The sequence below is a fragment of the Hyla sarda genome, unplaced genomic scaffold (genome assembly GCF_029499605.1).
Source record: "Hyla sarda isolate aHylSar1 unplaced genomic scaffold, aHylSar1.hap1 scaffold_308, whole genome shotgun sequence".
Taxonomy (NCBI): domain Eukaryota; kingdom Metazoa; phylum Chordata; class Amphibia; order Anura; family Hylidae; genus Hyla; species Hyla sarda.
The window spans coordinates 205,675-277,763 of NW_026609803.1; the positions used below are offsets into that span (position 1 = coordinate 205,675).

General features: G+C 43.6%; 1 protein-coding gene across 6 annotated transcripts; it reads left to right on the forward strand.

Moving 5' to 3' along the window:
• The first annotated feature begins 4,136 nt into the window (after window positions 1-4,136).
• FBXL6 (F-box and leucine rich repeat protein 6) lies at window positions 4,137-41,547 on the forward strand. Of its 6 annotated transcripts, XM_056553461.1 has the most exons (11): window positions 4,137-4,306; window positions 4,341-4,571; window positions 24,373-24,683; window positions 24,785-24,943; window positions 35,549-35,612; window positions 35,880-36,011; window positions 36,077-36,184; window positions 36,494-36,607; window positions 36,678-36,909; window positions 40,943-41,189; window positions 41,269-41,545. In XM_056553461.1, the coding sequence occupies exons 3-11, from the start codon at window positions 24,373-24,375 to the stop codon at window positions 41,426-41,428; spliced, it is 1,527 nt and encodes a 508-aa protein (XP_056409436.1). In that variant the 5' UTR covers window positions 4,137-4,306; window positions 4,341-4,571; the 3' UTR covers window positions 41,429-41,545. The 6 variants fall into 6 exon arrangements, with proteins under 6 accessions (XP_056409436.1, XP_056409435.1, XP_056409434.1 ...); XM_056553460.1 differs by having other exon boundaries at window positions 4,137-4,571; window positions 24,343-24,683; XM_056553459.1 differs by having other exon boundaries at window positions 4,137-4,571.
• Window positions 41,548-72,089: the final 30,542 nt, after the last annotated feature.

A 72,089-nucleotide genomic window follows, 5' to 3' on the forward strand; every position in this document is an offset into this window, starting at 1 on the left:
GTATGAGGTGTATATAATGTAGTATGAGGTATATATAATGTAGTATGAGGTATATATAATGTAGTATGAGGTATATATAATGTAGTATGAGGTATATATAATGTAGTATGAGGTATATATAATGTAGTATGAGGGTGTATATATACAGTATAAGGTGTATGAGGTATATATAATGTAGTATGAGGTATATATAATGTAGTATGAGGTGTATATAATGTAGTATGAGGTATATATAATGTAGTATGAGGTATATATAATGTAGTATGAGGTATATATAATGTAGTATGAGGTATATATAATGTAGTATGAGGGTATATAATGTAGTATGAGGTATATATAATGTAGTATGAGGTATATATAATGTAGTATGAGGTATATATAATGTAGTATGAGGTGTATATAAGGTGTATGAGGTATATATAATGTAGTATGAGGTATATAAGGTGTATGAGGTATATATAATGTAGTATGAGGTATATAAGGTGTATGAGGTGTATATAATGTAGTATGAGGTGTATATAATGTAGTATGAGGTGTATATATAATGTAGTATGAGGTATATATAATGTAGTATGAGGTATATATAATGTAGTATGAGGTGTATATAAGGTGTATGAGGTATATATAATGTAGTATGAGGTGTATATAATGTAGTATGAGGTATATATAATGTAGTATGAGGTATATATAATGTAGTATGAGGTATATATAATGTAGTATGAGGTAATATAATGTAGTATGAGGTATATATAATGTAGTATGAGGTGTATATAATGTAGTATGAGGTGTATATAATGTAGTATGAGGTATATATAAGGTGTATGAGGTATATATAAGGTGTATGAGGTATATATAATGTAGTATGAGGTATATATAATGTAGTATGAGGTATATATAATGTAGTATGAGGTATATATAATGTAGTATGAGGTATATATAATGTAGTATGAGGTTTATATAATGTAGTATGAGGTATATATAATGTAGTATGAGGTATATATAATGTAGTATGAGGTATATATAATGTAGTATGAGGTTTATATAATGTAGTATGAGGTATATATAATGTAGTATGAGGTAAATATAATGTAGTATGAGGTATATATAATGTAGTATGAGGTGTATATATAATGTAGTATGAGGTGTATATAATGTAGTATGAGGTATATATAAGGTGTATGAGGTATATATAAGGTGTATGAGGTATATATTAAGGTGTATGAGGTATATATAATGTAGTATGAGGTATATATAATGTAGTATGAGGTATATATAATGTAGTATGAGGTATATATAATGTAGTATGAGGTTATATAATGTAGTATGAGGTTTATATAATGTAGTATGAGGTATATATAATGTAGTATGAGGTATATATAATGTAGTATGAGGTATATATAATGTAGTATGAGGTATATATAATGTAGTATGAGGTATATATAATGTAGTATGAGGTATATATAATGTAGTATGAGGTATATATAATGTAGTATGAGGTATATATAATGTAGTATGAGGTATATATAATGTAGTATGAGGGTATATATAATGTAGTATGAGGTGTATATAAGGTGTATGAGGTATATATAAGGTGTATGAGGTATATATAATGTAGTATGAGGTATATATAATGTAGTATGAGGTATATATAATGTAGTATGAGGTATATATAATGTAGTATGAGGTATATATAATGTAGTATGAGTGTATATAATGTAGTATGAGGTATATATAATGTAGTATGAGGTATATATAATGTAGTATGAGGTATATATAATGTAGTATGAGGTATATATAATGTAGTATGAGGTGTATATAATGTAGTATGAGGTATATATAATGTAGTATGAGGTATATATAATGTAGTATGAGGTATATATAATGTAGTATGAGGTATATATAATGTGTATGAGGTATATATAATGTAGTATGAGGTATATATAATGTAGTATGAGGTGTATATAATGTAGTATGAGGTATATATAATGTAGTATGAGGTATATATAATGTAGTATGAGGTATATATAATGTAGTATGAGGTATATATAATGTAGTATGAGGTATATATAATGTAGTATGAGGTATATATAAGGTGTATGAGGTATATATAATGTAGTATGAGGTATATATAATGTAGTATGAGGTATATATAATGTAGTATGAGGTATATATAATGTAGTATGAGGTATAGTATAATGTAGTATGAGGTATATATAATGTAGTATGAGGTATATATAATGTAGTATGAGGTATATATAATGTAGTATGAGGTATATATAATGTAGTATGAGGTATATATAATGTAGTATGAGGTGTATATAATGTAGTATGAGGTGTATATAATGTAGTATGAGGTATATATAATGTAGTATGAGGTATATATAATGTAGTATGAGGTATATATAATGTAGTATGAGGTATATATAATGTAGTATGAGGTATATATAATGTAGTATGAGGTGTGTATATAATACAGTATAAGGTGTATGAGGTATATATAATGTAGTATGAGGTATATATAATGTAGTATGAGGTGTATATAATGTAGTATGAGGTATATATAATGTAGTATGAGGTATATATAATGTAGTATGAGGTATATATAATGTAGTATGAGGTATATATAATGTAGTATGAGGTATATATAATGTAGTATGAGGTGTGTATATAATACAGTATAAGGTGTATGAGGTATATATAATGTAGTATGAGGTATATATAATGTAGTATGAGGTGTATATAATGTAGTATGAGGTATATATAATGTAGTATGAGGTATATATAATGTAGTATGAGGTATATATAATGTAGTATGAGGTATATATAATGTAGTATGAGGTATATATAATGTAGTATGAGGTGTATATATAATGTAGTATGAGGTATATATAATGTAGTATGAGGTATATATAATGTAGTATGAGGTATATATAATGTAGTATGAGGTATATATAATGTAGTATGAGGTATATATAATGTAGTATGAGGTATATATAATGTAGTATGAGGTATATATAATGTAGTATGAGGTATATATAATGTAGTATGAGGTATATATAATGTAGTATGAGGTGTATATAATGTAGTATGAGGTATATATAATGTAGTATGAGGTGTATATAATGTAGTATGAGGTGTATATATAGTGTAGTATGAGGTATATATAATGTAGTATGAGGTGTATATATAGTGTAGTATGCGGTATATATAATGTAGTATGAGGTATATATAATGTAGTATGAGGTATATATAATGTAGTATGAGGTATATATAATGTAGTATGAGGTATATATAATGTAGTATGAGGTATATATAATGTAGTATGAGGTATATATAATGTAGTATGAGGTGTATATAATGTAGTATGAGGTGTATATAATGTAGTATGAGGTATATATAATGTAGTATGAGGTATATATAATGTAGTATGAGGTATATATAATGTAGTATGAGGTATATATAATGTAGTATGAGGTATATATAATGTAGTATGAGGTGTATATAATGTAGTATGAGGTATATATAATGTAGTATGAGGTATATATAATGTAGTATGAGGTATATATAATGTAGTATGAGGTATATATAATGTAGTATGAGGTGTGTATAATGTAGTATGAGGTATATATAATGTAGTATGAGGTATATATAATGTAGTATGAGGTGTATATATAATACAGTATAAGGTGTATGAGGTATATATAATGTAGTATGAGGTATATATAATGTAGTATGAGGTATATATAATGTAGTATGAGGTATATATAATGTAGTATGAGGTATATATAATGTAGTATGAGGTATATATAATGTAGTATGAGGTGTATATAATGTAGTATGAGGTGTATATAATGTAGTATGAGGTATATATAATGTAGTATGAGGTATATATAATGTAGTATGAGGTATATATAATGTAGTATGAGGTGTATATAATGTAGTATGAGGTGTGTATATAATGTAGTATGAGGTATATATAATGTAGTATGAGGTGTGTATCAATATGAGGCGTATATATGGTGTAGTTTGAGGTGTATGATGTACTTACAGTGTAGTATGAGGTGTGTATACATAGTGTAGTATGAGGTATATGACATATATAAGGAGCATTATGACGTCACGTCCCTTCACCTCACCTCTCCCGCCGGTTTCTCCCTCAGCTCCTGCTCTCCGCACGTGCTTCCTGTATCACATGACGCGCAGCGCGCCCGCGGATTGGCTGTCTCACCCCTCACTTGTTACTGTACATTCAGGACGGGACGCGGTTCTGAGGTAAATGTTATCGGCTCGTCTCACGGGCCACAGGGTGTACGGGGTCCCAAGGTGAACGGGATCACAAGGTGTACGGGGTCCCAAGGTGAACGGGATCACAAGGTGTACGGGGTCCCAAGGTGAACGGGATCACAAGGTGTACGGGGTCCCAAGGTGAACGGGGCCACACGCTGCGACTCCACCGCCCGATCCGGGTGTAGTAAGATGGCAGCTCTTTGTTTGGGTTAAGGCTGTTTCATCCAATAAGTTGCGAGCACCGAGCACTGACCCCGCCCACACCGTGACCGGTGCCGAAGGAGGTGAGTGTGGCCCCTACAGGAAGTGATAGCTACGGGGCCCTCTGGGATCAATCTGTTATCCTCACAGCAGTACATAGAATGTAATGTAATGTCCTCACAGCAGTACAGAGAATGTAATGTAATGTCCTCACAGCAGTACAGAGAATGTAATGTCCTCACAGCAGTACAGAGAATGTAATGTCCTCACAGCAGTACAGAGGATGTAATGTAATGTCCTCACAGCAGTACAGAGAATGTAATGTAATGTCCTCACAGCAGTACAGAGAATGTAATGTCCTCACAGCAGTACAGAGAATGTAATGTAATGTCCTCACAGCAGTACAGAGGATGTAATGTAATGTCCTCACAGCAGTACAGAGGATGTAATGTAATGTCCTCACAGCAGTACAGAGGATGTAATGTAATGTAATGTCCTCACAGCAGTACAGAGGATGTAATGTAATGTCCTCACAGCAGTACAGAGAATGTAATGTAATGTCCTCACAGCAGTACATAGAATGTAATGTAATGTCCTCACAGCAGTACAGAGAATGTAATGTCCTCACAGCAGTACAGAGGATGTAATGTAATGTCCTCACAGCAGTACAGAGAATGTGATGTAATGTCCTCACAGCAGTACAGAGGATGTAATGTAATGTCCTCACAGCAGTACATAGAATGTAATGTAATGTCCTCACAGCAGTACAGAGGATGTAATGTCCTCACAGCAGTACAGAGGATGTAATGTCCTCACAGCAGTACAGAGGATGTAATGTAATGTCCTCACAGCAGTACAGAGGATGTAATGTAATGTCCTCACAGCAGTACAGAGGATGTAATGTCCTCACAGCAGTACAGAGGATGTAATGTCCTCACAGCAGTACAGAGAATGTAATGTAATGTCCTCACAGCAGTACAGAGGATGTAATGTCCTCACAGCAGTACAGAGAATGTAATGTCCTCACAGCAGTACAGAGAATGTAATGTCCTCACAGCAGTACAGAGAATGTAATGTAATGTCCTCACAGCAGTACAGAGGATGTAATGTAATGTCCTCACAGCAGTACAGAGAATGTAATGTAATGTCCTCACAGCAGTACAGAGGATGTAATGTCCTCACAGCAGTACAGAGGATGTAATGTCCTCACAGCAGTACAGAGAATGTAATGTCCTCACAGCAGTACAGAGGATGTAATGTAATGTCCTCACAGCAGTACAGAGGATGTAATGTAATGTCCTCACAGCAGTACAGAGGATGTAATGTAATGTCCTCACAGCAGTACAGAGAATGTAATGTAATGTCCTCACAGCAGTACAGAGGATGTAATGTAATGTCCTCACAGCAGTACAGAGGATGTAATGTAATGTCCTCACAGCAGTACAGAGGATGTAATGTAATGTCCTCACAGCAGTACAGAGGATGTAATGTAATGTCCTCACAGCAGTACAGAGGATGTAATGTAATGTCCTCACAGCAGTACAGAGGATGTAATGTAATGTAATGTCCTCACAGCAGTACAGAGGATGTAATGTAATGTCCTCACAGCAGTACAGAGGATGTAATGTAATGTCCTCACAGCAGTACAGAGGATGTAATGTAATGTCCTCACAGCAGTACAGAGGATGTAATGTAATGTCCTCACAGCAGTACAGAGGATGTAATGTAATGTCCTCACAGCAGTACAGAGAATGTAATGTAATGTCCTCACAGCAGTACAGAGGATGTAATGTAATGTTCTCACAGCAGTACAGAGGATGTAATGTCCTCACAGCAGTACAGAGGATGTAATGTCCTCACAGCAGTACAGAGGATGTAATGTCCTCACAGCAGTACAGAGGATGTAATGTAATGTCCTCACAGCAGTACAGAGAATGTAATGTAATGTCCTCACAGCAGTACAGAGAATGTAATGTAATGTCCTCACAGCAGTACAGAGGATGTAATGTAATGTCCTCACAGCAGTACAGAGGATGTAATGTCCTCACAGCAGTACAGAGGATGTAATGTCCTCACAGCAGTACAGAGGATGTAATGTCCTCACAGCAGTACAGAGGATGTAATGTAATGTCCTCACAGCAGTACAGAGGATGTAATGTAATGTCCTCACAGCAGTACAGAGAATGTTATGTAATGTCCTCACAGCAGTACAGAGGATGTAATGTAATGTCCTCACAGCAGTACAGAGGATGTAATGTAATGTCCTCACAGCAGTACATAGAATGTAATGTAATGTCCTCACAGCAGTACATAGAATGTAATGTAATGTCCTCACAGCAGTACAGAGGATGTAATGTAATGTCCTCACAGCAGTACAGAGAATGTAATGTAATGTCCTCACAGCAGTACAGAGGATGTAATGTAATGTCCTCACAGCAGTACAGAGAATGTAATGTAATGTCCTCACAGCAGTACAGAGAAAGTAATGTCCTCACAGCAGTACAGAGAATGTAATGTCCTCACAGCAGTACAGAGAATGTAATGTAATGTCCTCACAGCAGTACAGAGGATGTAATGTAATGTCCTCACAGCAGTACAGAGGATGTAATGTAATGTCCTCACAGCAGTACAGAGGATGTAATGTAATGTTCTCACAGCAGTACAGAGGATGTAATGTAATGTTCTCACAGCAGTACAGAGGATGTAATGTAATGTCCTCACAGCAGTACAGAGAATGTAATGTAATGTCCTCACAGCAGTACAGAGGATGTAATGTAATGTCCTCACAGCAGTACAGAGAATGTAATGTAATGTCCTCACAGCAGTACAGAGAATGTAATGTAATGTCCTCACAGCAGTACAGAGAATGTAATGTCCTCACAGCAGTACAGAGAATGTAATGTAATGTCCTCACAGCAGTACAGAGAATGTAATGTCCTCACAGCAGTACAGAGAATGTAATGTCCTCACAGCAGTACAGAGGATGTAATGTCCTCACAGCAGTACAGAGGATGTAATGTCCTCACAGCAGTACAGAGGATGTAATGTCCTCACAGCAGTACAGAGAATGTAATGTAATGTCCTCACAGCAGTACAGAGGATGTAATGTAATGTCCTCACAGCAGTACAGAGGATGTAATGTAATGTCCTTACAGCAGTACAGAGAATGTAATGTAATGTCCTCACAGCAGTACAGAGAATGTAATGTAATGTCCTCACAGCAGTACAGAGGATGTAATGTCCTCACAGCAGTACAGAGAATGTAATGTCCTCACAGCAGTACAGAGAATGTAATGTAATGTCCTCACAGCAGTACAGAGGATGTAATGTAATGTCCTCACAGCAGTACAGAGGATGTAATGTAATGTCCTCACAGCAGTACAGAGGATGTAATGTAATGTCCTCACAGCAGTACAGAGAATGTAATGTAATGTCCTCACAGCAGTACAGAGGATGTAATGTAATGTCCTCACAGCAGTACAGAGGATGTAATGTAATGTCCTCACAGCAGTACAGAGAATGTAATGTAATGTCCTCACAGCAGTACAGAGGATGTAATGTAATGTCCTCACAGCAGTACAGAGAATGTAATGTAATGTCCTCACAGCAGTACAGAGAATGTAATGTAATGTCCTCACAGCAGTACAGAGAATGTAATATAATGTCCTCACAGCAATACAGAGAATGTAATGTCCTCACAGCAGTACAGAGAATGTAATGTCCTCACAGCAGTACAGAGGATGTAATATAATGTCCTCACAGCAGTACAGAGAATGTAATGTAATGTCCTCACAGCAGTACAGAGAATGTAATGTAATGTCCTCACAGCAGTACAGAGGATGTAATGTAATGTCCTCACAGCAGTACAGAGGATGTAATGTAATGTCCTTACAGCAGTACAGAGAATGTAATGTAATGTCCTCACAGCAGTACAGAGGATGTAATGTCCTCACAGCAGTACAGAGAATGTAATGTCCTCACAGCAGTACAGAGAATGTAATGTAATGTCCTCACAGCAGTACAGAGGATGTAATGTAATGTCCTCACAGCAGTACAGAGGATGTAATGTAATGTCCTCACAGCAGTACAGAGGATGTAATGTAATGTCCTCACAGCAGTACAGAGGATGTAATGTAATGTCCTCACAGCAGTACAGAGGATGTAATGTAATGTAATGTCCTCACAGCAGTACAGAGGATGTAATGTAATGTCCTCACAGCAGTACAGAGGATGTAATGTAATGTCCTCACAGCAGTACAGAGGATGTAATGTAATGTCCTCACAGCAGTACAGAGAATGTAATGTAATGTCCTCACAGCAGTACAGAGGATGTAATGTCCTCACAGCAGTACAGAGGATGTAATGTCCTCACAGCAGTACAGATAATGTAATGTAATGTCCTCACAGCAGTACAGAGGATGTAATGTCCTCACAGCAGTACAGAGGATGTAATGTCCTCACAGCAGTACAGAGGATGTAATGTAATGTCCTCACAGCAGTACAGAGGATGTAATGTAATGTCCTCACAGCAGTACAGAGGATGTAATGTCCTCACAGCAGTACAGAGAATGTAATGTCCTCACAGCAGTACAGAGAATGTAATGTCCTCACAGCAGTACAGAGAATGTAATGTCCTCACAGCAGTACAGAGAATGTAATGTAATGTCCTCACAGCAGTACAGAGAATGTAATGTAATGTCCTCACAGCAGTACAGAGAATGTAATGTAATGTCCTCACAGCAGTACAGAGAATGTAATGTAATGTCCTCACAGCAGTACAGAGGATGTAATGTAATGTCCTCACAGCAGTACAGAGGATGTAATGTAATGTCCTCACAGCAGTACAGAGGATGTAATGTCCTCACAGCAGTACAGAGGATGTAATGTCCTCACAGCAGTACAGAGAATGTAATGTCCTCACAGCAGTACAGAGAATGTAATGTCCTCACAGCAGTACAGAGAATGTAATGTCCTCACAGCAGTACAGAGAATGTAATGTAATGTCCTCACAGCAGTACAGAGAATGTAATGTAATGTCCTCACAGCAGTACAGAGAATGTAATGTCCTCACAGCAGTACAGAGAATGTAATGTCCTCACAGCAGTACAGAGGATGTAATGTAATGTCCTCACAGCAGTACAGAGAATGTAATGTAATGTCCTCACAGCAGTACAGAGGATGTAATGTCCTCACAGAAGTACAGAGAATGTAATGTAATGTCCTCACAGCAGTACAGAGAATGTAATTTGATGTCCTCACAGCAGTACAGAGAATGTAATGTAATGTCCTCACAGCAGTACAGAGGATGTAATGTAATGTCCTCACAGCAGTACAGAGGATATAATGTAATGTCCTCACAGCAGTACAGAGAATGTAATGTCCTCACAGCAGTACAGAGAATGTAATGTAATGTCCTCACAGCAGTACAGAGAATGTAATGTAATGTCCTCACAGCAGTACAGAGGATGTAATGTAATGTCCTCACAGCAGTACAGAGAATGTAATGTAATGTCCTCACAGCAGTACAGAGGATGTAATATAATGTCCTCACAGCAGTACAGAGGATGTAATGTAATGTCCTCACAGCAGTACAGAGGATGTAATGTAATGTCCTCACAGCAGTACAGAGGATGTAATGTAATGTCCTCACAGCAGTACAGAGAATGTAATGTAATGTCCTCACAGCAGTACAGAGAATGTAATGTAATGTCCTCACAGCAGTACAGAGGATGTAATGTCCTCACAGCAGTACAGAGGATGTAATGTAATGTCCTCACAGCAGTACAGAGGATGTAATGTAATGTCCTCACAGCAGTACAGAGGATGTAATGTAATGTCCTCACAGCAGTACAGAGGATGTAATGTCCCCACAGCAGCACAGATGAGCATCTGGTCTTTGTTTTGTTAACCCCTTAAGGATTCTTTTTTTTGCCCATTTGTCACTCTATACATTAATAACTCTGATGCTTTTACATTTCACTCTGATTCCGAGATTATTATTTTTTTGTGACATTCTACTTGAACATAGTGGTTAATTTTTGCCGATACTTGCATAATTTCTTTGTGAAAAATTCCCAAATTTTATGAAAATGTTGTTTTTTTCTAACTTTGAAGCTCTCTGCTTGTAAGGAAAATGGATGCCAAATGAATTATATATTGATTCACATATACAATACGTCCACTTTATGCATCATACAGGTGATATCTTTATATTATATACAATATATTGTGTCACCATCATACAGGAGATATCTTTATATTATTATATACAATATATTATGTCCCCATCATACAGGAGATATCTTTATATTATTATATACAATATATTATGTCACCATCATACAGGAGATCTTTATATTATTATATACAATATATTATGTCACCATCATACAGGAGATATCTTTATTATATACAATATATTATATCGCCATCATACAGGAGATATCTTTTTATATTATTATATACAATATATTATGTCCCCATCATACAGGAGATATCTTTATATTATTATATTATATACAATATATTATGTCCCCATCATACAGGAGATATCTTTATATTATTATATACAATATATTATGTCTCCATCATACAGGAGATATCTTTATATTATTATATACAATATATTATGTCACCATCATACAGGAGATATCTTTATATTATTATATACAATATATTATGTCCCCATCATACAGGAGATATCTTTATATTATTACCGTATATACTCGAGTATAAGCCGAGTTTTTCAGCACGATTTTTCGTGCTGAAAACACCCCCCTCGGCTTATACTCGAGTGAACTCCCCCACCCGCAGTGGTCTTCAACCTGCGGACCTCCAGAGGTTTCAAAACTACAACTCCCAGCAAGCCCGGGCAGCCATCGGCTGTCCGGGCTTGCTGGGAGTTGTAGTTTTGAAACCTCCGGAGGTCCGCAGGTTGAAGACCACTGCGGCCTTCAACATCATCCAGCCCCCTCTCACCCCCTTTAGTTCTGAGTACTCACCTCCGCTCGGCGCTGGTCCGGTCCTGCAGGACTGTCCGGTGAGGAGGTGGTCCGGTGGGATAGTGTTCCGGGCTGCTATCTTCACCGGGGAGGCCTCTTCTAAGCGCTTCGGGCCCGGCCTCAGAATAGTCACGTTGCCGTGACAACGACGCAGAGGTGCGTTCATTGCCAACGTAATTCTGCGTCATTGTCAAGGCAACGCCTCTATTCCGGGCCGGAAGCGCGGAGAAGAGGCGCCCCCGGTGAAGATAGCAGCCCGGACCACCTCCTCACCGGACCACCTCCTCACCGGACAGCCCTGCAGGACCGGACCAGCGCCGAGCGGAGGTGAGTACTCAGAACTAAAGGGGGTGAGAGGGGGCTGGATGATGTTGAAGGCCGCAGTGGTCTTCAACCTGCGGACCTCCGGAGGTTTCAAAACTACAACTCCCAGCAAGCCCGGACAGCCGATGGCTGCCCGTGCTTGCTGGGAGTTGTAGTTTTGAAACCTCTGGAGGTCCGCAGGTTGAAGACCACTGAGGGCGAATGATGAGAAGAGGATGATGAAGGGGGGGGGGTGTGGGGATGATGAAGGGGGGTGGGGATGATGAAGGGGGATGTGTGGGATGATAAGGGGATGATGAAGGGGGGATGTGCGGGATGATAAGGGGATGATGAAGGGGGGATGTGTGGGATGATAAGGGGATGATGAAGGGGGGATGTGTGGGATAAGGGGATGATGAAGGGGGGATGTGTGGGATGATGACAAGGGGATGATGATGATGAGGATGTTAATGACGGGTCTGGATGATGACAGGGGGGGATGAGGTATTTCCCACCCTAGGCTTATACTCGAGTCAATAACTTTTCCTGGGATTTTGGGTTGAAATTAGGGGTCTCGGCTTATACTCGGGTCGGCTTATACTCGAGTATATACGGTATATACAATATATTATGTCACCATCATACAGGAGACATCTTTATATTATATACAATATATTATGTCCCCATCATACAGGAGATATCTTTATATTATTATATACAATATATTATGTCCCCATCATACAGGAGATATCTTTATATTATTATATTATATACAATATATTATGTCTCCATCATACAGGAGATATCTTTATATTATTATATACAATATATTATGTCCCCATCATACAGGAGATATCTTTATATTATTATATTATATACAATATATTATGTCTCCATCATACAGGAGATATCTTTATATTATTATATCCAATATATTATGTCACCATCATACAGGAGATATCTTTATATTATTATATACAATATATTATGTCTCCATCATACAGGAGATATCTTTATATTATTATATTATATACAATATATTATGTCACCATCATACAGGAGATATCTTTATATTATTATATTATATACAATATATTATGTCACCATCATACAGGAGATATCTTTATATTATATACAATATATTATGTCACCATCATACAGGAGATATCTTTATATTATTATATTATATACAATATATTATGTCACCATCATAAAGGAGATATCTTTATATTATATACAATATATTATGTCGCCATCATACAGGAGATATCTTTATATTATTATATACAATATATTGTGTCACCATCATACAGGAGATATCTTTATATTATTATATACAATATATTATGTCCCCATCATACAGGAGATATCTTTATATTATTATATACAATATATTATGTCCCCATCATACAGGAGATATCTTTATATTATTATATACAATATATTATGTCCCCATCATACAGGAGATATCTTTATATTATATACAATATATTATGTCCCCATCATACAGGAGATATCTTTATATTATTATATTATATACAATATATTATGTCACCATCATACAGGAGATATCTTTATATTATTATATTATATACAATATATTATGTCTCCATCATACAGGAGATATCTTTATAATATTATATACAATATATTATGTCACCATCATACAGGAGATATCTTTATATTATTATATACAATATATTATGTCACCATCATACAGGAGATATCTATATATTATTATATACAATATATTATGTCACCATCATACAGGAGATATCTTTATATTATTATATACAATATATTATGTCCCCATCATACAGGAGATATCTTTATATTATTATATACAATATATTATGTCACCATCATACAGGAGATATCTTTATATTATTATATACAATATATTATGTCCCCATCATATAGGAGATATCTTTATATTATTATATACAATATATTATGTCCCCATCATATAGGAGATATCTTTATATTATTATATACAATATATTATGTCACCATCATACAGGAGATATCTTTATATTATATACAATATATTATGTCACCATCATACAGGAGATATCTTTATATTATTATATACAATATATTATGTCCCCATCATACAGGAGATATCTTTATATTATTATATACAATATATTATGTCCCCATCATACAGGAGATATCTTTATATTATTATATACAATATATTATGTCACCATCATACAGGAGATATCTTTATATTATTATATACAATATATTATGTCACCATCATACAGGAGATATCTTTATATTATTATATACAATATATTATGTCACCATAATACAGGAGATATCTTTATATTATTATATACAATATATTATGTCCCCATCATACAGGAGATATCTTTATATTATTATATACAATATATTATGTCCCCATAATACAGGAGATATCTTTATATTATTATATACAATATATTATGTCCCCATCATACAGGAGATATCTTTATATTATTATATACAATATATTATGTCACCATCATACAGGAGATATCTTTATATTATTATATTATATACAATATATTATGTCACCATCATACAGGAGATATCTTTATATTATTATATACAATATATTATGTCACCATCATACAGGAGATATCTTTATATTATTATATACAATATATTATGTCCCCATCATACAGGAGATATCTTTATATTATTATATTATATACAATATATTATGTCCCCATCATACAGGAGATATCTTTATATTATTATATACAATATATTATGTCACCATCATACAGGAGATATCTTTATATTATTATATACAATATATTATGTCACCATCATACAGGAGATATCTTTATATTATTATATACAATATATTATGTCACCATCATACAGGAGATATCTTTATATTATTATATACAATATATTATGTCACCATCATACAGGAGATATCTTTATATTATTATATTATATACAATATATTATGTCACCATCATACAGGAGATATCTTTATATTATTATATACAATATATTATGTCACCATCATACAGGAGATATCTTTATATTATTATATACAATATATTATGTCACCATCATACAGGAGATATCTTTATATTATTATATACAATATATTATGTCTCCATCATACAGGAGATATCTTTATATTATTATATACAATATATTATGTCACCATCATACAGGAGATATCTTTATATTATTATATACCGCTCCCGGCACTTCTTCAGGTCACGCCTCTCCAGGTGAACGAGGGTCAGGTAAATACTTCCTGTAACCCTACGTCACCAGGACAGGGCGTATACAAACATGCACTACGAAATTGCAGGGTGCAAACACTTAATAAAACATCATTAAAAACATATACATATATAGAGATATACAGAACGACCATATACATAAACGAGCGTTTAAAGGAACATAAATTGTCAATATCGGAAAATACTCTGAAAAAAACTCCCTCAGGAAAAGACGTTCATGTCAAGCCGATCATTCAGACCGAGGTTTCCCTCCGCAGTTGTCCGAATGATCCATCTTGCTTCGGCTTGCAATAGGCGTCTCTTACTGTCTGTGCCCTGAATCAGGGATATCTTTTCTATACCTGTATATTTAAGAGCTTTAATATCTCCTCTATTCTTCTATTACATGTGCGATTAATCTAGGGCTCCTTTTCTTAGTGACCATAGATCTAGCGTGTTCCCTGAAATGCACATTCATAGATCTAGTGGTGCAATCTATATAAAATCGCTTACAGGTACAAAAAATCGCGTATACGACATTCGTTGTTTTGCAGCACATCATGCTTTTTTTTGTATAATTCTTAACCCCTCCTAAGGACAAGTCCTTATTTATGCATACATAGTGGCACCAATTACAGGTGCCACATCTATGCATACCTGAGGGTAATGATCTATTTAACCAGTTTTCTTGATTAGGTTTTTCTTTAAATGCTGTTTTCACTAATAGATCTTTTATGTTCTTACACTTTTTGAATGCTACAATTGGTTTCTGGTCAGTGTATTCAGCTAGGTCCGCATCATTTTGAACCAGGAACCAATTGTCGCTTATGGCTTTCCTTATTTTAGTTGCCATGGGGCTAAATGAAAAAGAAAACGTAAAACGTGAACTTTCTACCCTTTCCATCTTTTCTATCTTTAGTTCAGTATTGTGCACTGATGTAAGCGTAGCATTACCTGAAGTAACCTGTCTGTTTTCAAATACACTCCTCCTCCTTTGTTGTAAATTTTTCTTCCACCAACTAATAGTTCTTTCCTATTTCGATTTAAGGCTCTCTGTAATGATTTTTCTAAGAGGCTTTTGGGGTACCCTCTATTTATCAATCGGTTTAGCAAATCATTTGCTTGCAACAAAAAATCTTCATCTCTGCTGTTAATACGCCTCAGTCGCAAAAACTGTCCGTATGGGACTGCTTTCTTGACGTGCTCGGGGTGGTAGCTATCGTAATGTAACAATGCGTTGCACGCAGTGGGTTGCGATAACCTTTAGTAACAACGCTGTTTTCTTCCACCACCACGAGCACGTCAAGGAATTCCAACTCCCCCCATCCTATCTTAGAAGTGAACGACAGGTTCATATTATCGATGCCATTTAATTCACCCACAAACTCATTGAACTCTAACTCTGTCCCAGTCCATACGATAAAAATATCGTCTACAAAACGATAACTAGCAACGAACCTCAAAAAGTGGTTGGAGCTGGAGAATATAAATTTCTTTTCGAACATAGCGACATATAAATTCGCTAGGGTGCAAGCTATGGGCGTACCCATGGCAACACCACCTACTTGTTTATACCAGGTCTCACCGAATTTAAAGGTGTTGCAGGTTAGGATCAAATGGATGGACTCGCAAACGAATTCTATATAGCTAGAAGGCTTGTCTGAATCCTGCAATAGTTCACGAACGGCTGCTACACTCCTCTCCTGAGGGATACTTGTGTAAAGGCTTTCAATGTCTAGGGACAATAGAATACCATTGGGTGGCCAATTCATGCCCTCCAATGCCAACAAAAACTCGTTTGTGTCCTTGACCAGGCCAGGTATCTCCTTCAGGAGAGGGTGCAGCAGCCAATCTATGTACCTAGAAAGGGGTTCCATCAGTGACCCCACCCTGGAGACAATAGGTCTCCCGGGTGAGGACACCAACGTCTTGTGCGTCTTTGGTAAAAAGTACCAATTCGCCGGTTTTGGGTTTAATGGTAGAAGTTTTTCAGCAGTCTTTTTTGATAAAACTCCCTTCTCCACACTTATTCGTAAAAATGACTGTAACCTTGATGACATTTTAATTAACGGGTTAGAGGGAAGTATCACATATGATTTCTCATCTTTTAACTGCCTATTAGCTTTCTCCTAAGTAGTATTCTTTACTCATGAGCACTATGTTACCCCCTTTATCCGATTTCTTTACAATAATATCCTCTCTCTTCCTTAAAACTTTCAATGCCTGTTTTTCTTTATTTGATAAATTCGGAGGATCTTGGGGGTAACAAAGTGCTCTCATGTCCTCCAGGACACGTTTTTGGAATAGATTGATACCACTACCTGCAAAAATAGGGGGGCAAAAGGAGGATTTTACTCCTCTTGTGAATTCAGAATGCTATTATCTACCTGAGGAGACTCTTCTAATAAAAAATCTGTAAGGTCATTTAAACATGCCATATCTGTCTCTTCTTGTATATTATAGAATCCCAAAGGACCAATACTTACAGGGGTTTCCCCCTCTAATCTAGTATTCATTTGCATTTTATTATGAAAAAACTTTTTTAGATTCAATTTTCGGGTGGCTTTGAATAGGTCAACCAGAAAGTCGACCATGTCAAAGTCATCCGTGATGCAATAATTCAAACCCTTACAGAGTACAGAGCGCATATCATCATCAACTGTTAACGTAGAAAGATTAATAATGGAAAGGTTGCCCGTCACATCTAGTGTCTCCAGGACACGTTTTTCCTTTTTAGTCCTGCCCCGTCCCCTCCTCGTCCTTTTCCTCCTAAAAGGGGGGGGGGGGGGGGGCTGATGTTCCTGGTGTACTTTCTTTGCGGCTATTGCTGCTTTCTGAGCCGCTGGAATCTGACTCTGTTGTCCAGAACTCCGTCTTTTTGCCACGTTTTCCCTTCCCCTTTTTGGGGCGTCTTTTTTCTCATCAAAATCAATTTTATCTCGAAGAAACTTGTCCCTTTTAGTGTCCTTTAACACTGCTGGTAAAGTGGTGAGTCTTTTTTCCAGTCTATTCATAAAAGTAGCAAACTGTGCATCATTCAATCGATTCCCCAGCTCACTTTCGGCTTTAGATAAATCTGAGATTATAACATCATATTCCTTTTCATGCCTTTTGATTACAAGATGCATCATTTTCAATGAATAGTCCAGATGTACTTTGTCCCATTCATGAACGAATTCCATATCGTCCCCATATAGGGACGGTTCTTTATAATTTCTAAGTCCAAGTGGGACTCTATTACATTCAGCATAGGAGCGTAGAGACTTCAAAGACCAAAATAATCTTTTCTCTCTTTCAGACAAAATTGACACCTTATGTTCCAAATTTTTCACGCTCATAACTTGCAATATATCTTGGCTGTTACATTCCATAAAGAAAGTGTCAGCACCCTGACGCCCCGCATTAAAGGCACCTCCCGAGCTGTCCATCGCATTACTGGCTGAGTCGTCCGACTCCATCTTTGCTGAGATGTGTGCAAACTTCAACTACACTTCTTCCGTGCTCAAGCCCGAAAGAGTTAAATCTCCAATCGCAAGACTTAGCAGCAGATAGCGGGCATTGGTCCTGTGTAGTTAAGCACTTCAATCCGCGGTGCAGCCTAGCGATTAGGTTCGGTCCCAGACCCTCTCCCCGTCACACCCTGGTGCTACTACCCGCAGAGAAGAAGCAACTTCTAATACAACACAAGAAAAGAAAAGCGGGGGCACTCACGTATCGGTGATCAGGTAACAGGCTTCTTTATTTCAACGGTGCAGGTACAATAGTGGGGCGTCAGGAGACGATAGCTATTTCGTGCCGCTCCCGACACTTCTTCAGGTCACGCCTCTCCAGGTGAACGAGGGTCAGGTAAATACTTCCTGTAACCCTACGTCACCAGGACAGGGCGTATACAAACATGCACTACGAAAGTGCAGGGTGCAAACACTTAATAAAACATCATTAAAAACATATACATATATAGAGATATACAGAACGACCATATACATAAACGAGCGTTTAAAGGAACATAAATTGTCAATATCGGAAAATACTCGGAAAAAAACTCCCTCAGGAAAAGACGTTCATGTCAAGCCGATCATTCAGACCGAGGTTTCCCTCCGCAGTTGTCTGAATGATCCATCTTGCTTCGGCTTGCAATAGGCGTCTCTTACTGTCTGTGCCCTGAATCAGGGATATCTTTTCTATACCTGTATATTTAAGAGCTTTAATATCTCCTCTATTCTTCTATTACATGTGCGATTAATCTAGGGCTCCTTTTCTTAGTGACCATAGATCTAGCGTGTTCCCTGAAACGCACATTCATAGATCTAGTGGTGCAATCTATATAAAATCGCTTACAGGTACAAAAAATCGCGTATACGACATTAGTTGTAGTTTTTTTTCGAGTATTTTTCTGAGTATTTTCCGATATTGACAATTTATGTTCCCTTAAAGAAGAAGTATCATGGACCAAGTCACAAATTTTTTTTTCTATCATGTGAAAGTGCATGAGCTCACCATTCTGACAATCTGCTCCTCATGTATCTCACCCTCTCCCTTCTCCTGCAATCCCCTCTGAAAGATCGCTACTTCCTGGTCCATGGAGCTCCCTGACTTCCTGTCTCCCATAATGCCTTTCAGTTCATCACAGAAGTAGCCCAGCCTAGACCAGTGCTTCCTAACCAGGGTGCCTCCAGCTGTTGTGAAACTACAACTCCCAGCATGCCTGGGAGTTTTAGTTTTGCAACAGCTGAAGGCACCCTGGTTGGGATACACTGACCTAGACACTGATCACTTTAACAGCAGGCTCAGTGTTTCCCCTCCCCCTGCTTCTATTCTCAGGACATCCTTCTTTCAGACTGACCTGCTGTCAGATTGTGATCAGTGCAGGGGAGAGCAGGGATCTCCCCTCCCCCTCTGCTTCTTCTCGGGACATCGTTCTTGCTCTTATAAACACGGAGCTGGCTGTCAGATGCTTCCCTGCCGAGGAGATGAAGACGCTTGCTCAGCTCACTGGGGCTTCTATGATTGGCTGAAGCTGCACATGGGAGGTGCCCTGGCCGTGCACAGAGCGTGGTTGAGCTGCAGGCAGCACACAGAACTATGGGAAATTGTGACATCACGGCCCCCAGCATAATGCAGCTCAATGGGGGGGGGGTCGCAAGCCATCAGAACAGGGAGCTGCTGAACTTCCTCTGAACAAAGAAGCTAGAAAAACAGGTTTTACATCCAAGATGGGTAAAGTCAGTGATTTACAAAGTGATAGAACTTTTGCTTCTGCATTTAAAACACAATACTTTTTCTACATGGGACTTCTCCTTTAAACGCTCGTTTATGTATATGGTCGTTCTGTATACCTCTATATATGTATATGTTTTTAATGATGTTTTATTAAGTGTTTGCACCCTGCACTTTCGTAGTGCATGTTTGTATACGCCCTGTCCTGGTGACGTAGGGTTACAGGAAGTATTTACTTGACCCTTGTTCACCTGGAGAGGCGTGACCTGAAGAAGTGTCGGGAGCGGCACTAAATGGCTATTGTCTCCTGACGCCCCGCTATTGTACGATTGTACCTGCACCGTTGAAATAAAGAAGCCTGTTACCTGATCACCAATACGTGAGTGCCCCCGCTTTTCTTTCCTTGTGTTGTATTAGAAGTTGCTTCTTCTCTGCGGGTAGTAGCACCAGGGTGTGACGGGGAGAGGGCCTGGAACCGAACCTAATCGCTAGGCTGCACCGCCGATTGAAGTGCTTAACTACACAGGACCAGTGCCAGCCATCTGCTGCTAAGTCTTGCGATACAATATATTATGTTGGCATCATTAAGTTGAGATGTTTTTACTTTTTGAAGACATCAGAGGCTTCAAAGTTTAGCAGCAATTTTCCAAATGTTCATGCAAAATTCAAAATCGAAATTTTTCAGGGACCTGTTCAGTTTGAAGTGAATTTTAAGGTCTGTATTTTAGAAATACCCCCTAATGGACCCCATTATGAAAACTGCAACCCTCAAAGTATTCCAAATGACATTCAGAAAGTTTGTTAACCCTTTAGGTGTTTCACCGGAATAGCAAGAAAGTGGATGGGAAACTTCAATATCTTCATATTTTACACTAACATGTTCTTGTAGACCCAATTTTTTCATTTGTACAAGGGGTAAAAGGAGAATAAGACCCCCCCCCCCCCACTACATTTTTAACCCTATTTCTCTCGAGTAAGGAAATACCTCATATGTGGATGTAAAGTGCTCTGCAGAATTTGAGAATTTGGTTGGAATAGAAGTAAGAGGCCATGTGCATTTACAAAGCCCCCGTGGTGCCAGAACAGTGGACCTGCTTCCCCCACATGTGACCCCATTTTGGAAACGACACCCCTCGCAGAATGTCATAAGAGGTGCAGTGAGCATTTACACCCTACTGGCGTTTTACAGATCTTTGAAACAGTGGGCTGGGCAAATGAAAATTTAATTTTTCACGGACCACTGTTTCAAAAATCTGTCAGACACCTGTGGGGTGTAAATGCCCACTGCTCCCCTTATTACATTCTGCGATGGGTGTAGTTTCCAAAATAGAGTCACATGTTTGGGGGCAGGGGGAGGTTGGGATCCACTGTTCTGACACCATAGGGGCTTTGTAAACGCACATGGCCTTACATTCCAGCCAAATTCTCTCTCCAAAAGCTCAAAGGGGCCTCCTTCTCTTCTGAGCCCTGTAGTGCGCCCGCAGAGCACTTTACATCCACATATGGGGTGTTTTCATACTCAGAAGAAATGGTGTTACAAATTTAAGGGGTGCTTTTTCTCCTATTACTCCTTGTGAAAATGAAAACTTTTTTATTTTCACTTCCAACTTTAATGAAAATTTGTCAAACAACTGTGGGGTGTTAAGGCTCACTATACCCCTAGTTACATTCCATTAGAAGTGTAGTTTCCAAAACTACACCCCTCAAATCACCAATTTAGGCCTCAAATGTACATGGTGCGTTCTCACTCCTGACCCCTTTTGTGCACCCGCAGAGCATTTTTCGTCCACATATGTTGTATTTCCGTACTCAGGAGAAATTGGGTTACAGATTTTGGGGGTGTTTTTTCCTTTTACCTCTTGTGAAAATGAAAAGTATAGGGCAACACCAGCATGTTAGTGTAAATTGTTTTTTTTTTTTTACACTATCATGCTGGTGTAGACCCCAACTTGACCTCTTCATAAGGGATAAAAGGAGAAAAAGCCCCCCAAAATTTGTAACACAATTTCTTCTGAGTACGGAAATACCCCGTATATGTGTCACTAAACTGTTGCCTTGAAGTACGACAGAGCTCCAAATTGAGATTGTGCAATGCGCATTAGAGACCTAAATTAGGGATTTGCATGGGGCGGACCCGATACAAGCATTACACTTGCTCCCTCTAACAAAAATACCAGTGTTTCCCAAACAGGGTGCCTCCAGCTGTTGTAAAACTTCCAGCCTTCCTAGATAGTCAATGGCTGTCCGGCAATACTGGGAGCTGTTGTTTTGAAACAGCTGGAGGCTCAGTTTTGGAAACAGTGCCGTATGAGACGTTTTTATTGGGGGGCGGGGGGGAGGAGTAACAGTGTAAGGGTGTGTTTATGTAGTGTTTTACTCTTTATTTTGTGTAGTGTTTTTTGGGTACAGTCACATGGGTGGGGGTTCACAGCGAGTTTCCAGCTGGGAGTTTGAGCTTAAAAACTCACTGTAAACCCAACGGTGTGAATGTACCCTGTACGTTCACATTGCAAAACTACAACTCCCAGCATGCACTGACAGACCGTGGATACTGGGAGTTGTAGTTATGCAACAGCTGAAAGCACACTGGTGCGAAACACTGAGTTAAATAACAAACCCTAACCCAGTGTTTCGCAACCAATGAGCCTTCAGCTGTTGCAAAACAAACTCTCAACATGCACTGACAGCCCAAGGGCATTCTGGGAGTTGTAGTTATGCAACCGCTGGAGGCACAACTACAACTCCCAGCATGCCCTTTGGCTGTGCATGCTGGGAGTTGTTGCTAAGCAACAGCAGGAGGCACAGCCTTAGCTCCTGGTGTTGCCCTGGGCCACCGCTGCCGGTGGGATCAGGGGCCCCAGCTGCCGGTGTCTACTCCGACACCCGCTCTCGCCCTCCAGACTTGGGGCGGAGCAGGTGCTGTTAGTGACACCCCCAGCAGGAGTCCTGATTTGTTGGACCCCTCCCTCCCCCAGGGGTTTTCACATGATGCCTGTTGAATGATTTCAGCAGGCATCCCATTCCGGTCCCCGTTTGGCGAGCGAAGGGGACGGAAAACCGCAGGGCGTACCTGTATGACCTGAGTCCTTTAAAGGGGTACTCCGGTGAAAACCTTTTTTCTTTTAAATCAACTGGTGCCAGAAAGTTAAACAGATTTGTAAATTACTTCTATTAAAAAATCTTAATCCTTCCTGTACTTATTAGCTGCATAATACTACAGAGGAAATTCTTTTCTTTTTGGAATTCTCTCTGATGACATCATGAGCACAGTGCTCTTTGCTGACGTCATTATAATAATAATAACTCTATATTTATTGTTGTCCTTAGTGGGATTTGAACCCAAGTCCCCAGCACTGCAAGACAGCAGTGCTAACCACTGAGCCACCATGCTGCTCTTAGCATACATCTGCTATGCACGGTTGCTAAAATGGACAGAGATGTCAGCAGAGAGCACTGTGTTCCAAAAAGAAAGGAATTTCCTCTTTTTTAATAGAAGTAATTCACAAATATGTTTAACTTTCTGGCACCAGTTGATTTAAAAGAAAAAACGTTTTCACAGGAGTACCCCTTTAAGGACTCGGGAACTGGGGCGCACGGGTACACCCTGCGTCCCTAAGAGGTTAAAGGACATCTGCAGCGAATATAACGTATCCCCTATCCACAGGATAGAGGATAAGCGTCTGATCGCGGGGTCTGACCGCTGGGACCCCTCGCGATCTCCCGTGCAGGAGGCGTGTCGGCCGCAGCATGACGTTGCAGCCAAAACACCCCCTCTATGTATCTCTATGGGACAGGCGGGGATGCAGCGTTAATGCCTCCCCACCTCTCCCATAGGGCTTTATTCCCCATACAGCTCTATGGGAGAGGTGGGGAGGCATTAACGCTGCATCCCCGCCTCTCCCATAGATAGTGAGGCCGAACACATGTGCATTAGCCCGCACACAGCGCGGCAATGCCGGGGCACCATTTAGGAGATCGCGGGGTTTCCCAGCAGTCGGACTCCCCGTGATCAGATACAGTTGTTTTTGCTGTAGATGTCCTTTAATTGCCTTGACTTTAGGGCCGCTCACTCATCTGTTGCCCCTGGTGACCTTCAGGGGCCCATTGTCCTTTTCTATTCTTTACAGATGGCGTCAAGCAGCTCTCAGGGATGCCGTGCAGGGAAGCGAGCCAAGAAGCCAGGTAAGAAGCGTCGCCTGCAGCGGGCGCCAAAAGAAGACTACTTTATCCAGCACACTGACAAGGACATGCTGCTCCTCATCCCTAATGAACTGCGGGAAACCGTCAGAGTGGTGAAACGCGTGCGCCGGACTGAGGAGGACGCTGGGGGCCCCATCACTGCCGACTATGGCTGGGGCAGCCTGATGCCCCGTGAGATCATCCACAGGATCTTCCAACTGGTGGTTGGCAGTGAGGGGGCAGTGCCCACCCTGTGCAGGTACATGTGTGAGACCCTCAAATAATGTCTGTCCCCTACTGGGGAGCGTCCTTCTGTGCATCTGAGGTTATATGTAATCTATTGTTCTCTGTCCTTGCCAGGCTGGCGCAGGTGTGTCACCTCTGGCACCAGGTGGCCTATAGCCCAGATCTGTGGCATCAAGTGTCTGTGAGCCGATGCTGGATCCTCCCGACTAACAACGATCCCCCCAATGTTCAGAACAAGGTCAAGAAGACCATAGAGACCCTAATACAACAAAGGTTAGTATGTATGTGTGTTTATATATATGGCTATCCTAGTATATGGGGGGGGTGTGTGTGTGAATTATATATATATATTATAGCCTAGTATATAGGGTATGTATGTGTATATAAGGCTATAGTGTTATCATAGGTGTCAGGTCCGGAAACAGTATATGAGATGTAATTATAAATATATATAATATATGGCTATCCTTGTACTGTATATGGGGTGGGTATGTATGTGTAGGGTTGTAATGTTATCATAGTTGTGTAGCAGTCAGGCATTGTCCACAGGCAGCACATTATCTGCCAGCAGTCAGGCCTCGTCCACAGGCAGCACATCTGTCAGCAGTCAGACCTCATCCACAGGGAGCACATTATCTGCCAGCAGTCAGGCCTCGTCCACAGGCAGCACATCTGTCAGCAGTCAGACCTCATCCACAGGGAGCACATTATCTGTCAGTAGTCAGGCCTTATCCACAGGCAGCACATTATCTGTCAGCAGTCAGGCCTCGTCCACAGGCAGCACATTATCTGTCAGCAGTCAGGCCTCGTCCACAGGGAGCACATTATCTGTCAGTAGTCAGGCCTTATCCACAGGCAGCACATTATCTGTCAGCAGTCAGGCCTCGTCCACAGGCAGCACATTATCTGTCAGCAGTCAGGCCTCGTCCACAGGCAGCACATTATCTGTCAGCAGTCAGGCCTCGTCCACAGGCAGCACATTATCTGTCAGCAGTCAGGTCTCATCCACAGGCAGCACATTATCTGTCAGCAGTCAGGCCTCATCCACAGGCAGCACATTATCTGTCAGCAGTCAGGTCTCATCCACAGGCAGCACATTATCTGTCAGCAGTCAGGTCTCATCCACAGGCAGCACATTATCTGTCAGCAGTCAGGCCTCATCCACAGGCAGCACATTATCTGTCAGCAGTCAGGCCTCATCCACAGGGAGCACATTATCTGTCAGCAGTCAGACCTCGTCCACAGGCAGCACATTATCTGTCAGCAGTCAGGCCTCATCCACAGGCAGCACATTATCTGTCAGCAGTCAGGTCTCATCCACAGGGAGCACATTATCTGTCAGCAGTCAGGCCTCATCCACAGGCAGCACATTATCTGTCAGCAGTCAGGCCTCATCCACAGGCAGCACATTATCTGTCAGCAGTCAGGCCTCATCCACAGGCAGCACATTATCTGTCAGCAGTCAGGCCTCATCCACAGGGAGCACATTATCTGTCAGTAGTCAGGCCTCGTCCACAGGCAGCACATTATCTGTCAGCAGTCAGGCCTCATCCACAGGCAGTACATTATCTGTCAGCAGTCAGGCCTCATCCACAGGCAGCACATTATCTGTCAGCAGTCAGGCCTCATCCACAGGCAGCACATTATCTGTCAGCAGTCAGGCCTCGTCCACAGGCAGCACATTATCTGTCAGCAGTCAGGCCTCATCCACAGGCAGCACATTATCTGTCAGCAGTCAGGCCTCATCCACAGGCAGCACATTATCTGTCAGCAGTCAGGCCTCGTCCACAGGCAGCACATTATCTGTCAGCAGTCAGACCTCGTCCACAGGGAGCACATTATCTGTCAGCAGTCAGGCCTCGTCCACAGGCAGCACATTATCTGTCAGCAGTCAGGCCTGGACCACAGGCAGCACATTATCTGTCAGCAGTCAGGCCTCATCCACAGGCAGCACATTATCTGTCAGCAGCCAGGCCTCGTCCACAGGCAGCACATTATCTGTCAGCAGTCAGGCCTCGTCCACAGGCAGCACATTATCTGTCAGCAGTCAGGCCTCATCCACAGGCAGCACATTATCTGTCAGCAGTCAGGCCTCATCCACAGGCAGCACATTATCTGTCAGCAGTCAGGCCTCATCCATAGGCAGCACATTATCTGTCAGCAGTCAGGCCTCGTCCACAGGCAGCACATTATCTGTCAGCAGTCAGGCCTCATCCACAGGCAGCACATTATCTGTCAGCAGTCAGGCCTCGTCCACAGGCAGCACATTATCTGTCAGCAGTCAGACCTCATCCACAGGCAGCACATTATCTGTCAGCAGTCAGACCTCATCCACAGGCAGCACATTATCTGTCAGCAGTCAGGCCTCGTCCACAGGCAGCACATTATCTGTCAGCAGACAGGCCTCATCCACAGGCAGCACATTATCTGTCCGCAGTCAGGTCTCATCCACAGGGAGCACATTATCTGTCAGCAGTCAGGCCTCATCCACAGGGAGCACATTATCTGTCAGTAGTCAGGCCTCGTCCACAGGCAGCACATTATCTGTCAGCAGTCAGGCCTCATCCACCGGCAGCACATTATCTGTCAGCAGTCAGGCCTCGTCCACAGGCAGCACATTATCTGTCAGCAGTCAGGCCTTATCCACAGGCAGCACATTATCTGTCAGCAGTCAGGCCTCGTCCACAGGCAGCACATTATCTGTCAGCAGTCAGGCCTCGTCCACAGGCAGCACATTATCTGTCAGCAGTCAGGCCTCGTCCACAGGCAGCACATTATCTGTCAGCAGTCAGGCCTCGTCCACAGGCAGCACATTATCTGTCAGCAGTCAGGCCTCATCCATAGGCAGCACATTATCTGTCAGCAGTCAGACCTCATCCACAGGCAGCACATTATCTGTCAGCAGTCAGGCCTCGTCCACAGGCAGCACATTATCTGTCAACAGTCAGGCCTCGTCCACAGGCAGCACATTATCTGTTAGCAGTCAGGCCTCGTCCACAGGCAGCACATTATCTGTTAGCAGTCAGGCCTCATCCACAGGCAGCACATTATCTGTCAGCAGTCAGGCCTCGTCCACAGGCAGCACATTATCTGTCAGCAGTCAGGCCTCATCCACAGGCAGCACATTATCTGTCAGCAGTCAGGCCTCGTCCACAGGCAGCACATTATCTGTTAGCAGTCAGGCCTCGTCCACAGGCAGCACATCTGTCTTGTCCTTATCAGTGTCGTCTCCTCCTCAATCCCTTCAGTTATCTATTGGGGAATCCAGGCCCTCCTGACAACAGTATTCGCTCAGTCACCGTGTTGTAGTGTGCCTTTATTTGTACCTGGCCAAGGCACTCCCATACCATCTTGTTGACTCCACAGCCATAAGGCAACTAATGGGGTGTGCCCAGCCCAGGTGGCGCATACCTCATTGCCATTATTTTGCCAAGAATGCTGTGCTCGCTTTGCACAATCATGTGGAGAGGGTTGGCCATTCCATGCAGTTGTCTGTGAATGGAACAGTGCATGCTACGGTATATACATGGAGTAGTAGCTACAGCCAGGGCCAATACATACATGTATTTTCTCGGTCGCTTCTTCATTGGGGGACACCTAACTGATGGTATAAGCTCTTGCCACTAGGAGGCGCTGACACTAGGAAAAAAAGTCAGCTCCTCCCTGGCAGGATATACCCGCCCACCTGCAGTGAGGTAATCACTAGTGTCAGCTAGGAGGCAAGACACAGGTATGGTGCTCTCCAGACCTGGCCTTTTTTATTATTTTCTAGTTAGGGCTGTTTAGTTAGATTTTTTACTCCCTTTTGTTTCCCTTTTTCAGGTGGGGGTTCAGGAGCATGGACATAAAATACAAATGCACCGTTAACCCCTTCCCGCCAACGCCATATGTGGCTAAGGGGCACGGGACATAAATCAAAATTCACCGTTAACCCCTTCCCGCCAACGGCCAGCGCCTGGGGTTGCACCTAGGGTCCAGGTCCCCCTTTTTTCCCTGTTCGTCTTGGTCTGTAGAAGCATGATGTGATACAGGTGACTATAAAGCTGGCTGAAGACGTCTTGAGGTGAGTATAAGAAGACTGGTGAGTATATATCCCCCCTCTTCCTCCCTCCCTCTCCCGGTGGGACATTGTCCTTTATTGGGGGTTCATATTTGGGCTCTCTCTGGTTCCCTGGGGGGGCTGTGTTATGCATACTGGGTCCTGTGGAGGACAGCCGCTGGCGTTTTTCAGCGGCTCCCTCCACAGGAGGTTTTGTCTGCTCGCCTCTGAACAGCCTTGCTGTTCCTTCTAGGTGCCGACCACACTGTGCAATGCCCGGCTGCGGTATGTGTATGAGTCAATGCTGGGACTCCGGGTTCTGCCACATGGCCGCCATTCTTATTTCCCAGTGCACTGGGTGGGGGGGGTTATGTCGGGCGGTGCATGGCTCCGCCCTCCTCCTTCCCTCCGGTTCACGCCTCGGCCGGTGGGCACTACCTGCGTCCGTTTGGTTGTGAGCGGAGTTAAGCTCCGGCCCTCCACCATGCGGGTGTTGGCGGCGCTCTGTAGCAGAGCGGCTCCGTGGGCCACCCTGCGCTGCTGCCACGGGAGCTTTGCCTCGGAGCTGTGTGGCGGCAGGTACTGCTAGGCATTCTGCTTCGTGCCGTCACAGCTCCTGGGGCTGCCCGCATGTTTAAAAAAAAAAAAAACTCAGATCTTTTGCTGTAGTGGCGCCCTCTTGTGGTCAAACTTATATTGCACCCTTTTTTTCTATGCAGCCTTGGCCAGCCATATCTTATACTGTACATAGTATATTTCTTGGTTTTTCAGACCATTTGGTGGTGTTTGGCACCATCTTGTGCCCAATACTTGGATTGCAATTTTATTTCTATTGCAGCTTTAGCCGGCCTTATCTTTTTCAATCCGACATTGTGGCTCCCTGTCGTGGAGCATATGATAACCGCTGTAGTGGTTTGTTACCAGGGATTCAAGTCTGCTTGGAACTTGGGGATAATATTCCAGCAATATGTTCCCTTCTGCTATTGAGTGCATACAACGAGCAAGTACTTTTGCGTTCCTGCCAGACGCTCAGGTTTCTTTTAAGATTCCTCATCTGTCCGGTCTACTAGCCATCTATCCTAGGGGTGGTTCTTGGCATGTCATGCTATGGGACATCTCCACAGGCTATCGCATCCATGGCTAGTGCTACGGATCCCCTCATCCAGCGCATGGCCCTCGGGAATATTAGTGCGGGGGCATGGATTAGACCTGTTATTATTATGCCAGACAGTAGTCTCGCCTATTACTCTTTTCATGGCTGCCGCGTTCCGCGGCTCACTCTCGGTACCCCACTGCTGGTGAGAAGTGCCCGATGGAGTGACCCGTAGTATACTATGGACCCTTACCAGTAAACCACACTGTGGTCTGCATGGTTTTTCTCTGCCGCCGGTCAGAAGTATCTGTGGCTGGAGTCTGGTACCTCACTACTGTGTGAGGCGTCCGATGGAGTGTTCCGTTGTCTCCTAGGGACCCATACCAGTAAGCCAGACGGTGGTCTGCATGGTTGCCTACACCGCCTGATATATATAGAACGGCTGATGTATCTACGGCTGGACTCCGTTTCCACTCTACTGTGCGAGGTTCCGACAGGACGAATTGTTGTCTTCTATGGACCTATACCAGTAAGCCAGACAGTGGTCTGCATGGTTGCCTACACACCTGTCATACTTCAAGCAACTGATGTAGCCATGGCTGGAGTTCAGGTTCCTCACAACTGTGCGAGGTACCGACAAAATGACTCTTTGTCTTCTATAGACCCAGACCAGTAAGCCAGACAGTGGTCTGCATGGTTTCCTACACCACCTGTCACACATCTCATGGCTGGTGTGTCTGCGGTTGGACTTCCGGTACTTCACTACTGTGCGAGATGCCGCCGGAATGACTCGCTGCCTACTATGGATCTATAACATTAAACCAGACGATGGTCTGCATGGTTTCCTACACTGCCGGTCACACTTCTCACGGCTGTTGTGTCTGCGGCTGGAGTTCAAGTGCCTATCCGCTGTGCGAGGTGCCCGACTGTATGACTTGATGTCCACTGTGGAACCTCACCAGTCAACCAGACAGGTCGCTGACCTCTGGTCTGCCGCAGACATTGCCAGTTTTCCTGTACCCCACGCCTGGGTGAGGGGTCCCTGAAGGTACCAGCCGGACGATCCTTTCTCTGTTGGGTTTGTTCTACTCCACCAGGTTGCCCGTTAGCTAGGCCGCACTCTAGTACCCCACTTTCTTTGAGAGGTGAAATGGAGTGCCCCTGGGGGCTCAGAAGGAATCCTATGCCTGTCGGCCAGACGTTTTTCCACATGGCTTTCTACTACGTTGGGGTCCACTACCATACACCTTCACCCCGTGGACGGTAGTTCAGGTTACCCTCTGCTATGGTGTAGTTTTGAGTGAGTCACCCCATGTTGCCCATCGAACCTTATACAATTCACCACGTAGTGGTTCACAGGGTTACCTACTTGATCAGGTCCCCTCTGCTGCCTACCACTCTGTCTACAGGCAGGTACCTCTCTTCTCTGTGTGTTTCTGTATGCGGGACCCAACGTGGTCACTGTTTCTTTTTCCACATTGCCAGACTGTGTCTGCCTGGGGTTTCAATCCACCTGGTCTCCTCCCCCATTTCTGCTGATGCTGCAGTCCGTTGTCTCTCTTCTAGGGATCGACTGATATCGTTTTTTTAGCGCCGATAGCGATAATCGGTGAAGGTTAGGGCCGATAGCCGATAACTTATACTGATATTCCGGTATAAGTTATCGGCTATTTATCCCCCCGCGACACTGCTGCAGATTATTGATTTAACCTGTCTCGGAACCGCCCATTTTAGAAGCAAATCCCCATAGCAAACCTATTCTACTCTGTGCAGTTCCCAAGACAAGCAGAGATGTCAGCAGGGAGCATTGTTGCCAGACAGAAAACAACAACTCAACTTCAGCAGCTGATAATTATTGAAAGGATTAAGAGTTTTTAATAGAAGTCATTTACAAATCTGTTTAACTTTCTGGAGCCTGTTGATATAAAAAAAAGTTTTTTCCTGGAATACCCCTTTAAACTTTAAACATGACTATGGGATTCTACTAGGGAAATCATGTTTTTATAATAAATGCCCCTTCCTGGATCCTCCCACTGCCCTATCTTCAGCAGCAGATCAGCACACAAAAAGAAGGCAGCAGCTTCTGCCCAACTACCTCTCTCTGCTAGAAGAGCTTAGAAGAACTTGGTGGAACAGCTTCTTGGATTCAACTGTATTTATAAATACATTTTGCACATTAATACAGAGGAGTCGGAAGTACAAAATACTGTGGAGTCGGAACATTTATCTACCGACTCCACAGCCACCTCCACGGCTACACAGATCAGGTTCAACTGCTGACACCACTTGCCTATCATCTTCCTCCTCCTCCATGGACATCTTGCACCCCCAAACAGGGCAGAGCGTAGCTTTCCCTTCTCTAACCCCCCCCCCCCCCTTTTTATCTGTGAAAAGTCAAGCGCTGCAATGCTGTGTTACATCTGCTAAACCTGGGCCAAAAAAGCCACACAGCAGAGGAATTGCAGGGTAAAGTGGTAACAGGCTTCCTAATGCAGCAGACAGACAGCTTCCAGTTTTTGGAGCCAGTGTGACTTTCAGCTGAGGCATTGGCGGCTAATCGGAGACACCTGTTGGGTGCTTACGTCTTTCGAAGAGGCAACAAGATTTGTCAGCAAGGGGAACAGTGAAATAAATTATGTAATGCTGCTGATATTCCTTCTGGAGCAGACGCTAACTGTGATGATTGAGAAAGGAGGGATAGAGGAAAGTTCCCTTCTGGCTAGCAGTAGTACAGATGTTCTTGAGGAGGAGTAGGAATTGGGACCTGTGGAGGAGGATTTGGAGATGAATGGATAGGGGACAAGGACCCTACACAAGGTGACAGTGGTGAATGATTATGATGACAACAACGGCAAGGACCAGTCAAGCCTTGGCAGTATGTGATGGAGGCAGAACAAGCTGGACCCTCAGAAAAGCTGGTGAGGATGGCTAGCTGCATGCTTTCTTAAATGCATGGTGACAGGCTTAGACCCTCAATATAAAGCCAAAATGGAGGAATTTTTCTTTGGAGAAGGAAGCTAAATTGGATTTTTATAGGGTAAAACTATGCAGCCAGTTTGCCACAGATTTCCAGCACCAAACACCTGCCTAAAGGGGGTTCAGTCTCTGCTCCAAAGTCAACGTCCACTCCCTCTGCCAGCACTACCCTTGCCAGAGAAAGAAGCTGTAGCAGCATCAGCACAATCTTCATGCTGAAGCACATAATGACCAAGTTTCTGCATCTGGTATATCCCCCCCCTGACATCAGTTGTCATCACAGTGATGGGAACCACCACCTGAACTACCAGGTTAAGGCCTACCTAAGCAGTGCCTTTCTCTGACAGACACTATGAGCCCAGACCCCATGGACTTCTGGGTCACCAGATTAGACCAATGGCCAGAACTTGCCCAGATTGCTATGGCTGTTCTGTCTTGTTCACCCTCCAGTGTAGCATCAGAGAGAGTGTCCAGTGTGGTAGATGTCCTAATCAACCCTAAACGAACAAGATTGTCTGCCAGCAATGTGGAAAAAACTCATATTTGCTGTAATGTATCAGTGAGGAATTTATACCTCAGATGCCAGTGATTAAACCGTACCGCCACCACTCCTGCTGTACACTGGATAATAAAAGTCTGGCAACTTTAGCTGTACCCTGGCTACTGCCAGTCCGACACCTGCTGTATGCTGGATACTACCAATCTGCCACCTCCTGTTGTAGACTGGTACTATCAGTCAGCCACCTTCTGCTGTACACTGGATAATATCAGTCCGCCACCTCCGGCTGTTAGGCTACTAGTAGTCAGTTACCTTTTGCTGTACGCTCGCAAATATCTTCCACCTGTTGTACGCTGGAAACTAATAATCAGTCACCTTCTCCTGTACGCTGGTAACTACCAGTCAGCCACCCTCTGCTGTACGCTGGCTGCCAACTCCTGCTGTACGCTGTGTACTATAAGTCCCAACAGTCTGCCATCACCTTTGCTGATACTACTTCCAGCCAGGCCTACACATACCTAATTCGTGATCCCCAACAAAAAGCATAAGCTTGGAAAAAGCACGTTTTCTGATACCTCCATGTGAATGTAACCCCGGCAGCATCTACCAACAACCAGGGATATCTAATGCAGCTTTTCCTTACTGTTAAAAAGCCTAAAATATGCTAGCACTGTAAAAATACTACTTGAATACCTTCCTAGCAGCTTTATACAGGGCTTTAGAGGTCTTAGGCTGTGTTATAAACATGTTTAGGTGTTTAGACTAGTTTGACCAGAACCAAACATTCTTGAAAGTATGCTTATCTCTAGTCCTAATACAGAATATGACATTATATACACTACTCAAATAATACTAAAAAATTAAGGGAACACTAAGATAACACATCCTAGATCTAAATGAACGGATGTGGCGGATGGTCTCCTGAAGGATGCCCTGGACTAAAGCATCCGCCAACTCCTGGACAGTCTGTGGTGCTGGTGGATGAAGCGAGACATGATGTCCCAGATGTACTCAATCGGATTCAGGTCAGGGGAACTGGCGGCCAGTCTGTAGCATCAATGCCTTCCTCTTGTAGGAACTGCTGACACACTCCAGCCACATGAGGTCTAGCATTGTCTTGCATTAGGAGGAACCCCAGGGCCAACCGCACCAGCATATGGTCTCACAAGGGGTCTGAGGATCTCATCTCGGTACCTAATGGCAGTCAGGCTACCTCTGGCAAGCACATGGAGGGCTGTGCGGCCCCCCAAAGAAATGCCACCCCACACCATTACTGACCCGCCGCCAAACCGATCATGCTGGAGGATGTTGCAGGCAGCAGAACGTTCTCCATGGCGTCTCCAGACTCTGTCACGTGCTCAGTGTGAACCTGCTTTCATCTGTGAAGAGCACAGGGCGCCAGTGGTGAATTTACCAATCTTTGTGTTCTCTGGCAAATGCCAAACGTCCTATACGGTGTTGGGCTGTAAGCACAACCCCCACCTGTGGACGTCGGGCCCTCATACAACCCCCACCTGTGGACGTCGGGCCCTCATTCCACCCTTATGGAGTCTATTTCTGACCGTTTGAGTGGACACATGCACATTTGTGGCCTGCTGGAGGTCATTTTGCAGGGCTCTGGCAGTGCTCCTCCTTGCACAAAGGTGCAGGTAGCGGTCCTGCTGCTGGGTTGTTGCCCTCCTACGGCCTCCTCCACGTCTCCTGATGTACTGGCCTGTCTCCTGGTAGCGCCTCCATGTTCTGGATACTATGCTGACAGACACAGCAGACCTTCTTACCACAGCTCGCATTGATGTGCCATCCTGGATGAGCTGCACTACCTGAGCCACTTGTGTGGGTTGTAGACTCCATCTCATGCTACCACTAGAGTGAAAGCACCGCCAGCATTAAAAAGTGACCAAAACATCAGCCAGTAAGCATAGGAACTGAGAAGTGGTCTGTGGTCACCGCCTGCGGAACCACTCCTTTATTGGGGGTGTCTTGCTAATTGCCTATAATTTCCACGTGTTGTCTGTTCCATGTGAAATTTATTGTCAATCAGTGTTCTTCCTGAGTGGACAGTGGGATTTCAGTGACTTGGAGTTACATTGTGTAGTTTACGTGTTCCCTTTATGTTTTTTGAGCGGTGTATATTTACACACACTTCTCTATTATATAGGGTATGCATGTTTGTATATAAAACTATCTTACACTTCAGGTCCTGATACAGTATATAGGTCATTCCAATCTTCACAGCAGCACAGATGATGTAAGGGTTATCCTCTCTTTCAGACTTTCTCAGGTCTGTGACTTCTCTATCCATCACTGGAAGAATCACATCCCATTAGTCCTCCAGGTAACATCCTGCACAGTCTCCATGTCTGTCTCTTTTTCTTCATATCTGTCTCTTGTATACCTCATGTGTTTGTCTTATGCTCTCTCAGCCTGTCTCTGGCAGTCACGCTCTTACTATGTTGCTTGCAGTACCAGTCTCTCTCTCTTTCTGTCTCGCGCTCTCTCTCCCAGCCTGTCTCGCGCTCTTGCTCTCTGTCTTGTTCGTTCTTGGACTGTCCCTCATGCTCTCTGTGTCTCTTACTTCCACTGCATGTCTCTCAATTTGCAGAGTCTCTCCTCCTCCTGCCCACTCCTGTCCTCTCTGACGCTGGGTCACTGCAGTAAGGTGACAGTGGACGCTCTGGAGTCCGTGGGTCATCACTGCCCCCATCTGACCTCCCTTAATCTGCAGAACTGTAAGGTAGGTGTGGAGGGTGTGGGGCGCTCTGCGATGAGTAGATTGACATGTTTCATGTGTCTCCTCAGGTGGACCCTAATGCCGTGTCTCGCTTCCTGAGTATCCGTGGCACCACCCTCCGCTGCCTTTATCTGACATTCAGCAGCCAGACCAATAACATCTTCAGCCTGCTTGCAGTAAGACCCCCCATCCTATTCCCACATGGCCCCTAGAGAACAATCCTTCCCATTTTTCTCCTGTTGCCCCCGTAGACCTATCCTCCCAATATGCCCCTAGGGAGCAGTCAATTTAATTCTCCTATTGCTCATAGACCACTGTCCATCCCATTTTTCTCCCGTGGCCCCTAGAAACCCTTCTCATTCTTCTTTTGTGACCCCTAGAGATTTGTCTGTCCCTTTCTTCTTCTGTGGCCCCTATAGAACCTCCCCTGACATTCTTCCTATATGGCTCCTTGGCCTTCTTCTGATTTCTATGTCTCGTGTCAGAGAGGCTCCTGCCCTGAGCTTAGGCTCCTGGAGGTGAACAGAGGAATGCTTGAGGTTATGAAGGAGGTTCACATCTCTGCTGAGGCGCTCCAGGCGTCATGTCCAAAGCTGGAGGTGAGCATGGGGCCCGGTGTACTCCAAGATCCTGCTGTCCCTCTCCTTACTTTTTTTTTTGTCCCCTTAGGTGATGCGACTGCTGAATGTCATCTTCTCGCTGAAGTCCAAAATGTCCTCATCCCCAGAGAGTCCGGGCTTCAGCCACCTACGGGAGCTGTGTCTGGCCACCACCTCCTTCTCCCTCATCTCTGACAGCATGTGCAAGAGACTGCTGCGAGGCTGTGCCAGACTGAGAGTGTTGGACCTGCGCGGCTGCTACACAGTGACCCCAGAGGGCATCTGTGACCTACCGTGTACAGGTAAGGGGCTTCTGTATGATCTGTGACCTACCGTGTACAAGTGAGGGGCTTCTGTATGATCTGTTATCTACAGTGTACAGGTGAAGGGCTTCTGTATTATCTGTTATCTACAGTGTACAGGTGAGAGGCTTCTGTATGATCTGTTATCTACAGTGTACAGGTGAGGGGCTTCTGTATTATCTGTTACCTACCGTGTACAGGTGAGGGGCTTCTGTATGATCTGTGACCTACCGTGTACAAGTGAGGGGCTTCTGTATGATCTGTTATCTACAGTGTACAGGTGAAGGGCTTCTGTATTATCTGTTATCTACAGTGTACAGGTGAGAGGCTTCTGTATGATCTGTTATCTACAATGTACAGGTGAGGGGTTCTGTATGATCTGTGATCTATAGTGTACAGGTGAGAGGCTTCTGTATGATCTGTTATCTACAGTGTACAGGTGAGAGGTTCTGTATGATCTGTGATCTATAGTGTACAGGTGAGAGGTTCTGTATGATCTGTTATCTACAATGTACAGGTGAGGGGTTCTGTATGATCTGTTATCTACCGTGTACAGGTGAAGGGCTTCTGTATTATCTGTTATCTACAGTGTACAGGTGAGAGGCTTCTGTATGATCTGTTATCTACAGTGTACAGGTGAGAGGCTTCTGTATGATCTGTTATCTACAGTGTACAGGTGAAGGGCTTCTGTATTATCTGTTATCTACAGTGTACAGGTGAGAGGCTTCTGTATGATCTGTTATCTACAGTGTACAGGTGAGGGGCTTCTGTATTATCTGTTACCTACCGTGTACAGGTGAGGGGCTTCTGTATGATCTGTGACCTACCGTGTACAAGTGAGGGGCTTCTGTATGATCTGTTATCTACAGTGTACAGGTGAAGGGCTTCTGTATTATCTGTTATCTACAGTGTACAGGTGAGAGGCTTCTGTATGATCTGTTATCTACAATGTACAGGTGAGGGGTTCTGTATGATCTGTGATCTATAGTGTACAGGTGAGAGGCTTCTGTATGATCTGTTATCTACAGTGTACAGGTGAGAGGTTCTGTATGATCTGTGATCTATAGTGTACAGGTGAGAGGTTCTGTATGATCTGTTATCTACAATGTACAGGTGAGGGGTTCTGTATGATCTGTTATCTACCGTGTACAGGTGAAGGGCTTCTGTATTATCTGTTATCTACAGTGTACAGGTGAGAGGCTTCTGTATGATCTGTTATCTACAGTGTACAGGTGAGAGGCTTCTGTATGATCTGTTATCTACAGTGTACAGGTGAGGGGCTTCTGTATTATCTGTTACCTACCGTGTACAGGTGAGGGGCTTCTGTATGATCTGTGACCTACCGTGTACAAGTGAGGGGCTTCTGTATGATCTGTTATCTACAGTGTACAGGTGAAGGGCTTCTGTATTATCTGTTATCTACAGTGTACAGGTGAGAGGCTTCTGTATGATCTGTTATCTACAGTGTACAGGTGAAGGGCTTCTGTATTATCTGTTATCTACAGTGTACAGGTGAGGGGCTTCTGTATGATCTGTTATCTACAATGTACAGGTGAGGGGTTCTGTATGATCTGTGATCTATAGTGTACAGGTGAGAGGTTCTGTATGATCTGTTATCTACAATGTACAGGTGAGGGGTTCTGTATGATCTGTTATCTACAGTGTACAGGTGAGGGGCTTCTGTATTATCTGTTATCTACCGTGTACAGGTAAGGGGCTTCTGTATGATCTGTGACCTACCGTGTACAAGTGAGGGGCTTCTGTATGATCTGTTATCTACAGTGTACAGGTGAGAGGCTTCTGTATTATCTGTTATCTACAGTGTACAGGTGAGGGGCTTCTGTATGATCTGTTATCTACAGTGTACAGGTGAGGGGCTTCTGTATTATCTGTTATCTACCGTGTACAGGTGAGGGGCTTCTGTATGATCTGTGACCTACCGTGTACAAGTGAGGGGCTTCTGTATGATCTGTTATCTACAGTGTACAGGTGAAGGGCTTCTGTATTATCTGTTATCTACAGTGTACAGGTGAGAGGCTTCTGTATGATCTGTTATCTACCGTGTACAGGTGAGAGGCTTCTGTATTATCTGTTATCTACAGTGTACAGGTGAGAGGCTTCTGTATGATCTGTTATCTACAGTGTACAGGTGAAGGGCTTCTGTATTATCTGTTATCTACAGTGTACAGGTGAGAGGCTTCTGTATTATCTGTGATCTATAGTGTACAGGTGAGAGGCTTCTGTATGATCTGTTATCTACAGTGTACAGGTGAGAAGCTTCTGTATGATCTTTTATCTACAGTGTACAGGTGAGAGGCTTCTGTATTATCTGTTATCTACAGTGTACAGGTGAGAGGCTTCTGTATTATCTGTTATCTACAGTGTACAGGTGAGAGGCTTCTGTATTATCTGTTATCTACAGTGTACAGGTGAGAGGCTTCTGTATTATCTGTGACCTACCGTGTACAGGTGAGAGGCTTCTGTATGATCTGTTATCTACAGTGTACAGGTGAGAGGCTTCTGTATGATCTTTTATCTACAATGTACAGGTGAGGGGTTCTGTATGATCTGTTATCTACAGTGTACAGGTGAGAGGCTTCTGTATGATCTGTTATCTACAGTGTACAGGTGAGAGGCTTCTGTATGATCTGTTATCTACAGTGTACAGGTGAGAGGCTTCTGTTTGATCTGTTATCTACAATGTACAGGTGAGAGGCTTCTGTATTATCTGTTATCTACAGTGTACAGGTGAGGGGTTCTGTATGATCTGTTATCTACTGTGTACAGGTGAGAGGCTTCTGTATTATCTGTTATCTACCGTGTACAGGTGAGGGGCTTCTGTATGATCTGTTATCTACCGTGTACAGGTGAGAGGCTTCTGTATTATCTGTTATCTACAGTGTACAGGTGAGAGGCTTCTGTATGATCTGTTATCTACAGTGTACAGGTGAGAGGCTTCTGTATGATCTGTTATCTACAGTGTACAGGTGAGAGGCTTCTGTATGATCTGTTATCTACAGTGTACAGGTGAGAGGCTTCTGTATGATCTGTTATCTACAGTGTACAGGTGAGAGGCTTCTGTATGATCTGTGACCTACCGTGTACAAGTGAGGGGCTTCTGTATGATCTTTTATCTACAGTGTACAGGTGAGAGGCTTCTGTATTATCTGTTATCTACAGTGTACAGGTGAGAGGCTTCTGTTTGATCTGTTATCTACAGTGTACAGGTGAGAGGCTTCTGTATTATCTGTTATCTACAGTGTACAGGTGAGAGGCTTCTGTATGATCTGTTATCTACAGTGTACAGGTGAGAGGCTTCTGTATGATCTGTTATCTACAGTGTACAGGTGAGAGGCTTCTGTATGATCTGTTATCTACAGTGTACAGGTGAGAGGCTTCTGTATGATCTGTTATCTACAGTGTACAGGTGAGAGGCTTCTGTATGATCTGTTATCTACAGTGTACAGGTGAGAGGCTTCTGTATGATCTGTTATCTACAGTGTACAGGTGAGAGGCTTCTGTATGATCTGTGACCTACCGTGTACAAGTGAGGGGCTTCTGTATGATCTTTTATCTACAGTGTACAGGTGAGAGGCTTCTGTATTATCTGTTATCTACAGTGTACAGGTGAGAGGCTTCTGTTTGATCTGTTATCTACAGTGTACAGGTGAGAGGCTTCTGTATTATCTGTTATCTACCGTGTACAGGTGAGAGGCTTCTGTATGATCTGTTATCTACTGTGTACAGGTGAGGGGCTTCTGTATGATCTGTTATCTACAGTGTACAGGTGAGAGGCTTCTGTATTATCTGTTATCTACCGTGTACAGGTGAGGGGCTTCTGTATGATCTGTGATCTACAGTGTACAGGTGAGATGCTTCTGTATTATCTGTCACCTACAGTGTACAGGTGAGGGGCCTTTGTCTGTGAATATGTAAATGGTGTCCCTTGATGGTGGAGGATGGGCTCCCGGTGGCCGCTGTTTTCTACTATATTGCCTGTTTAGGTTGCTCTTCTCTTGTTCCATCTCCACAGATCTGGAGTGCCTATACCTAGGCATGTACTACAATGAGGACACATTTAGGCCCATCCTTCCCCACACAGGCTGCTGCTTACTGATCAAACGGTGGCGCCACAGCCTGCAGGAGCTGGACCTGACTGGGCTGAACTTCAGTGACTGTGAACTAAGCGAAGCCCTGGGCATACTATGTGGCGGTGGGACCAATGACACGCTGCAGTCTCTCAGCCTCACAGGAACCAAGGTTACTGCCGCTGCGGTCAGGTGATGTTCCCTAGAATATGTTGTAGACAGCGCCACTGCCCCCACAGTGTCCCCCACTCACACTTTATTCTCTGTGCAGGGACCTACTGTCCAGCTGCCGGGCCCTCACATACCTGGACCTCACTTCATGTCGGAACGTGCCACGGGGCCTGAAGTGTGCATACCGCGGCGTGGAGAACATCCGCCAATGTCTGCAAACGTTATCTAGCAGGATGGTGGAGGAGGAGAGCAGGGCGTAGCCAACACTGGGGGCGCCACCACCTTTTATATGTCACACACATCCTGTCTTAGAGTTTTTGTTTACACCAAAGTTTTTGTGGTTTGGGAGTTAATTTTCTATGAATAAATGACCTTCCGTTTCCTACATCGTCGCAATGTGTTGATTTTACGTGTGGCCATAGATGGACTGCCTGCAGATGGACAAGCCTTCCATGATACATTGTAACAAGTTCTGAGCTGTGAGACTGGGGCAGGATGGCTAATTCTACCTATTTACTGAAAAAAGCGATGTGCGCAAAAATGTGCAACTTATCTGATCACAACCAAATCCATAGATAAGTGTACGTGGTATATGGAGAGCAGGTGTCCTCTACTACTTCTTACAGGTCAGAGGTGGTCAGGATCTCCCTGGACTATGTACACAGGTCAGAGGTAGTCAGGATCTCCCTGGAGTATGTACACAGGTCAGAGGTAGTCAGGATCTCCCTGGAGTATGTACACAGGTCAGAGGTAGTCAGGATCTCCCTGGAGTATGTACACAGGTCAGAGGTAGTCAGGATCTCCCTGGAGTATGTACACAGGTCAGAGGTAGTCAGGATCTCCCTGGAGTATGTACACAGGTCAGAGGGGGTCAGGATCTCCATGGAATATGTAGACAGGTCAGAGATAGTCAGGATCTCCCTGGAGTGTGTACACAGGTCAGAGGTGGTCAGGATCTCCCTGGAGTATGTACACAGGTCAGAGGTGGTCAGGATCTCCCTGGAGTATGTACACAGGTCAGAGGTAGTCAGGATCTCCCTGGAGTATGTACACAGGTCAGAGGTGGTCAGGATCTCCCTGGAGTATGTACACAGGTCAGAGGTAGTCAGGATCTCCCTGGAGTATGTACACAGGTCAGAGGTGGTCAGGATCTCCCTGGAATATGTAGACAGGTCAGAGGTAGTCAGGATCTCCCTGGAGTATGTACACAGGTCAGAGGTGGTCAGGATCTCCCTGGAATATGTAGACAGGTCAGAGGTAGTCAGGATCTCCCTGGAGTATGTACACAGGTCAGAGGTGGTCAGGATCTCCCTGGAGTATGTACACAGGTCAGAGGTAGTCAGGATCTCCCTGGAGTATGTACACAGGTCAGAGGTAGTCAGGATCTCCCTGGAGTATGTACACAGGTCAGAGGTGGTCAGGATCTCCATGGAATATGTAGACAGGTCAGAGGTAGTCAGGATCTCCCTGGAGTATGTACACAGGTCAGAGGTGGTCAGGATCTCCCTGGAGTATGTACACAGGTCAGAGGTGGTCAGGATCTCCCTGGAGTATGTACACAGGTCAGAGATAGTCAGGATCTCCCTGGAGTATGTACACAGGTCAGAGGTAGTCAGGATCTCCCTGGAGTATGTACACAGGTCAGAGGTGGTCAGGATCTCCCTGGAGTTTGTACACAGGTCAGGTGGTCAGGATCTCCCTGGAGTATATACACAGGTCAGAGGTGGTCAGGATCTCCCTGGAGTATGTACACAGGTCAGGTGGTCAGGATCTCCCTGGAATATGTAGACAGGTCAGAGGTGGTCAGGATCTCCCTGGACTATGTACACAGGTCAGAGGTAGTCAGGATCTCCCTGGAGTATGTACACAGGTCAGAGGTGGTCAGGATCTCCCTGGAGTATGTACACAGGTCAGAGGTAGTCAGGATCTCCCTGGAGTATGTACACAGGTCAGAGGTGGTCAGGATCTCCCTGGAGTATGTACACAGGTCAGAGATAGTCAGGATCTCCCTGGAATATGTAGACAGGTCAGAGGTGGTCAGGATCTCCCTGGAGTATGTACACAGGTCAGAGGTAGTCAGGATCTCCCTGGAATATGTAGACAGGTCAGAGGTGGTCAGGATCTCCCTGGAGTATGTACACAGGTCAGAGGTAGTCAGGATCTCCCTGGAGTATGTACACAGGTCAGAGGTAGTCAGGATCTCCCTGGAGTATGTACACAGGTCAGAGGTGGTCAGGATCTCCCTGGAATATGTACACAGGTCAGAGGTGGTCAGGAACTCCATGGAATATGTAGACAGGTCAGAGGTAGTCAGGATCTCCCTGGAGTGTGTACACAGGACAGAGGTGGTCAGGATCTCCATGGAGTATGTACACAGGTCAGAGGTAGTCAGGATCTCCCTGGAGTATGTACACAGGTCAGAGGTAGTCAGGATCTCCCTGGAGTATGTACACAGGTCAGAGGTGGTCAGGATCTCCCTGGAGTATGTAGACAGGTCAGAGATAGTCAGGATCTCCCTGGAGTATGTACACAGGTCAGAGGTAGTCAGGATCTCCCTGGAGTATGTACACAGGTCAGAGGTGGTCAGGATCTCCCTGGAGTATGTACACAGGTCAGAGGTGGTCAGGATCTCCCTGGAGTATGTACACAGGTCAGGTGGTCAGGATCTCCCTGGAGTATATACACAGGTCAGAGGTGGTCAGGATCTCCCTGGAGTATGTACACAGGTCAGGTGGTCAGGATCTCCCTGGAATATGTAGACAGGTCAGAGGTGGTCAGGATCTCCCTGGACTATGTACACAGGTCAGAGGTAGTCAGGATCTCCCTGGAATATGTAGACAGGTCAGAGGTAGTCAGGATCTCCTTGGAGTATGTACACAGGTCAGAGGTAGTCAGGATCTCCCTGGAGTATGTACACAGGTCAGAGGTAGTCAGGATCTCCCTGGAGTATGTACACAGGTCAGAGGTAGTCAGGATCTCCCTGGAGTATGTACACAGGTCAGAGGTAGTCAGGATCTCCCTGGAGTATGTACACAGGTCAAAGGTGGTCAGGATCTCCCTGGAGTATGTACACAGGTCAGAGGTAGTCAGGATCTCCCTGGACTATGTACACAGGTCAGAGGTAGTCAGGATCTCCCTGGAATATGTAGACAGGTCAGAGGTAGTCAGGATCTCCTTGGAGTATGTACACAGGTCAGAGGTAGTCAGGATCTCCCTGGAGTATGTACACAGGTCAGAGGTGGTCAGGATCTCCCTGGAGTATGTACACAGGTCAAAGGTGGTCAGGATCTCCCTGGAGTATGTACACAGGTCAGAGGTAGTCAGGATCTCCCTGGAGTATGTACACAGGTCAGAGGTAGTCAGGATCTCGGGACTGTTCTTGTTCTAGTTGTATGATTGTGGGGTAATTCTGGAGCTGTTCTTGTTCCTCTATAGTTCCATCTTTGTTAAGTAATTCTGGAGCTGTTCTAGTTCCATCATTGTGAGGTAATTCTGGAGCTGTTCTTGTTCCTCCATAGTTTTATCATTATTAGGTATTTCTGGAGCTGTTCTTGCTCCTCCATAGTTCTATCATTATGAGGTTATTCTGGAGCTGTTCTTGTACCTCCATAGTTCTATCATTATGAGGTTATTCTGGAGCTGTTCTTGTTCCTCCATAGTTCCGACGTTATGAGGTTATTCTGGAGCTGTTCTTGTACCTCCATAGTTCTATCATTATGAGGTTATTCTGGAGCTGTTCTTGTTCCTCCATAGTTCCGACGTTATGAGGTTATTCTGGAGCTATTCTTGATCCTCCATAGTTCCGACGTTATGAGGTTATTCTGGAGCTATTCTTGATCCTCCATAGTTCCGACGTTATGAGGTTATTCTGGAGCTGTTCTTGTTCCTCCATAGTTCCGACGTTATGAGGTTATTCTGGAGCTGTTCTTGCTCCTCCATAGTTCTATCATTATGAGGTTATTCTGGAGCTGTTCTTGCTCCTCCATAGTTCTATCATTATGAGTTTATTCTGGAGCTGTTCTTGCTCCTCCGTAGTTCTATCATTGTGAGGTAATTTTGGAGCCGTTATTGTTTCTCCCATGTTCCATTATAGCGAGGTAATTCCAAAGCTTTTCTAGTTCCTCCATAGTTCTATCATTGTAAGGTAATTCTGGAGCTGTTCTTGTTCCTTCATAGTTCCATCATTATGAGGTTATTCTGGAGCTGTTCTTGATCCTCTAATCCCTGGATCAAGTTCTGTCCCTATAGATCTAGAATCCATAACCTGTAATGTTATTATTCTCCAAAAATGCATCCACACCCCTTTTATATTCTTTTACAGAGTTCGCCATGACACCTCCTCCGGGAGAGAATTCCACAGTCTCACTGCTCTTACAGTAAAGAACCCCGTCTGTGCTGGTGTAGAAACCTTCTTTCCTCTAAACGTAGAGGATGCCCCCTTGTTATATATACAGTCCTGATATATATGTTATTAGGTCACCTCCTTGTTATATATACAGTCCTGATATATTATATATATTATTAGGTCACCTCCTTGTTATATATATAGTCCTGGGTATAAATAGATCATGGAGAGATCTCTGTACTGTCCTGATATATATATTATTAGGTCACCCCCTTGTTAAATATACAGTCCTGGGTATAAATAGATCATGGAGAGATCTCTGTACTGTCCTGATATATATATATTATTAGGGCACCTCCTTGTTATATATACAGTCCTGGGTATAAATAGATCATGGAGAGATCTCTTTACTGTCCTGATATATTAAATATATTATTAGGTCACCTCCTTGTTATATATACAGTCCTTGGTATAAATAGATCATGGAGAGATCTCTGTACTGTCCTGATATATAATATTTCTCTATCGGCTCCATTGGGGGACACAGACCGTGGGTGTATGCTGCCGCGGCGATTACTATGCGGCTGACTGCCGCGGCGCTTGTACTGTTCGGGCACACGAAGCGCTGACTTACTTTCAGTTTCGGCAGCAGATAGCTACCGGTGGGGCGCAGATGCGGCTGACGTGCGCTCGGGGCAAGGAGCAGGCGCCATTACTATTGTTCTTCTCGGTGGCCGGGGGCGCTATAGCTCCGCCCACAGGGCCACCGGAGCTTACCGGAGGCACGAATCGTCCTCCAATCAGCGCCGTGCGTGCGATTTTCGGGTGCAGAGGCCAATCAAACAGTGCCCCTGCTCCAGGCACGCCCCTCTATGGCTATTGGCTGGCCTGTTTCTCCCTCTCTATTCACACAGAGCGGAGTTCTCCTCACAGCAGCTGCCACAGGGGACACAGCCTCGGGTGAGAGAGTTCTTTTTTTTCATTATGTCCGTACCCAGAACTGTTCCTCCCTCTAAACAGACAACTGGAGCGTTAGTTTCCTATTTTGTCTGTAAGAACTGTAATTCCAAAATGCCTGGTTCTGCTGAACCCACTTGCTCTGCCTGCTCCTCTGCTGCCCCAGACCCCCTGGTACCCCCGGATGCTCTTTCAGTTCCGGTGGATTCAGCCGCCTCTCCAGCTTGGGTTTCTTCCCTGTCCCAGTATATGGCTGACTTGACTCAAGTCTCCCGTTTGGTGGCTGAGGCCTCCCGTGACGTGGTGTCTGCCTTGAAGAGGTCTGCCCTGCGCCGGTCCTCTAAAGGGCTCCGCTCCTCTTCTCCACATACTTCACGCTCTCACAAGCGTACTAGGGGTGCATCTTGTGACTCTTCCGTTGAGTCTTCAGATAGACGTGGGCGCTCCCCTCTTGGGTCCCGCCCCCGGGTCATCTGGTCACAAACGTCGCTCCTCCAGAGGACATTCTCTGAGTCGCCACTCTGCCTCGCCATTCAATCTCTCAAGGTGACGGTCCAACAGCACAGCGATCAACTTTTCCATTTGCAGCAGCACCTGGACGACGTTGAAAACCGCAACAGGCGGAATAACATTCGCATACGGGGCTTGTCTGAGGCGGTCGGCCCTGATGAATTGCATTCTGCTCTGCTCACAATTTTCAATGACCTACTAGGCCGGCCCGTGGACACCCATATTGAGCTCGACAGAGCCCATAGGGCCCTGCGGCCCCCCTCACCGGATGATCATCGTCCCAGAGACGTTATTTGTCGGATACATTTCTATACCATCAAAGAGGACATCATGAAGCAATAACGCTCCTGCCGCCGGATCTACTATAAAGACGTGGAGATTCAACTGTTTCCTGATTTATCCCACCACACCCTGGCGCAACGTGCTACACTTCGTCACCTGCTGGAGGAGCTCCGAGGAAGGGGCCTGTTATACCGTTGGGGCTTCCCCTTTGCCCTCACGGTTCGTAAAGATGGCAAGGCCTACACCTTACGTTCCCCGGCTGATCTCCCGAGTTTTCTTAAGGACTTGGACGTTCCCCCCCCCCTCTCCTTGGCTGACTGGCCCACACTAGCTCCTCAGGCCCCCAAGCGCCCCATGCACAGGTCACCACAGTCATCTTCCAAACTGACCTGGCCGGGTCTCCCGCCTCGGGACTCCAGATGTCAACGCCTGGTCACCAGATGGGAATCTGTCCATGCCCCCTCCCGAGCGGGCCCAGGCCCCTTCCCCACCACCTGAGCCTTATTTCTGCCTTTGGGCCTTGATCACACATTGCTTGTATGCCTTTAAGGCTTGTTTTTGATGCTGTTAACATGATGTTTTCTCATTCCATAGGACCGTGCCATTTGCAGCCTCTTCCTTCTACTGTCCCTCCTGCTGTTAACTGTGTCCTTGTTTTGGTGCTCTCTCCCTACGCTATCATTTGTATGTACTGTTTCCCCATTCTCCATCTGCCCTGGATCATAGTCCCTACTCTTTGATAGAGGTTTTCTTGTCATTTTGTACTCCTCATGTGCGTCTCCTCTCCTGTCTGTTTGCATTCCATGCTACCCCAGTAGGTTGAAACTGTCAGGGAATATCTCCCCGACGTAGGTTTCCTTGGTCTAGGACCGTCTTCTCTGTAGACTGTGCTGCAGCGGAATATATTCTGCTGCTACGTGCCTTCTTAGAGTTCCTCTCTGACTCCCCCCCCCCCCCCCCCTCACTTTCTCCCTCTCTCAGTTAGTCCTCTACTCTTGCTCATCTCTGTGTTTCTCTCTTGTCTTTTTGGAGGAAGGAGCCAGCGGGTGAACGCCCCCCCTTCCTTCGTGCCTACCCATGGCGGATCTCAATCTAGCTTCTTTCAACGCGAAGGGTCTCAACACGCCAGCGAAACGCACACAGATTCTACATCATCTTCGTAAACGTAAGGTACATATCGCTTGCTTTCAGGAAACCCATTTTAAGACGGCCCACGCTCCCACACTTAAAAACAGGCATTTCCCAATATGGTTCTGCGCCAACAACCCGGAGGCCCGTACTAAAGGGGTCGCGATTGCCATCCACCGATCCCTTGCCCACCAGGTCCTTAACGTTGTGCTTGATCCGCATGCCAGGTATCTCATCCTGACCCTATCGGTTGGGGGCGCCCCGCTTACAATTGTCAATGTGTACGCCCCTAACCAGGGCCAGGTCGGTTTCTTGGTGGAGCTTATTGACCGGCTGTTACCTATGGTCTCGGGGACTGTGGTCCTGTGCGGGGACCTGAACATGACTCTGGATCCCACTCTGGATAATTCCCTGGGACGCTCTAGCCTGTCTTATAGCGCCATTAAGCGTGTGAAGCGTGCTTTTGGTCTCTTACAATTGCATGATATCTGGCGTTTACACCACCCTACTGACAGGGACTATAGTTTTTTCTCCTCCCCGCACGGGTCCTATAGTCGCATTGACCATATCCTAGTTCCGCATAGCGCGCTGCCCTGGGCGAGCTCCTCCTCCATTGGAAGCATATTGTGGTCGGATCATGCTCCGGTGTTTTGCTCCTTACGCTTGCCCACCCTGACCCGGTCCACCTGGTCCTGGAAATTGAATGAGTCTCTATTGTTAGATCCCCTTTGCATGTCTGATCTGACCACAACTGTTTCCTCGTTTATGGACGATCATAGTGCTGACTCTACTGCTCCTTTTTATCAATGGGAGGCGCTCAAATGTGTTTTGCGTGGTGTCCTCATCAAACACGGCTCCCGGTTAAAACGAGGTAGAGCCCTTGCCCTTCAGAAAGCCCTTCACTTAGTCTCCTCGCTAGAACTTTCCCATAAGCGCTCGCTTTCCCCAACGGTCCTCAGAGAATTGCAGCTTGCTAGGCTAGAGGTTAAGTGCCTCCTGGAGGCGTCCTGGGGTCGCTGGCTACAGGTGGATCGCAGCAGATTCTATGAGTTTGGCAACAAAAGCGGTCGCATGCTGGCCAGGGCGCTGCGCGCTAAAATAGCCCAGACTCATATCCCGACCGTACGCTCCCCTACTGGTAACGTGGTGCATACCACCCCTGACATTGCTTCTTCTTTTCTTGACTTCTTCTCAGACCTGTACAACCTCCCTCACCCGCCTGACCCTCCCCCTCCACAGTCCTCGCCTTTCCCGTCCCTGCCCCTGGAGGAGGTGGAAGCCCTCAAGGCCCCCTTCACTTCGGAAGAGTTAGCCGCAGTAGTTTGTGATCTCCCCGGCGGGAAGAGTCCTGGCCCAGATGGCTTCACGGCTAGATTCTTTAAGACCCTTCTAGACGCCCTCTTCTGCTCCGGGCCTTTAACTCTATTTCCACATCGCACCCTATCCCCCCCCGCCTCTTTGCTGGCACATATAGTTGTTATCCCCAAACCCGGAAAAGACCCCCAGGTCTGTGGTAGTTACCGCCCCATTTCCTTACTAAATGTAGACCTAAAGATTTACGCCAAATTGCTGGCGATTCGCCTGAATTCCGTTCTCCCTTCCCTAGTCCATCTTGACCAAGTCGGCTTTGTGCCGGGGAAGGAAGCCAGGGACAACACGATCAAGACTATTGATCTGATCCACTACGCTCAGTCTTCTAAACTGCCTGTAATGATACTCTCCCTTGATGCCGAGAAGGCTTTCGATCATGTTTCCTGGTCCTCCCTGGCGCAGACCCTACGTCACATCGGCCTTGGCCCTGTTTTCATCTCTAAAGTACTGGCCCTTTACAGTTCCCCCGCGGCCCGCCTGAAGATTAACGGCTCTCTGTCTGACCCCTTTCCCATACGCAACGGCACTCGTCAAGGTTGCCCCCTCTCCCCCCTACTGTATGTCCTGGTGATGGAACACCTTCTTGCCGGCATCAGAGCCGATCCCAACATTCAGGGAATCTCCATCGGAGGCCGGGAATATAAATGTTCGGCCTTTGCCGATGATCTCCTGGTCTATCTCTCGAACCCTGTTACCTCCTTACCTAATCTCATGTCTCGAATTCGAGATTTTGGTGCCTGGTCTAATTTTAAAATTAATCTTTCTAAATCAGAGGCCCTTAATGTTTCGTTACCAGGACATGCAGTGGACTCTCTCCGTTCTGCTTTTCCCTTTACGCTGCCCTCCAGGGGTATCACATACCTGGGTATGAAAGTGCCCTCTGATCTGTCCCTTCTGTTCCCTCTTAACTTTTCTCCTCTTCTCACGCAATTTAAGCGGGACCTGGCCGCCTGGGATAGACGAGAATTTTCCTGGTTTGGAAGAATTAGCATTTTAAAAATGAACCTCTTACCCAGGCTGTTATATCTGCTACAAACCGTACCCATTCATCTCCCCTCCTCCTACTGGCGTGCTCTCCAACGCTGCTTCGGTTTGTTCGTCTGGTCATCGGCTAGACCCCACTTGAACCGTCTTCTCCTTTCCAGGCCTAAACTGTCGGGTGGAGCGGGCCTGCCGGATTGCCGTTTATATTTCTTAGCCTGTGTACATGCACGGGTCCTTGACTGGACGCACAACACCGAATCCAAGCAATGGGTACGCATGGCCCAGGACCTATGCACCAAGGCCTTATCCACCCTCCCCTGGACCTGGTCACCTGCTTCTCTGATTGCCTTTCCTACATCCTACTCCACTCGCCACACTCTGGCCTCCCTACACTCTGTGCGTGGGAACAGTAGCTTGGTTGACCGAATGGGCCCCCTCCTCCCAGTCACTGACCATCCTGACTTCCCACCTGGAGCCTCCTCTGCTGGCCCCTTTTTTGGGGCTACTCGGTCTGCCCCCTTGCGCTTTAGACACATCCTAGCAGCGCGCCACCTGAAACCCTTGGAAGTTTTGTTGGAGGAGTACCCTTCCTCTACCAGGGCCCCCTTTGCCTATCTGCAGTTACGCCATTTCTATTCCTCCATCCCCGCCCATTTTGACTTACATAGGGACCCGCAGCCCTTTGAGCGCCTGTGCCTGGCCTCGTCGTACCCCCGCCACTCCATCTCCGTTCTTTATGAACTTTTGCTGTCCCAGCGCTCGCATGCTGTGCCTGCTTACTGCACGGCTTGGGAGGCTGAACTGGGAGTGACGTTCTCTCCTAAAGCCTGGGCCAAATGCTTCTTTTTGACCCATAAGGCGGTGGTGGCCACCAAAGCCCAGGAGACTTGCTACAAAATTCTCACTCGCTGGTACCGTGTCCCAGCGATGCTTCACCGCTGGTATCCCTCGGTCCCCAGTGTGTGTTGGAGATGCGGTGTGGAGGAGGGTACCATGACGCACATCTGGTGGAGCTGCTCCAAACTCATCCCCTTCTGGCAATCGGTCCTCCGGGTTGTTCAAGAAGTCACTGGGATTTGTGTCCCCCCCACTCCTGCTGCTGCCCTACTGTTTATGTTCTCCATGGCGCAGGCTAAATACAAGAAGTCTCTGGCGAGGCACCTCCTTCAGGCCGCGAAAGCAGTGATACCTCGAAAGTGGCGGTCTGTTGACCCCCCTACGTTGGACGAATGGATGGCGGAAGTTGCCAACTCACGTCAGATGGAGGAATTGATGTCGGTTCATCCTGATGACGCTGTGCGTGTTGAGGCCACTTGGCTCCCGTGGGTACAGTTTTGTTCCTCCCAGAGATGCAGATCCCTGTGATTTCCCTCTCATTGGGTTCCCGTATCAATCCTACTCCCTGCATCCGTGCTGCTGTGACACCCGCTGGTTCCTGGCTCCTTTTCTCCCCCCCCCCCCCCTCCCCCGTTCCCTCCCCCCCCTCCCTCTTTTTTCTTCTTCTCAGTCCCTCTCCTTTTCTTGCCAACCCTTGTCTGTATGTCCCTCTTTTACTGCTCAGAACCTGACTCCTTACCTTTTCCTCCTTCCATGACCCTTTTCCCTTTTCTGTTGTCTCTTATTGTTTCCCACACGACACCATTTACATCTGTTCGCTTTCTTTCTCTTTGGTACTTCCACTGGCGCACCTATTGTTGATTTCAGATTCCTCATTAGGACTCATACCCGACCTATCTAGGTAACCGTGGCCCTTGTGCCTGGGACGTTATATGTTGCTCCTGATTGACTGTTTGTTGCACTACTTATTGTGGAATTTACCACTTGCTGTTCTTTTTTGATATATGACATGTCATGTGATTATGCATTGTTTAGCTGCTGTCCATTGGGCCTACCCTGGCCACCGGACTCCTTTCTCTCTTACAAGTTTGTTTATCCTGTTACTCACTTATTGCTTGTAATGCCTCTTTTACCACTTTCAATAAAACCCTTTTTTGAATTTGAAAAAAAAAGATGCCTATCTCCATGTTCCAATATTTCCTGGCCATCAACGGTACCTCCGCTTTGCGGTTCCGGAAGGGGGAATTTTCAATTTGTAGCCCTCCCCTTTGGTCTGGCCACTGCTCCTCGGGTCTTAACCAAGATCCTTGCGCCAGTGATAGCCCTGTTGCGGTCGCGAGGAGTCTCAGTGATCCCTTACCTAGACGAACTTTTCATCAAGGCTCCCACCAGAGTCCAGACCCTGGAGAATGTGGATCTCACCCTCCAGACCCTGGATCGCTTCGGGTGGATGGTCAACGGGGACAAGTCTTTCCTTTCTCCCACCCAGTCTTTGATCTTCCTGGGACTTCAATTCAACATGGCCTCTGCCCGGATTTTCCTTCCGCCAGACAAACGTCTGACTCTCCTGTCAGGAGTCCGCTCCCTTCGGGCCCAGGTCCCAGTTTCCATCCGCGTTTGCATGGAAGTCTTGGGTCGGATGGTAGCGGCCATGGAGGCCGTACCCTTTGCCCAGTTTCATTACCGCCCCCTTCAACTGGCGATTCTCGATGGGACAGATCTCCTCTGTCTCTCGATCACAAGATTGCTCTCCCTCGCTGGATCCGTCAGTCTCTGCTCTGGTGCCTCCACTCCCCCCTTCTTCTTCAGGGGTGATCATTTCTTCCCCTCCACTGGCAGGTGGTTACAACGGACGCTCCGGACTGGCCCCGAAGGTCGTGGTATGCCGACGTGGTCAGGCTCCTGGACGACACTCCACTACGCCTTCCACTTCGTTCGGACCTGCTGTCTCAGTGTCCTCTTTGCCACCCCAATTTACAGTCTCTGCATTTGACGGCATGGCGGTTGAGACCGCGGTTTTGAGAGCCTGCGGTTTCTCTTCCCAAGTCATTCGTACCATGCTCAGGGCTCGTAAGCCCTCCTCAGCAAAAATTTACCACCGTACCTGGCGGTCTTATTTTCGTTGGTGTGAAGCTCAGGTTTTGTCCCGTTACTTTTTCTGTTCCCCGTCTTCTCTCTTTCTTGCAATCGGGATTGGAACTGGGTTTGTCTCTCAGTTCCCTTAAGGGTCAGGTTTCGGCCTTTTCTATTCTTTTCCAGCATCCTCTGGCTTCTAATTCTCATGTCCGGACATTCCTTCAAGGAGTGGCGCATGCTGCCCCTCCTTATCGGTCACCTTCTCCCCCTTGGGACTTGAATCTGGTTCTGGGCGTCTTCCAAGGTGAACCTTTTGAACCCCTTAGGGAGGTGTCCCTGCGCCTCCTTTCTTGGAAAGTGGTGTTTCTTGTTGCTATCACCTCCATCCGGAGGGTGTCTGAATTGGCAGCTCTCCTGCTGTTCTCCGTTTCTGGTGCTTCACCAGGACAAGGTTGTCTTGCGGCCAGATCCTTCCTTTTTGCCTAAGGTTGTTTCGGCCATTCATCTCAATGAGGAAATTGTTCTTCCATCCTTTTGTCCCGCTCCTTCTCATCCTAAGGAGCATTTACTCCACAAACTGGATATGGTTCGGGCTGTTACGTCTTACCTCTCTATCACTTCTTTGTTTTGTCAGTGTGATTCCTTTTTCATCCTTACGGAAGGTCGTCGCAAGGGATAACCTGCTTCCAAGGCTACCACTTCTCGGTGGATCCGGTCTGCCATTTTGGAAGCCTATCGCTGTAGGGGGAAGATTCCTCCCTTCAGGGTTGTGGCTCATTCTACCCGTTCTGTTGAGGCATCCTGGGCTCTCCAGAACAAGGCCTCGGCCTCGCAGATTTGCAAGGCGGCTACTTGGTCGTCTTAGCACACTTTCTCAAGGTTCTACCGGGTTCATACCTTCTCATCGGCGTATGCTAGTCTGGGCCGTAAAGTGCTGCTGGCGGGAGTGGAACAGCCGTCTGCCTGACTGATTATCTGCCCACCCAAGGGACGGCTTTGGTACGTCCCACAGTCTGTGTCCCCCAATGGAGCCGATAGAGAAAAGGAGATTTTTAACACTTACCGTAAAATCTCTTTCTCGAAGGATCCATTGGGGGACACAGCTCCCGCCCTTTTGAGTTTCTCTTTGAACACACCCTCGGACAGAAAACCAGTTATATTTTTTCTTCTCGTTCTCGGACAGTTCGTGTTTTTTCCTTTACCTGTCGGTCCTCTCCTATTGCTCTGGTACTAAAACTGATTAGCTCAGGGCCTGGAGTATATCCTGCTGGGAGGAGCTGACTTTTTTTGTTGCATTAGTGTCATACCTCCTAGAGACAGCAGCATACACCCACGGTCTGTGTCCCCCAATGGATCCTTCGAGAAGGAGATTTTACGGTAAGTGTTAAAAAATCTCCTTATATTAGGTCACCTCCTTGTCATATATACAGTCCTGATATATTATATTTATTATTAGGTCACCTCCTTGTTATATATACAGTCCTGGGTATAAATAGATCATGGAGAGATCTCTGTACTGTCCTGATATATTTATATATATTATTAGGTCACCTCCTTGTTATATATACAGCCTGGGTATAAATAGATCATGGAGAGATCTCTGTACTGTCCTGATATATTATATATATTATTAGGTCACCTCCTTGTTATATATACAGTCCTGGGTATAAATAGATCATGGAGAGACATATCTGTACTTTCCTGATATATTATATATATGTTATTAGGTCACCCCCTTGTTATATATACAGTCCTGTGTATAAATAGATCATGGAGAGATCTATGTACTGTCCTGATATATATATTATTAGGTCACCTCCTTGTTATATATACAGTCCTGCGTATAAATAGATCATGGAGAGATCTCTGTACTGTCCTGATATATTATATATATATTATTAGGTCACGACCATGTTATATATACAGTCCTGGGTATAAATAGATCATGGAGAGATCTCTGTACTGTCCTCTGATATATTTCTACATAGTTATTAGGTCGCCCCAAGCCTTCTTTTTTCTAAACTAAATAACCCTAATCCTAAGTATTGTACACAGTATTCTATGTGTGATCTGACCAGTACTGTATACAGTATTCTATGTGTGGTCTGACCAGTACTGTACACAGTATTCTATGTGTGGTCTGACCAGTACTGTACACAGTATTCCATGTGTGGTCTGACCAGTACTGTACACAGTATTCCATGTGTGGTCTGACCAGTACTGTACACAGTATTCCATGTGTGGTCTGACCTGTACTGTACACAGTATTCCATGTGTGGTCTGACCAGTACTGTACACAGTATTCCATGTGTGGTCTGACCAGTACTGTACACAGTATTCCATGTGTAGTCTGACCAGTACTGTACACAGTATTCTATGTGTGGTCTGACCTGTACTGTACACAGTATTCTATGTGTGGTCTGACCAGTACTGTACACAGTATTCCATGTGTGGTCTGACCAGTACTGTACACAGTATTCCATGTGTGGTCTGACCAGTACTGTACACAGTATTCCATGTGTGGTCTGACCAGTACTGTACACAGTATTCCATGTGTGGTCTGACCAGTACTGTACACCGTATTCCATGTGTGGTCTGACCAGTACTGTACACAGTATTCCATGTGTGGTCTGACCAGTACTGTACACAGTATTCCATGTGTGGTCTGACCAGTACTGTACACAGTATTCTATGTTTAGTATGACCAGTACTGTACACAGTATTCCATGTGTAGTCTGACCTGTACTGTACACAGTATTCCATGTGTGGTCTGACCAGTACTGTACACAGTATTCCATGTGTGGTCTGACCAGTACTGTACACAGTATTCCATGTGTGGTCTGACCAGTACTGTACACAGTATTCCATGTGTGGTCTGACCAGTACTGTACACAGTATTCCATGTGTGGTCTGACCAGTACTGTACACAGTATTCCATGTGTGGTCTGACCAGTACTGTACACAGTATTCCATGTGTGGTCTGACCAGTACTGTACACAGTATTCCATGTGTGGTCTGACCAGTACTGTACACAGTATTCCATGTGTGGTCTGACCAGTATTGTACACAGTATTCCATGTGTGGTCTGACCAGTACTGTACACAGTATTCTATGTGTGGTCTGACCAGTACTGTACACAGTATTCTATGTGTGGTCTGACCAGTACTGTACACAGTATTCTATGTGTGGTCTGACCAGTACTGTACACAGTATTCTATGTGCGGTCTGACCAGTACTGTACACAGTATTCCATGTGCGGTCTGACCAGTACTGTACACAGTATTCTATGTGCGGTCTGACCAGTACTGTACACAGTATTCTATGTGCGGTCTGACCAGTACTGTACACAGTATTCTATGTGTGGTCTGACCAGTACTGTACACAGTATTCTATGTGCGGTCTGACCAGTACTGTACACAGTATTCTATGTGTGGTCTGACCAGTACTGTACACAGTATTCCATGTGTGGTCTGACCAGTACTGTACACAGTATTCTATGTGTGGTCTGACCAGTACTGGACACAGTATTCTATGTGTGGTCTGACCAGTACTGTACACAGTATTCTATGTGTGGTCTGACCAGTACTGTACACAGTATTCTATGTGTGGTCTGACCAGTACTGGACACAGTATTCTATGTGCGGTCTGACCAGTACTGTACACAGTATTCTATGTGTGGTCTGACCAGTACTGTACACAGTATTCCATGTGTGGTCTGACCAGTACTGTACACAGTATTCTATGTGTGGTCTGACCAGTACTGGACACAGTATTCTATGTGTGGTCTGACCAGTACTGTACACAGTATTCTATGTGTGGTCTGACCAGTACTGGACACAGTATTCTATGTGTGGTCTGACCAGTACTGTACACAGTATTCCATGTGTGGTCTGACCAGTACTGGACACAGTATTCTATGTGTGGTCTGACCAGTACTGTACACAGTATTCTATGTGTGGTCTGACCAGTACTGTACACAGTATTCTATGTGTGGTCTGACTAGTGATTTGTACAGCAGTAGAATTATTTCCTTGTCGTGGGCATCTATGCCCCTATTGATGCCCCCCATGATTTTATTTGCCTTTGCAGCAGATTCCCGACACTGGTCACTACAGCTAAATTTACTATTAACTAAGACTCCCAAGTCCTTTTCCACGTCAGTCATCCCAAGTGTTCTCCCATTTAACCACTTAAGGACTGAGTCTGGTACGCCACTGTTTTCAAAATGGAGCCTCCAGCTGTTGCAAAACAACAACTCCCAGTATTGCCGGACAGCCGTTGACTGTCCAAGCATGCTGGGAGTTTTGCAACAGCTGGAGGCACCCTGTTTGGGAATCGCTGGCGTAGAATACCCCTATGTCCACCCCAATGCAAATCCCTAATTCAGGCCTCAAATGCGCATGGCGCTCTCACTTTGGAGCCCTGTCGTATTTCAAGGCAACAGTTTAGGGTCACATATGGGGTATCGCCGTACTCGGGAGAAATTGCCTTACAAATTTTGGGGGGCTTTTTCTCCTTTCACCCCTTATGAAAAGGTGAAATTGGGGTCTACACCAGCATGTTAGTGTAAAAAAAAAAAATTTGTTTACACTAACATGCTGGTGTTGCCCTATACTTTTCATTTTGACAAGAGGTAAAAGGGAAAAAAGCCCCCCAAAATTTGTAATGCAACTTCTCCCGACTACGGAGATACCCCATATGTGGGCGCAAAGTGCTCTGGGGGTGCACAACAAGGCTCAGAAGGGAGAGTGCACCATGTACATTTGAGGTGATTTGCACAGGGGTGGCTGATTGTTACAGCGGTTTTGACAAACGCAAAAAAAAAAAAAAAAAACACATGTGACCCCATTTCGGAAACTACACCCCTCACGGAATGTAATGAGGGGTGCAGTGAGAATTTACACCCCACTGGTGTCTGACAGATCTTTGGAACAGTGGGCTGCGCAAATTAAAAATTTTGTACAGCCCACTGTTCCAAAGATCTGACAGACACCAGTGGGGGGTAAATGCTCACTGTACCCCTTGTTACGTTCCTCAAGGGGTCTAGTTTCCAATGTGGTATGGCATGTGGGTATTTTTTGTTGTCCTGGCACCATAGGGGCTTCCTAAATGCGACATGCCCCCCGAGCAAAATTTGCTCTCAAAAAGCCAAATATGACTCCTTCTCTTCTGAGCATTGTAGTTCGCCCATAGTGCACTTCATGTCAACTTATGGGGTACCTCCATACTCAGAAGAGATGGGGTTACAAATTTTGGGGGCTATTTTCTGCTATTAACCCTTGCAAAAATGTGAAATTTGGGGGGAAGCACACATTTTATTGAAATTTTTTTTTTTTTTTTTTACATATGCAAAAGTCGTGAAACACCTGTGGGGTATTAAGGCTCACTTTATTCCTTATTACGTTCCTCAAGGGGTCTAGTTTCCAAAATGGTATGCCATGTGGGTATTTTTTGCTGTCCTGGCACCATAGGGGCTTCCTATATGGGACATGCCCCCCAAAAACCATTTCAGAAAAACGTACGCTCCAAAATCCCCTTGTCGCTCCTTCCCTTCTGAGCCCTCTACTGCACCCGCCGAACACTTTACATAGACATATGAGGTATGTGCTTAGTCGAGAGAAATTGGGTTACAAATAGAAGTATACATTTTCTCCTTTTACCCCTTGTAAAAATTCAAAAATTGGGTCTACAAGAACACGCGAGTGTAAAAAATGGAAATTGTGAATTTTCTCCTTCACTTTGCTGCTATTCCTGTGAAACACCTAAAGGGTTAAAATGCTGACTGAATGTCATTTTGAATATTTTGGGGAGTGCAGTTTTTATAATGGGGTCATTTGTGGGGTATTTCTAAGATGAAGACCCTTCAAATCCACTTCAAACCTGAACTGGTCCCTGAAAAATTGTGATTTTGGAAATTTTGTGAAAAATTGGAAAATTGCTGCTGAACTTTGAAGCCTCTGATGTCTCCAAAAGTAAAAACACGTCAATTTTATGATGCAAACATAAAGTAGACATATTGTATATGTGAATAAAATAAAATAATATTTGGAATATCCATTTTCATTACAAGCAGAGAGCTTCAAAGTTCGAAAAATGCTAAATTTTCTAATTTTTCATCAAATTTTGGGATTTTTCACCAAGAAAGGATGCAAGTTACCAAAAAATTTTACCACTAAGTTAAAGTAGAATATGTCACGAAAAAACTATCTCGGAATCAGAATGATAAGTAAAAGCATTCCAGAGTTATTAATGTTTAAAGTGACCGTGGTCAGATGTGCAAAAAATGGCCGGGTCCTAAGGTGTAAAATGGCTGGGTCCTTAAGGGGTTAAGAATCATAACCCTTTCAATTTTGCACCTAAAATTCCATATGATGGCTTATTTTTTGCGCCACCAATATTAGTCATCAGTCATTAGACATCAGTAATTTAACCAAAAATCTGGTGAAACGGAAAAAAAAAAATTGTGGGACAAAATTGAAGAAAAAACGCCATTTTGTAACTTTTGGGGGCTAACATTTGTACGCAGTAAAATTGACATCTTATCATTATTCTGTACGTCCATACGGTTAAAATGATACCCTACTTATATAGGTTTGATTTTGTTGTACTTCTGCAAAAAATCATAACTACATGCAGGAAAGTTTATATGTAAAAAAAATTGTCATCTTCTGACCCCTATAACTTTTTTATTTTTTCGCATATGTGGCGGTATGAAGGCTCATTTTTTGTATTGATCAGACTTTTTGATCGCTTTTTATAAATTTTTTCATGAAATAAAAAGTGACCGAAAATACACTATTTTGAATTTGGATTGTTTTTTGCGCGTACGCCATTGACCGTGCGGTTTAATTAACATTATATTTTTATATTTCGGACATTTCCGCATGCAGTGATATCACATATGTTTATTTTTATTTACACTGTTTGTTTTTTTAAATGGGAAAATGAGGGTGATTCAAACTTTTATTAGGGTAGGGGTTAAATGTTTTTTTTTTTTTTCACTTTTTTTTTTGCAGTGTTATAGCACCCCCTGGTGGCTATAATACTGCACTAACTGATCTTTTACATTGATCTTTATTATCCCATAGGATAACATAGATCAAGGATTCTGCTGCTTGACTGCTCATGCCTAGATCGCAGGCACTGAGCAGTCATTTGGCGATTGGACACCAGGTGGCAGGTAAGGGGACCCTCCTCGTGCCCTACAGCTGTTCGGGATGCCGCAATTTCGCTGCAGCGATCCCGAACAGCCCCCTGAGCTTACCGACAGCAGTTTAGCTTCACTTTACTCATGGCGATCAACTTTGAACGCCGCGTCTAAAGGGTTAAGAACGTGATCAGTGCTGTGTGCTATTAGCCACAGGTCCCGGCCGTTGCTAGGTGCCGGGCCTGACCCGCTATGCACGCCGTGGCCCCTACGTTATAGTAAGGGAGAGGACTCAGGATGTACTGGTGATAAGGATGTACCGAGGGGAGGCTTTCAAATGTGATTGACTGTGCTGCTATATATTTTGCTAAGTGTCGACATAAGAGAATATACACCACACAGAGGATGTTGGTATACACTCTTTCTTAGCAGGAACCTCAGCTGTTCCCCAAAGAGTTCTGTTTAATACAGGAAGTAAATTTGCTTTTTTCATTCGAAAAAAGAGGAGGGTTAGTTATGACATCAAAATTAGCATGTTACTTTTTGATTGGTTGTTTGATTATTGTGTCCGTATATATTAGCATATCTAGAGTCCATTAATTTATTGGCCAAAGTTTCTATTCGTCAGATATTTTGTCTTTCTACTTCTGCATGGCGTCATGGCAAGGTCTCAATCCGGAGTCACGAGCAGATAGCATTCTGATGTATATGGGTTAACGGCTAGGGAACAGATATATTTTTCCAGCAGCAATGGCTTATTAGTATTACTATATATTGATCAGTCATTAGAAACATAAGGGTCATCCCTATCAATTCCCCCCTAAAAGATATTTGTTACCGTACACGACATCTCTTCCTATGGTGCGTTCTGCCTAATAGTCTCAGGCTCAGGCGGGGAAAATAAAAACTGGTATGGGATGCTTCACTGATTTGAAACGAGTGGCTCCTGTTGAACCGCCCCCCTTTGTACTCAGACTTGTCCTTTACCTGGGACTTCTATGTTCACCCTACTCTGCTGGATTTGCACTTGCACCATTGGCATACAGGATAGTTGTTTACATGTGGGGAATTTCTCTCGGTCATGCTTGGGTCTGATGTATCAATTCCGTTCAGATAAGCTGAAATAGTAGGTTCAATATCCACATACATTGTCCCTGTTTGAAATGTGGCCTCTACAGTGGAGATTATTGTTTTCTTTACACAGGGGACTACTCAACATCCAATTGTCATTCTCTGTAGTAGAGATGTGTCAGTATTGTCTTTTCTTCTATTGGCACTCTGTGGTCTATAGTCCCAGTCATTCCCTGTGTTCCATCCCACTGCTCTCCAATAGTCACAGTTGTTCCCCCAGTAGTCATCTGTCACACATGTGTATATTGTATTGTCATCCCCATACATAAGCCATTGTTTTGGCACTTCAGGACAATTCACTATGTCACAGTAGTCAAATTTAAAGGTAGTCATTTGGGCATTGGAAGATTTATCAAAACGTGGGATACAACTCTTGGATCATTGTCAAGTCGGCCCAGTAGTGTGGTGGAGTCGGATTGAGTTTCTGGGTTTGCACTCCACTTATATGGAAAAGGATTTGTATCAGGAGCATGGTGTAGGAACCCTCTTTCAGTGCATATCCATGTTGATTTTCCTTCCAGTTTCACCAAAATCAGAGTTGTCAGTAGAACCTGATAAGGACCTTCAAATCGAGGTTCCCTGCAGATTGTGACTTCCTGGTTCAGCGTTTGGATCTGGAATGGAAGAATAAAACTGCAACATGTGTTACTTTCAGCTCATTACACAATGTAATAACAAACTTTACCAAACTATAATTTCCTGCACTGAGGATACTGTGGGTAATAACATCCTAGCTTAGGGACCCCCCCCTTCCCCCAAGAGTGTCTCATATGGGGTTGGGCCTGTTGGCTGTCAGGGTGTGTTTTTAACAGAATACAAAGCTATGGGCAGAACTTCTGGCCATGGAAGGGACAGTTCTTTCCTGGCTTTTAGAATTTTTTTTTCTTTAGTCTTTCAATTTTCCCACTGCTCCGGGATGATATGGGGTCTGCTCCCACCATTTTTCAAAATTTCTCTTGTAATATTCGCAATGACAGCCGGTCCTTGGTCGCTTTCAATTACTTCAGGGACTCCAATTATGCATACCAGCTCTGTTAGTAGTTTCCTTACAGTAGTCTTTGCTGCAATATTAGTGACTGGGTAGGCTTCTGGCCATCCAAAGAACATATCCACTGCTACTAGCACGTACTCAACTTTCCAATTTTGGGCAATTGCATGTGGTCAATCTGGATTCTCTGAAAGGTTTGTCTCTTCAGAGTAACTTCTGTTCTTCCAAGGTTACAGGTGTTGCAAATGTCACATTCCTTGACATATTGTTCAACTGATGGTGTTATTTCTGGTGCAAGGTAGATTTTATTGATAGAAGTGATCATTTGGTTTTTTCCTCTGTGGGTTACTCCATTGAGTCACCCCCGGGTAAAGGGCTTGGGGAAGACAAATCTTGTTTGATTTTCTTCATAGGCCGTCTGATTCACTGAGTTAAGCTCCCTTTTTTCTCCCATATTCTCTTTCCCTTGTCCAAGGCTTGAGTCTGGAACTGCTTCAGTGTCTTGAGTCCGGGGTTTTCCTTTTCCTCTTCTGGTTCATCTAATCCTTTCTTCTGTCTTCTTGTCACCACGTATACCCCTGATTCCTCTCGAGCAAGGGGCAGTATTGCAGTTTCTTTAGCTGCTTGGTCTGCTAAGAAATTTCCTTCGGCTTCTTCAGAGTCCATTCTTCCATGCGCTTTGACTTTGAAACTGTCAGGACCCCGATTGAAACCTTAAAATTGCATGAACAAGTGGCAATCATCAAAGTTCTTTTATAGGGGTTCCATTTGCAGTCATGTACCCCCTTAGGCCTATTTTAATATGAAGTCCAGCACCACTCCATGCTCATAGGCAGAGTCCGTATAGGTGTTGCCGGTTGATCCTTCCGAGATGCGTCAGGCTTCAGTTAGGGCAATAAGTTCCGCCTCTTGTGCTGAAACACGGGAAGGGAGTATTCTTTCTCGCAGGACTTTGAATGGGCTAGCCACTGAGTATCCTGTGTGGAAGTTGCCACTTTCATGAGCATATCTGGACCCGTCTGTGTAGAGAGTAAAGGTTGCAATGTCCAGTCGTGTTTCTTGGACCGTTGGTAGATGTGATGTCTCCATTTCCATAACCTCTAAACAATTGTGCTTGGGGTCACCGAGGTCTTCATCATTTTGTTCAATTTGTTTTTCTCCATCATCCCCCCTTGAGAGAGGAAGCAGGGGATGGATTCAGGATTGCGCATCTCTGAAAAGTGACTTTATCCGGGTGTAACATTGAAGCCTCACTTGTCTTTGTAGAGAAAGTGGATTTCTTTGGTATTGTGTTAGAATAGCTTTCAGATCATGCGGAACGAGGATAATGAGGGTATGTCCAAGAATGATGTCAGAGGTCTTGTCCAAAAGGTCTTTCGCTGCAGGTTGGTGCAGTTTTTGCAACAGGATCTAGTCTGCATGAGTAGTATCCCAAAGGTCTCAATTTGTCTCCATGTTTTTGTGCAAGGACTCCAGAGGCATGGCCCTTTGTTTCAGAGACAAACAGAAAAAGCTGCAGTTCGTAATTTGGGATACCTAGTGCTGGAGCAGACAGGATAAGGTCTTTTAGGCGGTTCAAACACTGTATGGCCTCCCATGATAGTGGCTGCGTCTGAGTCATAGCTGGAATGGCATCATATAGTGTTTGCATCAGTGCTGAGGCATCTGGAATCCATTGTCGGCAGGAAGTGATCATACCATGAAAGGCTTGTAGTTGCTTGACAGTTGTAGGTATAGGAGTCTCTTGTATGGCTTGCTTCCTGTCTTCTGCCAGGTGTTTAACACCTTGAGAGATACAATGTCCTAGGAAGACTACTTTTTGTGGTGCCCATTAAACTTTTCCAAGGGGCACCTTGGCTTTTAAAATTAGAACATTTTTATTGAACATTTTGGTTTTTACAAATCAACAACAAAACAAAATCCCCCCCCCCCCCCCCCCCCGGTTCCCGTGTTGTACCCTCCATGAAGGATGGGGAGAGAACTGCAAGATAGAAAAATATTGCAATAGAATGCATGATCCGTACATACATTGCATAGATAAAATGCAACCATGTTATACTAAACAAAAACAAGTTATCTACAAAGGTAGAAAAAGAAAGGTCACCATTCTAGCAAGTCGGCAAAAGGTGTGGGTAAGGACATCTACAAGGGATTGCAGAACAAGTGCAAGTGGGGTCCCACTCAGAAGCTCAGAGAGAGCGCCACTGCCATAAAACATACAACAGTACAGTACTGACACAGGATAAAAAGACACACAAGACAAGAGCAATACAGTAGAAAAGAAAGACAGATAGATTAGCTCTCTCCCCCAACAACACTTCCATAGGGGTCCTCCGTAAATATAATGTACAGAAATTGGGGCATAAGAACCATTTTAACCATATTAGATCTGCCTAAAATGGATAGGGGGAGTTTGCGCCATGTAGTAACCTTTTGGGAGCTACAATCTAATAATGGCATCAATTCGGGTAGAAAACAGACATGGTCGCACATCTACAATCTTGTATAATGATCTGATCGCTTCTCAGCATAATATCAAAAACTAACAGGTTGTTGGTATACATTTTTGATCAAAAAGTACAAGCCCACTCGCCACATCAAGGCCACCTAGAGTGGGTCCCTAACGTCCCTAGCATAAAATGGCGTAGCACTGGGCGGCGACCACCACCACCGCACCAGTGCCCACGGGGGTAAAACACTACATATACACTACACTACACTAACACATAATAAAGGGTAAAACACTACATATACACTACACTAACACATAATAAAGGGTAAAACACTACATATACACTACACTACACTAACACATAATAAAGGGTAAAACACTACATATACACCTACACTACACTAACACATAATAAAGGGTAAAACACTACATATACACTACACTACACTAACACATAATAAAGGGTAAAACACTACATATACACTACACTACACTAACACATAATAAAGGGTAAAACACTACATATACACTACACTAACACATAATAAAGGGTAAAACACTACATATACACTACACTACACTAACACATAATAAAGGGTAAAACACTACATATACACTACACTACACTAACACATAATAAAGGGTAAAACACTACATATACACTACACTAACACATAATAAAGGGTAAAACACTACATATACACTACACTACACTAACACATAATAAAGGATAAAACACTACATATACACTACACTACACTAACACATAATAAAGGGTAAAACACTACATATACACTACACTAAACTAACACATAATAAAGGGTAAAACACTACATATACACCTACACTACACTAACACGTAATAAAGGGTAAAACACTACATATACACTACACTACACTAACACATAATAAAGGGTAAAACACTACACTACACTAACACATAATAAAGGGTAAAACACTACATATACACTACACTAACACATAATAAAGGGTAAAACACTACATATACACTACACTACACTAACACATAATAAAGGGTAAAACACTACATATACTATACACTACACTAACACATAATAAAGGGTAAACACTACATATACACTACACTAACACATAATAAAGGGTAAAACACTACATATACACTACACTACACTAACACATAATAAAGGGTAAAACACTACATATACTATACACTACACTAACACATAATAAAGGGTAAACACTACATATACACTACACTAACACATAATAAAGGGTAAAACACTACATATACACTACACTACACTAACACATAATAAAGGGTAAAACACTACATATACTATACACTACACTAACACATAATAAAGGGTAAACACTACATATACACTACACTACACTAACACATAATAAAGGGTAAAACACTACATATACACTACACTACACTAACACATAATAAAGGGTAAAACACTACATATACAATACACTACACTAACACATAATAAAGGGTAAAACACTACATATACACCTACACTACACTAACACATAATAAAGGGTAAAACACTACATATACACTACACTACACTAACACATAATAAAGGATAAAACACTACATATACACTACACTACACTAACACATAATAAAGGATAAAACACTACATATACACTACACTACATTAACACATAATAAAGGGTAAAACACTACATATACACCTACACTACACTAACACATAATAAGGGTAAAACACTACACTACACTAACACATAATAAAGGGTAAAACACTACATATACATCTACACTACACTAACACATAATAAAGGGTAAAACACTACATATACACTACACTACACTAACACATAATAAAGGGTAAAACACTACATATACACTACACTAACACATAATAAAGGGTAAAACACTACATATACACTACACTACACTAACACATAATAAAGGGTAAAACACTACATATACACTACACTACACTAACACATAATAAAGGGTAAAACACTACATATACACTACACTACACTAACACATAATAAAGGGTAAAACACTACATATACACTACACTACACTAACACATAATAAAGGGTAAAACACTACATATACACTACACTACATTAACACATAATAAAGGGTAAAACACTACATATACACCTACACTACACTAACACATAATAAAGGGTAAAACACTACACTACACTAACACATAATAAAGGGTAAAACACTACATATACACTACACTACACTAACACATAATAAAGGGTAAAACACTACACTACACTACACTAACACATAATAAAGGGTAAAACACTACATATACACTACACTACACTAACACATAATAAAGGGTAAAACACTACATATACACTACACTAACACATAATAAAGGGTAAAACACTACATATACACTACACTAACACATAATAAAGGGTAAAACACTACATATACACTACACTACACTAACACATAATAAAGGGTAAAACACTACATATACACCTACACTACACTAACACATAATAAGGGTAAAACACTACACTACACTAACACATAATAAAGGGTAAAACACTACATATACATCTACACTACACTAACACATAATAAAGGGTAAAACACTACATATACACTACACTACACTAGCACATAATAAAGGGTAAAACACTACACTACACTAACACATAATAAAGGGTAAAACACTACATATACATCTACACTACACTAACACATAATAAAGGGTAAAACACTACATATACACTACACTACACTAACACATAATAAAGGGTAAAACACTACATATACACTACACTAACACATAATAAAGGGTAAAACACTACATATACACTACACTACACTAACACATAATAAAGGGTAAAACACTACATATACACTACACTACACTAACACATAATAAAGGGTAAAACACTACATATACACTACACTACACTAACACATAATAAAGGGTAAAACACTACATATACACCTACACTACACTAACACATAATAAAGGGTAAAACACTACATATACACTACACTACACTAACACATAATAAAGGGTAAAACACTACATATACACTACACTACATTAACACATAATAAAGGGTAAAACACTACATATACACCTACACTACACTAACACATAATAAAGGGTAAAACACTACACTACACTACACTAACACATAATAAAGGGTAAAACACTACATATACACTACACTAACACATAATAAAGGGTAAAACACTACATATACACTACACTACACGAACACATAATAAATGGTAAAACACTACATATACGCTACACTACACTAACACATAATAAAGGGTAAAACACTACATATACACTACACTAACACATAATAAAGGGTAAAACACTACATATACACTACACTAACACATAATAAAGGGTAAAACACTACATATACACTACACTACACTAACACATAATAAAGGGTAAAACACTACATATACACTACACTACACTAACACATAATAAAGGGTAAAACACTACATATACACTACACTACACTAACACATAATAAAGGGCAAAACACTACATATACACTACACTACACTAACACATAATAAAGGATAAAACACTACATATACACTACACTACACTAACACATAATAAAGGGTAAACACTACATATACACTACACTACAATAACACATAATAAAGGGTAAAACACTACATATACACTACACTACACTAACACATAATAAAGGATAAAACACTACATATACAATACACTACACTAACACATAATAAAGGGTAAACACTACATATACACTACACTACACTAACACATAATAAAGGGTAAAACATTACATATACAATACACTACACTAACACATAATAAAGGGTAAAACACTACATATACACCTACACTACACTAACACATAATAAAGGGTAAAACACTACATATACACTACACTAACACATAATAAAGGGTAAAACACTACACTACACTAACACATAATAAAGGGTAAAACACTACATATACATCTACACTAACACATAATAAAGGGTAAAACACTACATATACACCCCCTTACACTGTCCCCCCCCAATAAAAATTAAAAACGTATTGTACGGCAGTGTTTCCAAAACGGAGCCTCCAGCTGTTGCAAAACAACAACTCCACGCATTTGTGGACAGCCACTGACTGTCCAGGCATGCTGGGAATTTAGCAACAGCTGGAGGCACCCTGTTTGGCAATCACTGGCGTAGAATACCCCTATGTCCACCCCTATGCAATCCCTAATTTAGTCCTCAAATGCTCATGGCGCTCTCTCACTTCGGAGCCCTGTCGTATTTCAAGGAAACAGTTTAGGGGCAGATATGGGGTATTTCCGTACTCGGGAGAAATTGCACTACAAATTTTGGGGGCTTTTTCTCCTTTTACCCCTTATGAAAAGGAAAAGTTGGGGGCTACACCAGCTTGTTAGTGTAAAAAAATAAACATATTTACACTAACATGCTGGTGTTGCCCCATACTTTTTATTTTCACAAGCGGTAAAAGGAAAAAAAGACCCCCAAAATTTGTAACACAATTTCTCCTGAGTACGTAAATACCCCATATGTGGGCGCAAAGTGCTCTGCGGGCGCACAACAAGGCTCAGGAGTGAGAGTGCACTATGTACATTTGAGGCCTAAATTGGTGATTTGCACAGGGGTGGCTGATTTTACAGCGGTTCTGACATAAACCCAAAAAAATAAATACCCACATGTGACCCCATTTTGGAAACTACACCCCTCACATAATGTAATAAGGTGTACAGTGAGCATTTACCCCCCACAGGTGTCTGACAGATTTTTGGAACAGTGGTCCGTGAAAATGAAAAATTAAATTTTTCATTTGCACAGTCCACTGTTCCAAAGATCTGTCAAACGCCAGTAGGGTGTAAATGCTCACTGTACACCTTATTACATTCCATGAGGGGTGTAGTTTCCAAAATGGGGTCACATGTGGGGGGTCCACTGTTCTGGCACCACGGGGGCTTTGTAAATGCACATGGCCCCTGACTTCCATTCCAAACAAATTCTCTCTCCAAAAGCTCAATGGCGCTCCTCCTCTTCTGAGCATTGTAGTTCGCTCGCAGTGCACTTGATGTCCAAACATGGGATATTTCCATACTCAAAAGAAATGGGGTTACAAATTTTGGGGGGCAATTTCTCCTATTACCCCTTGTAAAAAAAAAAAGTAAAATTTTGGGGGAAAAAAAGCATTTTAGTGAAAAAAATTTTTTTTTTTTTCATTTACACATCCGACTTTAACAAAAAGTTGTCAAACACCTGTGGGGTGTTAAGGCTCACTGGACCCCTTGTTACGTTCCTTGAGGGGTGTCGTTTCCATAATAGTGTGCGATGTGTGTGTGTGGGGGGGGTTGCTGTTCTGGCACTATAGGGGCTTCCTAAATGTGACAAGCCCCCCAAAAACCATTTAAGAAAAACTCACTCTCCAAAATCCCATTGTTGCTCCTCCCCTTCTGAGCCCTCTACTGCGCTCGCCGAACACTTGACATACACATATGAGGTATTTTCTTACTCAAGAGAAATTGGGTTACAAATTTTGAGAGGATTTTTTTCGTTTTACCCCTTGTAAAAATTCAAAAACTGGGTCTACTTAAATTTGGCGTTTTTTCAGGCGGTTTTTATTCTCTTTTGGACTTTAGCTATCCAAAAAAGTGTTGGAGATACCTTTTTTATAAAAATTTAGTAGGGTACCATTAAAAAATAATAATAAAAAAGATACAGTAGTGATGGAAAAAATTGTATCTAACGAGATTGATCTTTTTTATAACAAAATTTTTATTAATTTTTAAACGGATCAATTTATGTGCGCGGGTAGGGCACTAAAAATGTAGCCGACAATAATAAAAATGTAGTGTGTGTGTGTGTTTCACTTTTTTTTACATTTCTTAGGTAGTACTACTACTCCCAGCATGGAACACACTGTTCCATGATAGGAGTAGTAGTTACCTGTACTAATTGACAGATCGCTGGGGTCCCTTGCGATCCTCCTGTATAATGTATAGATGCGGCGGCCGCTCTTCTATGGTCCCCTGCACTGACTTATATATACACATATTCATATTTCCCGCAGAGCTGTGATTGGCCAGATGGTTCCAGCCAATCACAACTCTGTGGGAAATAGGAATATGTGTATATATACGTCAGTGCAGGGGACCATAGAAGAGCGGCCGCCGCATCTATACATTATACAGGAGGATCGCAAGGGGTGTTAGGAGAAGTGACACTCGCTGCGATCTGTCTATTAATGCAGGTACTACAGCTCCCAGCATGGAGCAGAGTGTGCAGAGTGTACTCCATGTTGGGAGTATTAGTACCTGCAGTAAGGGACAGATCCCAGGGATGTCATTTCTCCTGACACCCACTGCGATCAAAGTGACTGTCGGGATCAGCTGTTCTCAATACATATTGAGAACTTACAGTGAGCCTACAGTGTGTATACAGTATACACATTGCTGGCTCACTTAACCCCTTGCTAAGCTGTGTGCTATGCACCAGCCCAGCAAGGAAAGAGTTAGCTTACACTGCTAGACAGTGTAGGTTAACCCTTTGGGCGGTATACACTATATACAGCTATCTATAGATAGCTGTATATAGTGTATACAGAAGATGGAGAAGTCCCCTTACCTCCGTCCAGTCCCCACGGGTCCGTGTAGCTCCGCCCCTAGTGATGACGTCATTAGGGGCGGAGCTACATTCGCGATCC

What these genes read in the sequence shown, in the direction of transcription:
- FBXL6 (XM_056553460.1), top strand. Translation starts at nt 24,373, where the DNA reads ATGGCGTCAAGCAGCTCTCAGGGATGCCGTGCAGGGAAGCGAGCCAAG. An exon ending in ACATCCCATTAGTCCTCCAG is followed by an intron (nt 35,613 to 35,879) that starts GTAACATCCTGC and finishes CTCAATTTGCAG; the next exon opens with AGTCTCTCCTCCTCCTGCCC. An exon ending in TTAATCTGCAGAACTGTAAG is followed by an intron (nt 36,012 to 36,076) that starts GTAGGTGTGGAG and finishes GTGTCTCCTCAG; the next exon opens with GTGGACCCTAATGCCGTGTC.